This window comes from Taudactylus pleione, unplaced genomic scaffold, assembly GCF_031769625.1.
Source record: "Taudactylus pleione unplaced genomic scaffold, aTauple2 ptg000066l, whole genome shotgun sequence".
Taxonomy (NCBI): Eukaryota; Metazoa; Chordata; class Amphibia; order Anura; family Myobatrachidae; genus Taudactylus; species Taudactylus pleione.
In genome coordinates, this window is record NW_028284468.1 from 7,782,285 (window position 1) to 7,854,373 (window position 72,089).

Consider the following 72,089-nt stretch of genomic DNA (forward strand, 5'->3'; position numbering starts at 1 on the left):
TTATACTTCACATGGATTATGCCACTTTTCCCTGCTTTATTTTTCAAAACTAAGACACACAAAAGGAAAAGTTATAGGATGTCATGTACAAGACAAAGGAGGTGGAAAACCCATTTACCTAGACCCTACTGATATTTACTGTTGGTCCATGTTTTTCTACATGTGTAGCTGTGCTTCTGTCTGTGGGTAATTTAGTTTAGTTGTTCTGTATATTAATCCTACTCTTACAGGTGACCAGTGCTAACATTGTCACGCAACTTACTGTATATATAAGGGCTTTCAGATGTGTTGAATGTTCTGTATATTAATCCTACTCTTACAGGTGACCAGTGCTAACATTGTCACGCAACTTACTGTATATATAAGATGTGTTCAATGTTCTGTATAGAGAGTAGGAATGAGCGTGGGACACAGGGCCTGATTCAGCTTTGGGAACAGAAGATATAGCAAGTAACTGATCATCTTGGTAAAACCATGCTGCACTGCAGGTGGGGCAGATATATAATGTGCAGAGAAAATTAGATTTGGGAGGGGTGTTTCCAAACTGACATATAAATTACAGTGTAAAAATAAAGCTGTGCAGTATTTGTTGGCTACATGCAAAAGCAGCCAGTATTTACCCTGCATGCAAAATAAAATGTATGTATTTGCACCCCTTGCATTGCAACATGGTCTGTCCTGGTTCACAGTTACTTGCTATATCTTACTCTATTCCCAAAGCTGAATCAGGTCCACAGAGCAGATTGATAAAAAGCCTTTCATGATATGATATTGCTGTATAAATGTAGCTAATTAAAAATGGAAAAAAAAATAATATTTTATTTAAATTGTAACAAATATTACATTTACACATTTGTCTTTTTCTTTTATGTGACCAAATGTGTCTTGTTGCTGTTAGTTAGATGGAATAATATCCTGGCACACTAAAGCCGGGTACACAATAGACGATATGTGCCGTATCGGACAAATATCGTCCACAACGGCCAGTGTGTACTGGCTATGTCACTGACAATGCGCGCTCCTGCGCGTCGTCAGCGACATCGTCCGTCAGACCTGCATGCAGGTCCAATGGACGATGTAGTCAGCGGGGGCCATGCTGCCAAATGTATGCACTTGCCGATGGCAGGATCCCCGCCGGGTCCAGTTGTTAGCGAGATCGTGTGGGTACACATTGTTTAGTATGTACCCAGCATATGCCAGGCCTGGGCTACTGGATTGAAAGATCCACTAGGCAGACTGACTATCTAGTGATGAGTATAATGCATGAAGTTTGTTACAAAGTAAATGCTATATGCAGAACTGCATGTGCTTGTACACTGACGTGAGTATCATTCCAGTGCAAATCAGAGAGACTATAATCGTCCAAATACACACTGCTGGCCCATGCTGTATTATCCCCACCGGCACTTGCAGCACTATGTTCTCTGTCATCTGCATGAGAAAAACACAATTGCTGTCATTAGTTTCAGTTACACAGCTTCTCATCACAGAGAGGGATGCAGTCAGTCAGCTCCTACAATGTCCACACCAGAATGTCAACAGTTATGTCGACATGGTTAAAATGATATAAATGTCGACACTCTGACCATATCGACATGTTCACTGTCATCATAACCAAGTCGACATTCTCGTGTCGACATCATGAATGTCAATTAAATATACAGAAAGTCGCAGAGACTTGGGGGTATAATTACTAAAGTGCGGGTTTTTAGAAGTGGAGATGTTGCCCATAGTAACCAATCAGATGCTACTTATTTATCTAGACATACCTTCTAGAAGATAATAGCTAGAATCTGATTGGTTGCTATGGGCAACATCTCCACTTTAGTATATATTATATAACCCCTAGGCAAGATGTGAGGATTGACAGAAAAATTATGACTAAAGTAGTTTTTTTATTACTATATAGTTAAAAGATAATTTCCTTTCTCAGCATAATAATGAATTTACAGCACATATAAACTCCATGCATTATAATGACCAAGCTCAGGGTATATTACTATCATTTATTACTTTCCATTATATGAGACTTTGAGTGACCCCCTGTTGTGTTCTCCAGTACAGTTACTGACAAAAATTCTGGTATGCACATTAAAAAATGCTCTCCATATGCCCACAGGTTAGATCAAATATATTTGGTTCTATAAAGCCTTGCTTATATATGCATATATATTACTGAGCAACAAGTAATGTAAGGTGAGTAGTGTTTTACAGGAAATTCCCTGAAACCATGATTTCCCTTCACAAAACAGTGAGGGTCCCATGCATACCACTGCAAATGCCACCACCACCATCTGTCAGCACTGTTTCTTCAGGAATAGCAGATTGCAGGAGACTGAACACTGCTCTGTGGGTGGTTGTCATGCCACAATGAGGGTGACTGTCTATTGGACTCACATAGTTATCATAGGTGGTTGGTTATAGGATGGGGTTATTAGTAAAAATGAATGGGGAACATTCGTTAAAACTGTGGACAGGTAACTGTAAACCATAGTAATCAGAATCTACTTTTTATAGTACAAATAACAAAATTATTGGATTACTATGGATTAGAGAATGTTTAAGCAGATTTCACTCATGCACCAATTTATTAGCAAAAATAAAAAACCAACAACGTTCTATAAGTAGAAATGTGAAAGCTGTAGTCTATCAACACCAAATAACTTATTTATTGCTGTCAGACTTATTTGTTTCTTCTGTCAGTTATGCTGCAGATCAGTGTAGTAAAGAGAACACACAGAGTGTTAGTACATACCGCTGTGTATGGTACATCCAGCCACTGGCATTTAATATCACCTGTGGGTTCACAAGGAGCTTCGGCTAAAGGGTAATTTGAGCAGCCTCTTGGAGGAAATTCTGTATACAAACAAACAAACAAAAAATTATATAAATTAAGATTAAACTGACACACTGTGAAAAATGAGACCGTAGGGGGCTGATACAGGGTTGCATGCTAATCCGTTTTGCGGATGGACCAGGACAGTTTTTACGCTGCACATGCTCCATAGCTGAGCGTTAACTTCAAGCAACTAAACGAGATCTAGAATTGTAATCATCTCAGCTGCACTGGTGGCTGTGAGAGTGTAAGTAGGCAGCAACTGGGCGTTCACAAGTAGGATAGCTAGGTGCTCTGAGCGCGTGTAGCGGGCATGCAGTGATAATTTATACTAATGACTTTACTGATGTCTTGTGCACTGAGATGCCCTCCTCCGGTGTATTGCGACCGCCGCTTACGTACAAAAGCAGAAATATTAGTCGCACACGGAACTTATGAGTAAGCCTATGCTGTCTCAGACAGAGCATCTCTACTAAGACGCTGGGGCCTCTGTAGGAGTGAATGATTTCGCAGAGGCTCACTAGAGCACGCCCACAATACAGTCCAAGCACGCCTGCGCTTTTCTAATCACCCCCTGTTACCTCCCCCAAACACTGACTACCTGTCACTCACTTTGAGAATAAATCTTCTCTGCGACCGTCATCACTAATCCATTGCTGCACGCAGTAAGGCTGTGACGCGTACGCAGTGGCAAAAAAAAAAAGTACATGAATTATAAAAAACTGCACTGCGTCCAACATCGACAATTTGTCCATCTCTGCAACAGCCCAGTGTGACAATACGTACAGCCCCCTTCATCTATCACAAAGAGAAGTTCTATTTATCATCATTATTGGTAAATACTCTACTCTCTACTGACATATCATAACCTATACATTAAGGGGAGAATTTAATTAGCCGCAATAAAACGTAAAGTTTTCGTGCGTTAACTTATAGAACCTATCGCCCGTTAATGTCACTTTTTGCCTGTATCTGCGCTTCCGTTTCTCGCACAATGTAATTAGAAAAGTCGTCTTCTGACATTTGCGTGATAATTCTTGCATATTTTACACACGATAAGTATAGGTGAGAATTGGGAAATCTGTCTGTACTAACCCCCCCAAAACAAATAAGCAAACTTATATAGGATAACAGTATAGAAGTCTGTTAGTGGCCATAATAAAAATCTTTGGGTTTTTTAAATTGTGTCAAATGGCTGTTCTAAGCATTTTTCTAAAAGAGTGACAAAATGATAGAAAACAAGCGTGTTTTTGCAAAATAAAATGTTGGGTAAATATTTGTGTCATTTTAAGCTACTGTAAAATAAAAAAAATAAAAACTTCAAAATACACCTCTAACACCCACCCACAATCTTAAAAACACCTGTCCTATTTATATAGCACCCCCATATATCTGTCCCACGTCAATTAACCCATTTTCCTGCACTTTGCACATTTTCACCCCCAAAATTACACGTCATTATTGGCTAAATTAAGCTAATTTGTGTTAAACCCTATGAAGAATTATTGCGCATTAACGTACGGGCTAATTGAATAGGAAGAAAAAAAAAGTTTCACCCAAAATTCACTTTTATGTGTGAAAACGGGTTATCGCAGCGAATTGAATTACCCCATAAATATGCCGACAGTGTAGCCCTGATAAGGTGCAGTGTATAAAGACTTACTTTATATTTAAAGAGTACATCTAACATTTTATACAGCAATATAATCATCAGCGTAACCTCAAATACACAGGAATGGTCATAAATACCATTTTTGTGTTAGCTGAGTCATGTGTTAATGTCTTTTTTTTTTTTTTAATCATGCCCCTGTTGGGTAGTCCTGCATATTGCCCTACCTGTGAAATTAAATTAAAAGCACATAAAACTAATTTGCCATTGTGTCCTGCAGCAATTACCTCTATGTGCAGGGCTGTGTAATATGTCAGTGCTTTATAAATAAAACAATACCATCCCCTATGTTCTGAAGCCACCAAGTGGAGTCTAAAAAGCCTGGTTTCCTAGGTAGACCAAAGGCTAGATTTACGAAGAGGCGGCTTTTACAAGCTGACGCTTCTTGCCGAGCTTTGTACTGAATATTAGCGACACACTCAATTTTGAAGCTGAGACCTGCAGAAAAGTGTCGGCATGTAAAGGGTGCAAGGTGTCCTAATACAGGATTCCAGGGTATATACGGTTTCCATAGTAACCTTTATAACTGGTAAAGGAGATCATTAGTTGGTGCCTAGGAAGATTTCTATGCTTTGTACAGGACTATAAACAAATCTATGTACTGGAGCCTCACTCAGTCTTAATGGCATACAGAATAGCATAGACAAAGTACTCTGTCACCTTCACTGCAGTAAATGAGCAGCTGAGGGTTCTGGAGAACCAGTGATATGTCCTGGGCTTGTGCTGATGGGCGGTGGTATCGGGCATGTATCGGCACTGTGGAGATGAAGCAGTGGTCACATGACTGGTCTGGCTTGGCATACACCAGGGCAATATTTCCTGTGGAGAGATATTCAGGAGCTTCTATATCCACGGATGCCAGCAGCACAACCTGAATAAAGACACAAGGACATCACTATATGTAAAAGCTGTGACATTATTATTCTGCTTTATTACTGACACGGATGTTACTCCCGCCCACAGTAGTTCTGGTCCAGTGCCCAACACACTAATGACATCTTTACCAAAGTCAACTATAAACATGTACTGTAGAGTCTTATCTTCGTATCCTAGAAAGACGCTGCTGTTCAGCCAGATTATATTACAATGCAGAGACTGAGGCGGCATGTACACAAACGTTTTTACTTCCAGTCCTATTGGACCTCATTTTTCCAAGCACAGCTATAAATATGTATTTTTAGCTCTAAACTGCTATTTTTCAATATTTCATCTTTTTTTTTTTCAAAAACGTCCAAATCGGTTGATTTATTCTTAAAACGGAATTACAGTCATGCTATCAGCCTAAGGGCCCGATTCAGAGATTTACGCTAATGCAATCGCAACTGCATTCTCTCACGGATCGCACTTGCTAAAATAGGCTAAAGCCTTCCAAAGCACAGTCGAGCATAGGGGACGCCCACTGCTGCCTTCTCATGTGCGTCTGATAAAGTGCAACAGCGTAAACATCGGTGCCAACCACACACATCGGCCAGTCATGCAGCATGTAAGGGAAGTCTGACCAGCCGCAAACACTGCGTCTCTCCCGACATGCAGAGAGCTCTCATGCTGTGAAGGGGATCGCAACAGCTAAAGCGTTTAAACGGTCAGACGCGCCTGCGTTTTTATAACCAGTCCCCGGTTATCAGCCCCAAACGCTGACTAGCTGTCATTCGCTTTGCGAGTGTTTCCTCTGTACGAGAGTAATAACAATGCAATCGCTGCACGTGCGCAGTGCATCTTTCGCGCATGCAAATTAGGAAACAATCAGTCGATCTGCGAACATATCGGCTTTACGTATCTCTCTGAATCAGGCCCTAAGTGTATAGTCAACATGTAAATCAGATTCATGCAGTTTTGACCCAGACATTTAAAACTGCAATAATGTTAAATGCAAAACCAGGCATACGTCTTCATACGCATCATAACTGAACTCTAAATCACTGCGCAGAAATACAGTCGCCCAGTATTTGTGCGTTAGATGCAAACGCAGCCAGCAATTTTCCTGTATAAATGGAAAAAAAAAATCTGCATTTGGTGGACTTGCATGGGAACATGGTTACCCAGTTACAGATTAGCTGCATATGCTCCCTACTCTATAGGAGGTCCATAAAGCCCCCATTCATACCTCTGTTAGATTGTGCTGCTGCAGAGAGGAAAGTTGATATGGATCCAGAAATAGACCAGATGGGATAGTCTCCCGGATCAGTATTCTGCAGCTCTTCACCTGTTCTGCAAAGCCCTTAATGTTCACCCTGGTTACTAAATCCCTAAGACCAATAACAGAAATACATATTAAAAAGCACATATGTTTTGTGTGTGTGTATCAAAGAGATATGAATACGAGATCACAGCAGACAATATAAGAGTGCACAAATAGATAGCATGTGTTTTCATATTATACCACTCTTTATGTGTTGCAGCATCCACGGTATAATACACTCTGGGTTGCATGAAGGTCATCTGTATCTCATTGCAGCTAGCTTTCAAAATGAAATCATATTTCTGCATTGAACCACGTGAGGCGCACTACTGGGCCTCTTCCGTACTCACACTCCTTCCATCTTCCCCTCACTGCCTGGGAAACTTCTGCTCCCCCACAAAAATCTGGATACTTTTCTTTGCAAACGTTGGGCCCAAAGCTGTATTTGCGCATTGGAACAGCCATTTTGACCTTTTGAAATTCTCTCAAGTGTATTCACAGCGGGCAATTCAATCAATGTGCGGTCGTTATTTGGGGAGCAACATTGCTCATTTTACAGCGTACCCCTATTGCAAAATAGTTCATCCTTGTTTTCACCATTGTGCGCAGCAGTCTCCTGGCGTCAGTGAAGTTGTATCAGTTTTGTTTTACTGTGCTATTAAAAACAATAAATAAAAAAGTTGGAGATATTACACATTCACACCATACTTGCTGTCATACAGTGCACAGTACAACACTGAATGCAGCACCTGAACAAGCAATAGGCTGATCAGTCTGCAGTCTAGGACACTTACATTTGGGGGCAGTTGGGGAATAAAATGAGCCAAGGAGCTTAATTAAAAGCTGCCGACCGCCATAATAGCTTGTTAATTATCTGTCCGTCCTTTGTCTCTTTCATCTAAGGTTAGGACAGCCGCCGAGCCCTCCCAGCAACACAAGCTACACACCAAAGGAGGCGAAGATACACTGCGATGGCTGGTAAGCTCCTCCAGCTTCTTCTGCACGCCCACCTGCCGCCCAACTCCCATACAATCTACTCCAGTCCCTGAACTGTACGTGGCTAGGTGGGCGAAAGCGGCGGAGCTGGCTGCTACCTAAGGCTACCTCAAACTATGGCAGGTGGGCTTCTTGTATCTGTCACACATTATGTAGTGCAGCGCTGCAGCACTACATAATCATTGTATATCATTGTAGCTTTTATATTCCTGCAGGAAGCTTTATTACCTGTCCTACCCCCTATGTCATATTCTTTCCTGGTCTGTCCGCTTTCATTTTTGTACTGTTATTGACCAGGAAGAGAATAGTTTTGTCGCTGTTCTCAGCATGTATCTTATATACAGTAGTTAATGCTGATCATTACGGGATTGTGCATTTGCTATGGTTATAAGCAAATAACTCTTATATGTAGCCATATCACACTGTACATAGATACTATTGAATAGTGTATTAATGAAAATAAGGTTTTGTTTTTTACGGCCATCGTGTGTTCTGCATGATGCGATAGCGAATATGGTTACTGGAAAAGGAGTTTGACAAATATAGGGGCTGATTCAGACCCGCTCGCGAGCGCAGGACGCTCGCAAGCGGGTCGATGGTGCCGAATTGCGCATGCGCACAACGGAGGGAGCTCCATCGTGCACATGCGCGAGACCCGAATAACGACGGCCAAGCCGTCGTTATGGGTCTCGCACCAAAGGGGGCGTGCTGTCGATGGTGAGTGACAGCACGCCCCCTTTGGTGGGCGTGGCTGCCAGACGGAGGCGTTCCCATGGGAACGCCTACCGTCTGAGTCCGGCCCCACTGAGATCACTAGTGATGTCAGTGGGAGTGATTTTGGCTCTGATAGAGCCAAAATCACTCCAGGGCTTGCGGTCACCGAGGCCCTACCGCAGGGTCTCGTCGCAAGCCCGATGGTCGCGATGGTCTTGACCATCGCGACCATCATCATGGACGCTCGCTATAGCTGTGGGTGGTAACCCACAGCTATGCGAGCATCCATGAGGCCGCTCCAAGTTGAGGGAGGAGGGCCCTGATTCAGAGCGAGCGCTCTGGTCAGAGCGTTCGGCTCTGAATCAGGCCTATAGTTTCTTCTTAATGTATGATTCTTGAGGACCTTGAGCCTTAATGCGTCAGGACCTGGGCAGGCTGCACTGACTGTCATTTACTCCGGGGTTTGGCCTTCCCAGGATCCCAGCAAGTTGGAGATGTGCAATGCTCGCTGCAATCCAATTGCAACAAGTGCTATTCAAGGTTACAGGTTGCGAACACTTATATTAACATTGGGGAAGGATTGTTATGAGCATATTGGCCTAGGACAGCTGGAGCCCTTAACCTTAGAGCATACCTTAGCCTGTTATAGCTGATAACAGACGACAATAGCTTATAGTGTGGTGGGTAGTAAGGTTACATACAATATCCATCTTGCAATGGTAAATGTACTGAGTGGGGCTGTTACATTGAGGGCGTGGTTCAGACCTGGTCACAAGGCTGCTTTCGCACGCCACCTGTTAAGGTGAAAAATATGCTAATGACCGCATACGCAATGTAACAGCAGCACAATAAGGAGACACTCAATACCACATAATGCCGCCTACTTCCCTTCACTTACGTTATCGCAAGACAGCGAAAACATTGGTAGCATCGGAAACCATCGGACCCATACACACAAGTTGTGGTTGACCTGACCCTACCGCAGACATTTCTAATGCTTGTGTGTGTAACTAGACGTTAGGATGTGTATGCTGTCGCTGGAGCCTAATTATGCACGTCCCTGAAACGGTATCTAGACGCCCAGGCACGCCTGCGATTCTCTGACCACACCCCGTAACCACCCTCAAATGGTCAGGTCCTGTCAATCACTGTATGAAGCGTCTGCGTGCTCGCTGCGGTTGATTCCTGATCGCAGCGGCCAGTTTGTGCACTGCGATGCATACACAGAATGCAAACATCGACAGGCTGCGTCACACAGCAAACAGGTTATTTGAGTACAGAAAGAGAATAAGGGACAGATTCAACTAACTGTGGGGTGTTACGCAGTCTGTTCTAGGAGGTAAAGTGTCCAGAGCTATTCAATTACAGACACATGAACAATCCTGGAGAAGGCCTGAGCTACCAAGTAACATATTTCCCCAGAGGTGAAATAATCGTCAACTGCTGCCTCAGGGCTGATTGTGGGACTGGAATTGAATAGCTCTGGGCACTTTACCCATGGGAACAGACCACACAACTGAACCCGCAGCTAATTGAATCTGTCCTCATATGTACCTTCCAGTGAACTGTGTATAGGGATGGTAATCATGTAGAATAGCATATTGTGGTCAATAGATTGGGTACAGCCATAAATAAAATCCAATTACAGGAGGAATATTGGATTTGGTAACTCTTCTGCAAAATTATAGACTTTCTACTGACCAATATCTTATTAACCTTTGTCAGATGTAATATACACATTGATAGAGCCTCTGGTTCTCTGACCACTCTTTCTGCGTGATACATCTAACAGATCACTATGAAAGCCTCATCTCACTTTTGGGGATATGTATTAAACCTTAGAGAGATAAAGTACTAACCAATCAGCTTCTGTCATTTTACAGGCTGTGATTGAAAAATGACAGTTAGGAGCTAATTAGTTGGTAATTTATCTTGCTTCAAAGTTTGATTCATCACCCCCTTTATAACTGATTGGCTTGCTGTCTCTACAGACTTCTCAGCAGGAAAACTAGCTTATCATACAGAACAAAACTCTTCATAAATGAAAAATTACAAAACAAGTTCATTTTTGTCTTTAGCGAGTCAGATCAATGTGTGTACCTGTGAAATCCATTTTTCAAAATCTCCCTCTCAACAATCAGCTTGGGGCAGGAAGATTGTGCATCTGAAAATGCAGAAAAATGTTGGTGAAACATAAATGGAACTTCCGCATAAATTCTGCAACCAGAAAACCAACCATTGTGATTTGATTTCCATAGGAGAAGCAACAACAAACTGTAATATACTAAAACAGCAAGATTTTCCCTATAACTAGAAAAAATTGAAGCAAACAATACAGTGAAAAATAGGCGCAAAAAATGTATTTTCATAAAAGTATTAGTAATTGGAGAAGTGTGGAAAACATGAAGACAAATGAATCCTAAAACATATAATTGATATCAGGGATAGACATTGGAAGCCCGACATCAAATGGTTACCATCGAAGACCCACAATTTGATCGGAAAAGCATTTCCATTGCATCAGAGACATCGATGGTTGCTAACCATCGGCTTCCAATGTCCATCCTGACTTGATATATTACAGAAGGTGTGATCTGTAATGTCCTTTTGGACTTCAGAAAAAAAAAAATTTGTTACATATTTCAAGCCATAAAATCAGTAATGCCTTCCAGCATGTAATAACTTATTCTCTTACATTTTAATGTTCCATTTACAAAACCTAGTTTTACAGTTCTTAATTGCAACTAGTGTGCCTTCAGTAATGGTGCGTACACACGTAGCGATTTAAAAGAACAATTTGAATGATAACTATATAGTTATCGTTACCGGTATCTTTCAAAATGTTCTTTTAAATGGTCCCTACCAACTTACCGTCGACCAGCGATGCGCGGCCACGTATGGACAATAGCGATATCGTCCATCGGCCATGCATGCCGGTCTACTTGCTCGATTTCGAGCAAGTTACTATCGCCTCCGGAAGATGGTGATGTGCTGGATGATCGATATTGATCATCCAGCATACCAGGGAGGGTGCATAACGTTCTGCCAGCGATATCATATAGCTGGCAGATCGCTACAGGTGTACGCACCATAAGGCACGCCCCATGTCTTCCCAAAGGATGCCAACTGAAAAATAAGGTAACACTGTGTGTTAGTAAAACAGGCAATACTATAATGTTACATTTTTCAGGAATTTTTGCACTGGGATGTTGGTTTGTGACCGGCTCCCAGTGCATAATAAAGCGGTTTTTATTTTAATTTTCCAAGCAGACTTCAGAAGCCAAATTATTATATTTAGGAACAGTAATTTATATAGCACACACATACTATGCAGCGTTTTACATATATTTCAGTCATTAACATCAGTCCATGCCCCAACGGAGCTTACAATCTATATTCCCTATCACATAGACACACATAAACTAGGGTCATTTTTGTCTTGGAAACCAATACAGCTGCCAATATGTATTTGGAGTGTGAGTGGAAACCAGGGCAAACACGGGCAGAACATACAAGTGCAACACAGATAGTGCCTTGGTTGGGAAATTAACCATTACCTCAGTGCTGCGATGTGAGGAAGTAATGTTAACAACTATGCCAATATGCACCCCTGAATTATGTGCATGACAAAGCATACAATATGTGCCTTTTGCAACATATTTGGAATAAATGAAAGACTTTGTAACCAGCTTACCTGTACTGGCCAAACAACAGATGAAAATCCCCAATATGGATGACACAGCGACCTGCGATTTCGTCATGTCAGCCTATGCAAAACAGTGGAATATGTGTGTGTGTTAAATGCATATTTATAGTCAAATTCATGATTTATTTAATTCTAGAGAATGGGTGATATTTACAGACCCTCCAACATGACCCCTTCCATCCAGTACAAAATGCTGGACATGGAAAACATGCACTGTTTGGGGTCCTGAGGACCGAGTTTGAGAACCTGTGTGCTAGTACATAGGTTCTCAAACTCACATAATTACTAGTGAAATAATTAGTTGCACCTGTGGATTTTTTAAAATGTGTCAGTGAGTAATGAATACACCTGTGCACCTGCTGGGTGACCTGGAAAAAGGGAATTGTGTGGGGTCCTGAGGACCGAGTTTGAGAACCATTGTACTAGTAGTTACTGTAACAAGCAACAATCAATTAGATTCTGTCAGTGAACTCCTGATTGGTCACTCAACCCTCAAGTTTTCCTAAAGGTGCTTGATTCCGACGCATCGTGATGACAAATCGTATAAAATATGGCCAAATCGTGAGTGTCCACTCACGATCATGAAGCCGATGTGCGTCCACGCAGGTTGTACATTGCATCTTCAGATCTGCCGTGCTGTAGGGCAGATTTGTCAATCTGGGACACGGTGCACTGGAAAAAGTTAAGGATGCACGATAGATTGTTTGTCACATTGGACACTTTTTACACCAAATCGTGTGCAGGACTGCCGGGGGAGAGTTCAAGGGAAATCGTACAAGATGTCGGATCGTGAGCACATCGCCAAGTGTGTAGGCACCTTAACAGGTCATGTATTGAGGATTTTCTGTCTGGAAGTAGGTGTAATAATTACTGACTAGGGATGGCCATCGGTGGGCCCATTAGTGATTACCATTGATGGCACCATAACCATCTATGGTGAACCATCATTGGTTTGCACTACTCGATGGTCACCTCTCCCGTGGGCACAGCAGTCTGCAGGCCATTACCATCAATGGCACCATAACCATCTATTGTGAACCATCGATGGTCACCTCTCCCGTGGGCACAGCGGTCTGAGGACCAATCAAAAATTGGGTCAATGGCCATCCCTATTACTGACCTAGCAAAATTGATTCATTCAACTGTGAATGATTAAAAAAAACAAAACAAAACACAAAACATGACCTGCTGGTGGTACCTGAGGACTGGAGTTGAGAACCTGATGTCACCTGTGCACCTGTTCCCATAAACACCCCACCTCCTGCATGTTTACAGTCTACAAAGAAAATTAGATAAATCATACTTTTATTTCTCCTTTTCGATGTACTCCATCAGGGGGTGACAGCCTGTGGGTGGACAGCTAGCCGTCGGGCATGCCGATACTTGTAGTTCCACAAGAGCTGTAGAGCCCAAGATGTCCCAAGCCTGAGAGAGTGTGTGTCTTCCGTGTGTACAGTGAGTTACAGTGTGTAGCCACTTCCGCGTTCCACTGGGGTCCTCCCTCAGGTTCAAACGGAGATGCCGGTATCAGCTGCTCTAACTACACGTAACCTATTTCTGCACATTTACTTTCACGATTATGCAGATGTGAGATAATATATTGCTGTCACTACGGGAAAGTCACGGACCTGATTTGCCAGCTGCGATTACAGTGACAGTTGCAGGCAGTGTGAGGGGCAGCCCCAGAGCGGGGGCTTGGCAGATGGTTGCCTGGGTAACGCTGCCTGTCCCCCTGATCCAGGTGAGTGGTCTACCCCCAGAGTTTCATATTCACGTAATAAACCTCCATAGGTGTCCCTGAATATGGTCTTCCACATACAGTGTGACGTGTTCTTGTTTCTGTACTTGTAGAATGACAGCACTTGTACCTGGTCTCCCCACTATAGCCTCACATAACAATGGCTGCTTACTGCCACTATAGCCAGAGCATCTGCTCTTTTTATTTTCTTGATTAGACGTAGATTTCTCTGGCATGTAATGTAGTAAAGAGTAACCCCCCCCATCCTGTCTTCTGTTGGCAGGGCATGCTGGCACTTCTGGTGTTCCTGCAGCTGACGTGCCAGCGTTCCTTAAATATAATAAGATCCCTACTGTAGTGGCCTCAGCACCTGTCTAATGGGGTCTTGTCTTGTTTGTTTATATCACATGCCTTCTTCGTTTATATGTGGGTTTAATTGCAATCTTGACCAAGTTCCAGCCTCCGCCAGTTTGGAGATGTCTTTTTTTACAGTGTAATCTGAAGCCAGGTGCAGACTGCACGATTAGTGCATAAGACATGGCGGACAGAGGAGGGGAGGAGTGACTGTCTGATAATCGGTGCACCTCAGGGGCAGAACTATGGGAGACAATGGAGGCGCCTGCCGCCGGGCTCCAGCACTGAAGGGGCACCTCCTCCATTGCCCACAACATATTCACCCCACTTAGGGCTGTAGCTATGTACCCGGAGTGTTCCGTCACGGCCACCCAATACATGGCACCTCTTCCTGGCACCTGAGAAGCCACAGCTGCCGCCTCCATCTATCTATAGCCTGTCCACACTCATTGGTGTTGCTGCTCCTCAGCAACTTCCTTTGTCAGTGTGACATGTCCGGTGCCCACCTCACCCATAACTCTCTGTGTTAAGGGAGGGGGGGGGGGCGCCAAGTTATAACTTGCCTCCGGGCATCTGGGTTCAACTTACGCCACTGGCGCACCTCCCTACACTGCAAGATGTATTTAGGCCATCTCCATTCACAACCTGGAGTCAGCTGATGAACGAAAGACTGGAGAATCCGACATGTTTGATGACAAAATGAAATGATTCAGGCTGTGTTCCCGCTGTTTCCAGCCTGTGAATGATTATCATTCAGGTCCATACACTAAATGATAACACTGATCAACACTCATTTTATTGCCAACTAGCTGTTACCCACGATGAAATCTCTTTTGCCAACATTCTTTTATTTGAGGTGTTATAGGTTTATTGCTTTACACAGGGGCCCTGTCATGGGAGTGGCCACATGACTAGCAGCGCTATACAGACTGGTGGCGCCAGCGCCTTCACCCACCACTCACACCAATGACCTGAGCACAGACTGCTATGTAGCCTGTCTTATTCAAGTGTACGTGGGCCCAAAACACCTCACCCCCCCCCCCCCTTTTACCCATCACGCACATGGTGCCACACCTATCTCTTGCATTGATGTTGTCAATACATTTGGTTTTGTTATTGTTCAGCTTTAATTTGACGGATTGAGATGAAACACAGTGCAGGTTATTTCCAGGAGTTTCCACTACAGAATGATGCATTTTTTGTGAAAATCAGTTCAGTGGTTTTTGCGCCAACTTGGAACAAACAGACAGACACAACGTTCTTATTAAATTAGAATAGATCATATTAGAGATATTTTGGAGTAACTTTTTGGTGCTGATTCCGAATATGACATCAGTTTTGCTAGATAGGCTCTAATTTTTTAGATACAAGGACGATAAACAAGGAAAACACAATAGACAACTGTCAGCTGCCTGCTGGTTGGGTGGCCAATTATATACAAAGGTGGAATATTCTAGAATGATCGCAGAGTGAACACTTAGAATATTCGCGTGTCTCACCTTCTAGAATGCTCCAATAGATTCCCATATGTACGCGTTATGGCTAAGTTCCCTATTACTTGAAAGTAATAGCTCAAGACCTGGAGCCATTTAGAAAAAAAACTACTTTTAATTTTTTAATTCAGCAACCCCCAAAATACCCTAAATTCATTCAAATATACTTGGCAACTAAACAAGTTTTTTTATTTGTTGGGCTGTGTAGTCGTTCAGGACACTTGTACCTCTGAATCACTGCAGAGATCGATGGCCCTAACCCATACAATAGAAATAACATGATGCGACCACCCCCACTAAATGGGACGTCATGTCTCCCTGGTGGCAAATTGCCGCTTTGTGACTGCACACATTTCGGTCCTCGTGGACTCTTAGTGTTCACTCGTAAGTCCTGCGCCGGGCAGGGCTCCGAACCTAGAAAGCGCACTGTAACGCGCGCCTGAAGAGGGGGCGTGACCACAAGAAAAGGGGGGGCTTTAAGACGTGCCCCCCTTTCATCACTTTTGGGGGCATGCCGGGCACTTATGGGCATGCCGGGCTGCCCCCAAGCTCCTCTCTCTGTGAATAGATGCCGGCGGTGATCGCTGCACCACTATTTTTCCCGCCTGTGGGACACTTCAGCCCACGGGTGGGGACGGCAGCCCGCGGGGGGGGGCACCCACCATGTTGTTTTAGCGGGGCACCACTAAAAGGGCAGGGCGCATTTTGCCCTTTTGAAATTGGGTAAGGTTCAGCACCCCGCTAAAACAGCCAATTGGGAATGCTAGACTATTTTTAACAATATTGAGAGGTACGGTATAGTACATGCATATAGTGCCTTGAAGAAGTATTCACCCCCCTTGGCTTTTTACCTTTTTTGTTGCATTACAACATGTAATTTATTTTTATTTTTTAATCTGAATTTTATGTGTTGGATCTGCACAAAATAGTCTAATTTGGTGAAGTGAAATGAGAAAAATATATATAAAAAAGAATCTTTATAAATAAAATTTCTGAAAATTGGCATGTGCATATGTAATCACCCCCTTTGCTATGAAGCCCCTCAAAAGTTCTGGTGAAACCAATTACCTTCAGAAGTCACATAATTAGTGAAATGAAGTCCACCTGTGTGAAATCTAAGTGTCACATGTTCAGTCAGTATAAACACACCTTTTCTGAAAGGCCCCAGAGGCTGCAACACCACTAAGCAAGAGGCATCACACCATGAAGACCAAGGAGCTCTCCAAACAAGTCAGGGGCAAAGTTGTTGAGAAGTACAATTCTGGGTTAGGTAATAAAAAAATATCCAAATCTTTGATGATCCCCCGGAGCACCATCAACTCCATCATCATCATATGGAAAGAACAAGGTTCCACAACAAACCTGACCGGGCCAGGAGGGCATTAATCAGAGAGGCAGCGCAGAGACCAAAGGTAACCCTGAAGGAGCTGCAGAGTTCCATAGCAGAGACTGGTGTATCTGTGCATGTGACCACAATAAGCCGTACACTCCATAGAGCTGGGCTTTATGGAAGAGTGGCCAGAAAAAAGATGGATGGTGCTAAATACAGGGATATTCTTGAGCAAAACCTGTTTCAGTCTGCCTGTGATTTGAGACAGGGATGGAGGGTCACCTTCCAGCAGGACAATGACCCGAAGCATACTGCTAAAGCAACACTCGAGTGGTTTAAGGGGAAACATTTAAATGTATTGGAATGGCCTAGTCAAAGCCCAGATCTCAATCCATTTGAGAATCTCAGGTCAGACTTGAAGTTTGCAGTTCACAAGCGGAAACCATCCAACATGAAGGAGCTGGAGCAGTTTTGCCTTGAAGAATGGGCAAAAAACTCAGGGTCAGGATGTGGCAAGCTCATATAGAGACTTATCCAAAGTGATTTGCAGCTGTAATTGCTGCAAAAGGTGGCTCGACAAAGTACTGACTTTATGGGGGTGAATAGTTATACACGCTGAAGTTTTCTGTTATGTTGTCCTAAATGTTTTTTGATTCACAATATAAAAAAAAAACACAACTTCACAGTTATAGGCATGTTCTGTGACTGAAATGATGCACACCTTCAAACAATCCATTTTAATTCCAGGTTGTTAGGCAACAAAACATAAAAACTGCAAATGGGGTGTGAATACTTTCGCAAGGCACTGTATTTTATTTGCTTAAGCATGTTAAGTTTTAACTCTGCCAATTAAACTGAGTATTATCTCTCAATGTGGCCTTCAGTCCAACACACCTTGTGCACCCCTGCTCTACAGGAAATCAGAAAATTATCAAAGTTAAACCTGTTAACATACAGTAATAAAACAGAAGTTGAGCGTGGTTTATTGTTACCTAGCTCTGCTGTGGGCTTGCCATTAGTGCCTACTTTTGAAAAAGAATTTCAGGGAGATTGTGAAATCAACACCTATGAGGGTGGCAGTAAAGTGGGCGTGTACTGCTACATCTGAGAGGCGTGTCATAACATTGGCTTCCATCCAAATGTAATTTCATTTGTTGAAAACACACTGATACTTTTCAGGGCTTGCTCTTACAAAGGGTTCCATATAAATGCCAAGAGAAACCTTATATGAAAATACATGTAGACATAGGGATCATTGTTCCTTATAATTGACGCAGGGACATGGCACTGATTATACCATATGAATGTGTATTTCTCGGATTTCCTTTTTCCATAAGTACATACAAGCCTCATAATGAGTGTAAGGTGCAATCAGGGAGATTGCTGGAGTCTTCAGGGAGTCAGGGAGATTTACTATTTCAGGGAGAGTTGGCAAGTATGGGTCTTGCATCTTCTCCTATGTTGGGATGAACAGATCCACTTTCACCAATCTAGATCAATGGTCTCTGACATATTTCTGCGTTTATAGAGATGTATGCCCATTACATTTGATTTTAAAGATTTACAGAGCACAATAAAATGAGGCACGTGTCATCCTTCTTCCAGGTCAAGAATCCTTTCTGTCTTCAGTATATGTGTTGTCATTACTTTATTAGTGAAGAGACCCTTGTAGTTCTTGTGTGACCTTTACAGCTGCTCGAGATCGAGACAAGCCATCCAGTTCTAGGGCAGGTGAGGACTTTGGGATTTCACACTTCCCTTCCATTATAAAAAATGTGAATTTGAAGCTTGTGTGGCACAAAGTCACACAATAGGAAACACTTATACTGAAGAAGGTCTATGGATGAATTGACCAAACAGACTTGGATCCAGCATTTTAAATTAAGTAACAATGAAATAGTAAAATATATACATCTGTAGGTTACACATTTTCACTCTGTTTATGGTTTATGCCTGTGCCATGTGTTCTTTGGACTACCCTGTTAATCTGTATGTTGAAGCAATATATATATATATATATATATATATATATAAATAGGCCAGGGGTTCTCAAACTCGTCTCTCAGGACCCCACACAGTTCACACGTTCCAGGTCACCCAACAGGTTCACAGGTGTATTCATTACTGACTGACACATTTTCCACAGGTGGAGCTAAGGATTCCACTTGTGATTCTGTGAGGAGTATTGGAAACCATGCACTGTTTGGGGTCCAGAGGATCGAGTTTGAGAATCTGTGTAATAGTAGAATGGGAAAATTCATGTAGTCAGGGACTTACATTTTTCATGAACCGTAATCTAAATGCGGATAAATATTTGAGGTTTATGACAAGCAAGACTGATGTGTATAATTTTTTATTATTATAACCCTTTGGGGTGGATAAATGCTTCTCAAACTTAGTCCCCAGGAAATATGAACATTCCAGGTTTGAAGGATATCCATGCTTGAGCACATATAACTTAATTAGTACATCAGTCATCTTAATTTAACCACCTGTGCTCAAGCATGGATATCCTTAAAACCTGGACTGCTAGTGTGTCTTGAAGACCGAGTTTGAGAAGCACTGTCTAAGGAGAATGTTCACAGGTGGTTGAACATTGGTCTGTGATGGATTACCGTTCTGTGCTGCATTCACCAGAATGGGATGTAGTTAGAATATCGGGAAGCCGTCTGAAGGAATCCCGGTGTGGAAATCCCAACTTACTACTAAAGATATTCATTCATCTAACTAATGACGCCTATATTTAGCCCGAGGACAAAATCCCGACACACGGCTTCCCGAACGAAGATAAGCGGGGAGGGTTAGCTGTTAGCCACAGAGGGGGGGTTAGGTTTAGGCACCGCTGGGGACTTAGGGTTAGGCATCCCCCGGGAGGGTTAGGCTAGGGGAAGGGGGGGGGGGTTAGGGCTAAGCACCACCGGGGGTTAGGTTTACGGTGCGGGAAGGGGGGTTTCGGTTTAGCCCTCCCCCTGGGGGGATTTAGGGTTAGGCACCACCCCAGGAGTTTTAGGGTTAGGCACCCTTAAGGAAGGGTTAGGGGGGGGAGAAGGGTTTGGTTAGTATACTTACCTGCCCCATCGGGATTCTGGTATTAAGTGCTTCCTGCGTCAGCATTTCACCCGGCGGTATTTCAACCCCTCCAGAACACCAGAAATCTGCGCTCAATCATTATATACAATATACATAGCAATGACCATAACTGTATTTTTAATTTTAAGGTGGTGAGCTGCTGTTCTACCTGGGTGTCATGAGTTACGAGGCTTTGAGATGTGGTGTACGTTTCCAGCCCCCAGCCATTACTTTGTTGTATGAGACGACGGATGGAAAAAAACGGCTACGCGTTATGCCCATCAGGAACTTCTCCAAATTCTCAGGTATCACCTATGCGCCCTACATGAACTATAAACACTACTGTTGTAGCTTCTATCAGTTGTAATGATAAATGATTCCCATGTTACCATGCAGGGTGTATGTCTGTGTCTTTGCCCAGCTGTGCTAATAAGACTTCATGTCAGCCATCACTGGAGGTGTGTGGGGAGTCGTGCTCCTGTCGGTTCCCGCTGCTTGGGTCGCTGATTACACCTCATCTATGTGTACAGATGGGACCTGATTCTGTCACATGTTTCTTTGGCTGCTTTGCCCTATGGCTGTGACATTGTACTATATATGTAATCCCTATCAAGGGAGGAATATAATAGCGTTGGACATTGTACATTCTTGAAGTTGTATAGGTATATATGAATCACAGAAGCTCTGTACTCTGCACTCACCGTAATGCATTATGAACACTCCAAGCTGTGTTTATGTATGTAATATATAAATATATAATAATATATACATCTTTATTTTTTTTAATCAATATTGTTATTAAAAAGTCTCTATGCCTGCTTTCTTTTTCTATCTGTAGATTACACCCGAGCAGCAGAGCAGCTTAAGAATAACCCCCGTCACAAGCAATACCTGGAGCAAATATCCCTGAAGCAGCTGGAAAGAATGTATAATCTGCTCAAGGGACATCTAAATGGGGAGAGCCTAGAGGCTAGCCTGGATCGCATTGGGAGCGAAGAAACTGTGGATCCTGATGAAGATCTGAATAAATTGAACGACAGGGAACTGGCTAAGAAGAAGAAGAAAATGGATGAACTTTTTGAGAAGAACAGGAAGAAGAAAGATGACCCAGACTTTGAGTACAACGTGGAAGTGGATTTTGCACAAGAGGAGGTGACCAGCTGCGGTTGGGATGATGAGTCGGAGGATGGGTTCTGACTACAGTTTATCAGTGTTCATGGAAACCCGTATATAAAAGAATGATACACTTTGTTTCATTTTGAAAAACGTTTATAATGTGGGCATTGGTTGTTATTTATATGATGTCTTTATGTAGCACAGACTATGCCACTGTGTTGTGCAATGTTACAAGCACAATAGTGGTCTATGCAAACACACAGGCAGGGGCATCTCTATCACAGTAGATCTGGGCAGAGGCCATGCTATGTGTGTCCTTTATCTTGCCAACGTTTCATGGTATTCTTCTGTGTTTTTTGCAGAATAAATATATTTTCAAGAAATTAGTTGTTTAAGTTATTAGTATAATTTATATAGCGCCAGTATGTAACTTAGAGTTGTACGGAGAATATTTCTCACTCACATCAGTCCCCCTCTCTCTTTGTTACAGTTACATTTGCTAAAGAAGTCTGTTAACCCACCATTATGTATTCATAGTGCAAGAGGAAACACAAGTGTACCAACTCAAACATGGGGAGAACATACAAACTCTAAAATCAATCTCATGACCCCAAAGCAATGCCAACCACTGTACCACTGTGTTGCCTCTTAAATTCCTCTATCACATTAACAAACATTGCACATCAATGGTCTTTGGGCCTGATTCATTAAGGATCACTATTGCGATCACAGCTCCGTAATCTCACACGAGTCTGCCGCGAAAATATGCTAATGATTGCTATAGCAATGCCGTCACACTGCCAGCATAGAGAAGCCCACTGCCTTCCACTACCACTATCTCACATCCGTAATACCTTGCACATTTCCATAAACCTCGAATACCATCGGCCCCTCACGCAGACTTACAGCAGCCCTGACCTCACTCGGTGAGTACTCATACTGCGTATGCAATCGCAATGGCTAATTTGTGCACACCCATGCAACGGCATTCAAACAGCCAGGCACGCCTGTGTTTCTATGATGCCCCTCCCGTCACCACCCCTCAACACTCACAGCCTGTCAATCACTCTGCAATGGCTCCGCGTGGTCCCCGTGACCGCAGCGGTGCCTTTGCGCACTTTGATGCATGCGCAGTACTCAGCAATCGGCCGTCTGCATACACTTTAGAAATAGCGATCCATAATGAATTAGGCCCTTTGTTCAGGCTGTATAGTACAAGTATCCCATTACAATGTGGAGCATGTGCACTTGCCTGCAGCACTCTGTTGCAGAATATGGACTTATGTTAAACCACACTTATCATCCTCACATATAGAACCTGATCATGAGTCTGTCCGACAGATCAGCGGCTGCTTTTTTCTACTAGTTAAGGCTAATGCGAGAATCCACCTTTGTATACTGGAACTCCGTGTGACTGCATGTCCTGCCCACTGTTCTTACGTCCACAGCTGTCATCATTACAATCTGTTCTTACTGCCATCCCATGCAGGGTGCAAAAGATCTGACTGGGACAAACAGTACGTCTACATGATCTGATCGGGTAAGGAAGTCAGCATACTGGCTCACGAGATAGAAGAGCCCCCTACAATTGCATAGTCAGCGCCCAGTTACCGACCAGACGGAACAATTTTACGTAAAGTGTGGTCTGTCGACGCACATATTGAGCCGTTCGCATAAACAATCCCCATCAACAAGCGTATGGCTGATCCTGCACCTGCGCAGTGGGCGATATCTTTCTGTGGCACAGGAGCAGTATGCTGATATCCGCCAGATGCGTTTGTATCTGCGGATAAGGATGAATCAGATAAGAGCCATAATATCAACAATTTTCCCCATTACAAAGCACCTATGCTGGCACCTCGTACATAAATAATTGCTGAAAAAGACACTTTTGTCTTCTAAACAGTGGGCCTGATTCAGATATTTACGCAATTCCGATATTTACGCGATTGCCACTGCGCATGCGTATAAGCCACACTGTGCGAGCGCTGCGAGCACATTGCGATTATGGACGCACAGAGGAATCCATCGCTAAATGAGTGACAGGTTGTCAACGTTTTGGGGAGGTAATGGGGGTGGTCAGATAACCGCAGGCTTCTCTGTCCGTTTGAACGCCGTTTCATGGGCGTGCATAACTTAGCCACTGCGATGACATACGTAGCATGATATCCCCTCTGCGTGTCAGGAGGGTTGCTGAGTCTGCGGCTGGTCAGACCTGCCGCAAAGGCAAGATGGCCGCTGATGTGTGTTGATGTTACCGATATTTGCGCAGGTCAGCGATGTACGCAGATAAGAAGGCAGCAATGGGCATCCGTATGCTCAGGTGATCTTTGGAACCATTAGCATATTTTCGCAGCTGCGTTTTATACGAAATTACAGTTACGATTGCATTACCTTCCATCTCTGAATCAGGCCCAATATATTTTAGCCCCAAACACTTTAGTATCTCCACTAGCCTATGTTTAGAGAAATTCCTTTAGTAATGCGGAGGGGAAGTAGCTAATTATTCTGCCTGTTTCCAAATTGGAAAATCTTGAAAACAGGGCCTGTCGGGCTCTTGCTTTAAAGACAAGTAAGGACTTGCTTAGTTGAAAGAAAGTGTTATACCGCTTTTATACCGGAGGTTAGAACAGGGGGCATGATTCAGACCCGGTCGCTCTGACAGAGCGCTCGCTCTGAATCAGGGCCGGGTTTTTTCTTTTTTAGAACGGCCTCCTGGCCGCTCGCATAGCTGTGGGTGACCACCCACAGCTATAGCGAGCAGCCATGATGATGGTCGCGATGGTCAAGACCATCGCGACCATCAGGCTTGCGACGAGACCCTTGTGGTAGGGTCTCGTGGCCGCAAGCCCCAGAACCGGAATCTCTCCACTGACATCACTTGTGATGTCAGTGGGGCTGGCCCCAAACGGTAGGCGTTCTTATGGGAACGCCTCCGTTTGGGCAGCCGCCCACCAAAGGGGGCGAGCTGTCACTCAACATCGACAGCACGCCCCCTTTGGTGTGAGACCCAGAGCGACGGATTGCCCGTTGCTATCTGGGTCTCGCGCATGCGCACAACGGAGCCGGCTCCGTCGTGCGCATGTGCTCTGGGCCACCATCGACCCGGTTGTGAGCGCACAGCGCTTGGGACCGGGTCTGAATCAGGCCCAGGGTTCCAAACCGGATCAGACCCGGAATTTAGCCTGCGCCAACCCAGGATATTCCCGAGTTGGCGCCGTTCACACTGGAGCTGGGTCTGCAGTGACCCGGCTCTTCCGGCGTGGAAGTAGACGCTTGGAGATGACATCATCTCCAAACGCCACTGAAGCCGGCTAATTGGCAGGCATGACCCAGATCACGCTGTTTGCACTGCAGGGTTTCACGGGTCACTCCCGTGGTTGGATTGCCGGGTCATTCCACCTGGGAATCCAACCCTGTCCCCTTTTACACCAAGTAGCTACCCTGGTTAATCCTGCAATAACCCGGGTTTTAGCTCTGGTGTAAAAGGGGTATAATATACCTCACAAGGAAATTGGACAGCTTTGTTATTATTATGTTTAATTGTTTTTGAATACTGTTTTTTTTCTGCCTTTTCATTTGTATACTGCAGCTAACAGCAAAAGGGGCCGATGGTACTCTATGTTTATGAAGGTTAGCAAAGATAAAAAGAAAAATCTAGATTTAAGGTGCATATCCAGGGTGGCCAACCAGTCGGAGGCAAAGAGCCAAAAATATATATAGTCAAGCGAAAAAGCCAATGGCATGCACGCAAGCAAAAAATGGGGCGTGTCCTAGCTGTCACAAGGCCACGCCCCATTTTTGTGCGCACGCCTTTGGTATGACATTTGCAGGAGCATGACCTTGTGTCACATCCCCGTTTTTAGTCACGCTGGGGGCGAGCCCAGGACATTGAAAATACACATTTTACATAATCTTTCCAATCATTATACATTTTTCACTGTTGAAGTGAAATAAAAAGCCAGAGCAATATAGAAAACACTAAAATAGCCACGTTCACATAAAATACACAGAAACAAGCCAGATCCACATAAAATACATTGAGAATGCCAGTGCCCATTATGCTGCGCCCCCTGTAGTTGTGCCCTATATGCAGTGCCTTCCTGTAGCTGTGCCCATTAAGCAATGTCCCTATTATTTGTGGCCCTTATGCAATGCCTCCTGTAGCTGTGCCCATTAAGCAATGCCCCCATTAGTTGTGGCCCTTATGCAATGCCCCCTGTAGCTATGACCATTAAGCAATTGCCCCAGTATTTGTGGCCCTTAAGCAATGCCCCTGTAGCTGTGCCCATTAAGCAATGCCCCATTAGTTGTGACCCTTATGCAATGCCCCCTTGCAGCTGTGCCCATTATGTAATGCCCCCCAGCAGTTGTGCCCCTTCTGCATTGTCCCTTGTAGCTGTGCCCCCTAAGGAAGCGCCCCCAGCACTAGCTCCCACTCCCCGCCCACACCCCTATGAAGAAACTTACCTTCATGCTGGCACCGCTCCATGCCATCAGGGCTCCTGAGTCCCGCCGTCGCTCCTGCTGCTTCCGCCATCTACTAGATCCAGCAGACGCGCGGGTTCCTCACATCGCTGGTGACGTCATGATGTCACCCGAGCAGTGCATTACTGGCCTCTGAAGCGATCAGAGGCTTCTTTAGTCTCTGATGCCTTCAGAGACCAGTATTCTCAGTAATAATGGGAGCCGCATTAGAAGCTCAAAAGAGCCTCATGCGGCTCGAGAACCGCTGGTTGGCCACCCCTGCTCTACACTATGAAAGAACGAGTGAACGATAACGACATCGTAAAAGTAATCTCTGGGCAAATTTGCTATTCGACATCAAACTCCCGGACTAGTTTCACAGCAAAATCACATTTTATCCCTCGCACCCCCTAAGCATGGAATAAGGTGGAGATTTTTTTTTTTAAGTTAAAATGCTGGGACTCTGGGCCTGATTCAGACCCGGTCGAAAGGCTGCGATCACACGCAGCCACCAGCAGTCAAAGTATGTAAATCCTGCGATGAAATTAGACGCCCACCAGCCTGACACAAGACGCCCACTTTCCCTTAGTAACATACGTCATCTCCAGGAAGTGTATTGAACAATCGGTAACATCGGCTGACATCGGACCCATACACAGCACTTGTGGTTGTCCGTACCCTACCGCAAGCACTGCGAGTGCTGCTGTGTTTAATTCAGCCATGTGAGCTGACGATGCGTCTTTATTATGAATGCCCTTGAAATGGTGTTCCAATGCACAGACAAGCCTGCGTTCACACCACCACACCCCCATTATCATCGACCACCCCCTCTCGCCACCCACAAACGGCACGTCCTGTCACTCATGCTTACGGAGCGTCTGTACAGTTTGTGAACGTTTCCCGATTGCATGGACTAGTTCGTACACTGCGTCTTGTACGCACGTGCAGATTGCAAACATCGGCAGGCTGCGCGCGAACGCAGCCTTGCAACCAGGCCCACAGTGCACAAACCGTGATACAGCTCTGACAATAATCAGGCATTTGGGGGCATTTAAATAGCACAATATGGCCAATACTGACAGTTTTCAGGTGAATTTCTCTAAAAAGCTAAAATATAGGGTAAATGATGTGGGACAGGTATGCTGGGAATTGTATTTATGGGAAATTGCTTTAGAACTTGCAGGTGTGAGTTAAGTTTTTTTTCCAGCAGTCTTGAAACACTGAAAAAGGACATTAAATACATTTTTCTGTAGCCCAAAATAATGTATAGACTTTAATTTGCTGAAATACAGTTGCCGTTACCATTTTTATTTATTTATTATTTATTTATTACCAGTTATTTATACAGCGCACACATATTCCGCTGCGCTTTACAGAGACTATTTGGCCATTCACATCAGTCCCTGCCCCAGTGGAGCTTACAATCTATATTCCCTATCAGATGCGCATACAGGGCCTGATTCAGACATGGTCGCGAGCGCTCGCAACGGGGTCGATGGTGGCCCAGAGCGCATGCGCACAACGGAGCCGGCTCCGTCGTGCGCATGCGCGAGACCCAGTTAGTGACGGGCAATCCATCGCTCCGGCTCTCGCACCAAAGGGGGCGTGCTGTCGATGTTGAGTGACAGCACGCCCCCTTTGGTGGGCGGGCTGCGGGGGTGGCTGCCCAGACGGAGGCGTTCCCATGAGAACGCCTACCGTCTGGGGGTGGCCCCACTCTGTCAGAGCCGAAAGCTCTCTGGGGCTTGCGGCCACGAGACCCTACCACAAGGGTCTCGTCGCAAGCCCGATGGTCTTGACCATCGCGACCATCATCATGGCCGCTTGCTATAGCTGTGGGTGGTCAGCTATACGAGCGGCCAGGAGGCCGTTCTTAAAAAAAAAAAAAAGACCGGCCCTGAATCAGAGCGAGCACTCTGCATCCGGCTCTGAATCAGGCCCACAGTACATACACACTAGGGGTAATTTGTATTGGGAGCCAATTAACTCACCCAATACTTTGCTTATAGCCACTAGCAGCTTACTAATACCGTTCTGCGTTCTGCTATGTTATTTGGCACTTTTGGAGGGTCCAGGGTGGTTTCCCTATGTGTTCATCCACTTCTCCCTGGTTGCACATTGTAGAATAACGCTTGATATTGCTGGAATTCCCGGGAATGGCCATTTACAGTTGAAGTGTGAGAGATGCAGAAGCGGACTTCACGGAAATTAGTTGCGATATGCGCTATATTTAAGTTGTAAATTTGCCGTTCCCAGCCTCCTGCTGAATTGAATAATCCCCACTGACTCTAGACCACTATATGCCCAGCCGCCAATTCCTGACATACAGCTGGTCTTTCACATCCTTTAACAGATACGGCCAGAACATGACCTGCTCCATATCAACCGCATTCATCTCATTAGGGGAAAATAGAAATATGCTCATATTTTGATCGCTTATCACCTAGGTCAGATTGTTAAGTATATAGAATTTGTATTGTATAATCTAGTATATATTGTATTCTTAAATTTCGCCAGGTGGTGTCGCCAACACTGCTATTGTGAATGTTCCCTTGTTCTTTAGGGGATGCATCCTCTTGGCATCCTGGAGTGGACACACATGCTGCAGCCAGGTGGGAAGTGGTGACCACGACAAAGTTTAGGTGGGGGAGGTTCCAGGAAGGGCCCAAGTGAAGTGAGCCACAGTAGGACAAACAGTGTTTAAGTGGTGCAGTCAGTATGAGCATACCTCCCAACATTTCCAGACCTCAAGGAGGGACAGGTCGCACACCGGAGGCGTGTGCTACTGAAAAGGGGTGTGGCTTATGGGGAAAGTGGGTGTGGCTTATTGAAAATGGGGCGAAGCCTCTCTGCTTCCCCCGTTTTCGTCACTTTGGGGCATGCCAGCACTCTCCGAGATGCTGGGCAGCCCCCAGGCAGTCCTTACACATGAGAACAGATGCCGTGCGCATGCTCACTGCATCTGTTCTCCCTCTGCACACCCCAGCGGTTTGTGCTCTCCCCAACTTCCCCCCCACCGCGGGACACTGCGGCCCGCGGGTGGGACAGCTGGACAGTCCCAGAAAAACGGGACTGTCCCGCTGGATTCGGGACAGTTGGGAGGTATGTATGAGGTTGTGTTTGTTGTTTGTTGTAACCTGGTCACAGGGACGTATTAGGAGAGCAGGTCACCGGGGAAATGGCGCGGCAGCCATTTTCCTGGCAATTTCAGTACTGCGCATGCGCAAAACACCGGGAAAATGGCCGCAGCTGCCATTTTCCAGGTGATTTGTACAGAGCTGCTACCGCCTATGCGGGACTCCGGAGAGGTAAGTATTGAATAAATGGGTGCAGAGTGTGCGGTGTGGGCCCCCCTGGACCAGGGCCCCATGTGCTCCACACACCTTGCACCCATTATAGATATGCCCCTGCCTGGTCAGTTGAACTGGATGCAGGGTGGAGAGATTTGGCAGCTAGGAAGCCGCAGAAAGTGAAGAATAAGTGCAGAGGATTGAGAAGCATTAATGGGTAGAAGAGTGAAGCATGTAGCTCAGCAGTAGGGAACGCAAATAGCAGTACTTGGGAAGACACTTGAGGTCTGACATACGGGCAGATCGGTCAGCTGGCAAGGGTTAAAGAGCTAAACATTACCCCGCTATCCCCACATAAATCACACAATTTACACTGCGCCAACTTCCGTAGTGCTCACTGCACATCAGCTCCTACAGTATGTGCAACGTACTCTCTGCAGAACAATCCCAGCTTTCATTAACCGTAGAGGTTATGTGCACAAAAATAATTTTGATGCTGAGAACACACACTGAACAGCAAACCAGGAACTTGTGTCACAATTAAGTAATGTGTGAATTTTACTTCTTCTTTGCAAGATCAGTAGCATAAAAGATAATGTGCCAACTAAACAGAAATGTTACACAACAAAATGCTATGAGGTCTTCACACTGTACTAAGCTCAGCACCAATAAAAGATAATAAGCACGATGACCTTTCATTATTGTTTATGGGGGCACTGTCTAAGCTTGGGTTGAGGAATAAAGTTAAAAAATTTTCCACTGAACCCCTCTGCATCTAAGAATTGTGGGTAGGCACATGCAACAGGACACATGTATTTAGTGGCACATAGTAAGTGTGAGCGCCATATTATTTGTGGGTGGCCAGGGGCAGGTGCAAGACCAGATAGCGATGATGAGGATGACGACTGCCGGCACTAGCCAACCACTTATGTTGCCTGATTGCGCATACACTGCTGACACTGATAGGTGCTTTCTTTGTTACTCGGGCATATATTATTATGTTTTTATGTGCACTTTCCTTTTAGTACATAAGATGGAGTGTTTTTTCTACTGTATTAGAGAGGTTTTTAAGTTTTCTTCATGCCTAACAGCGAATGTGTATTTTCTAAGCACAGCAAATGGTAAAAACATGGGCGTAAGTGTATATGACACACGCCTAGTGTAGACTGCATACATTTGCAGCCTTTGGGATATGTACATATCTAGAAGATGTGTACGGCTCAGGCGGAAATAGGCTATTTTCTGTAAAAAAAAATTATGCGGAAATTATGCCCATACGCAAGCAATTCTGCATCAGCAAATGTATAATTAAATTCTTCCATTCTTTTCTACCTTCTACTTTTTAATTACAGTGAGGTGACCAAAACTATACCCTATAGTGACTTGTACCTTGTTAGCATCAGGTGTGTTTGTATTGTTGCTTGTATTGTTTTAATCGGGATGTGGTTAACCTCCCGAGAACCAGGATGTTGTCTGCCAGAGCCCCAGCATCGGAATCCCGATCGCCGAGACAACACTGGCGCAGAAATCCCAACATGACTCGGGATGGCGACGCCGGGACGGTGTCCCGGCAGCTGGCATCCCGATTGTAAGGACATCGGATAAAGGTAAGTATCAGCCGCGGGGTGGTGGGGAGGGAGAGTTAGATTTAGCCAGCCCAGGGGGGGTTAGGCTGTAGAAGGTGGGAGGTTAGGGTTAGGCTCCGGGCAGGGTGGGTTAAGTCCAGGCACCACTAGAGGGGTTAGGCACTAGGGGGAAAGGGTTAGAGTTAGTACTAAGGGGGGAGGGTCAGGTTTAAGCACTTACCGGGAGGGTTAGGGGTGGGGTAGGGAGGGTTAGTATAAGGAAAGGAGGGTTAGGGGGTAAATAGGACAGGGGAACATTACTTACCGTTCCCCTGTCGGGATTTGAACCATCAGGATGCCGCTGTCAGTGTACTGACAGCCGGCATCCCGTCCATCGGTATTTCATCCATTTTAATCATGTATGCATGTATTTTATGTCCATTGTACAATTCTTAAATGTGCCAGGAAGGGTTTCACAAACTGCTACTATTATGAACCCATGCCTTTTCTTTGTGTACTGTAATATGGTTTTTTTCCGTTGCGTCTATACTCAAGAAGTTGGCATACCACTTAATCAAATCCTGCTTTAACAGACATGCTGGAGCCACACAAAACAAGTCACCTGCAAGTAAGCTAAAGACTGGGAGAGATCTATGGGCAACTCTTGCTAAGGGAGGAAGTGAGAAGAGTTTAAATAGATGTAGGGCTGCTTGACTTTGTGGTCAGTCCCTTCCACCTGAGTGCATCAAAGTGAATGGTACCAAGAAACTGGTAAGGTATAGAAGTGTGTAATTAGCAGTGTAGTGAACCACGTGGTATTTGTTATTTGTTGCTATTTAGCTATTATTAGCTATTATTGTGTGCTTAGTGTATTTATATATGATAAAGTATTTCCTTTGCTGAGTCATTTAAGCATCACTGAGATACTAGGAATGCCAGGGCCGATGTGTAAGGGGACCTACTGGTAAGCCAATTGACTTGCTGGGTGAAAAACAGCTTATATTACTCCAGTATTGTCATAATATTTTATAGATGGTGCTGATATACAGTATACATTCTACTTACTATTGTGCTGTAAACACCATTCATCAAATCGCAGTTGGAATGGCATATAAACATCGGCAACAGCACAGCACTACACCACCCTCTCGACCCGATCACACCCTTGGCTCGCACAGTTTGTGCGAGTCCAGAGGTACCGTAAGTGTGACATAAAGTCGCACTTACTCGCGGGGGAGAGAACATTGGATTGACCCCTAAATTGTTTCATGGCTGTTCTGTGTTGATACCAGTATTCTGAGCTAACTTCCTGCCTTCTAGGGCCAGCACTGTCATTAGGCGAATCTAGGCGGTCACCTAGGGCTTCATTGCATGGGGGCACTTAAAACACTGAATGAGTGACATAATACACAGAACACAGACCACTGATATGTAGGAGAATCAGCCGGCTGCCTCTTACTGAACGTTTCAATGTCAGTGAAATGTTGGCAGTGTGGCTATGGTGTCAGAGCCCAGTGCACCAGTGGTACCCTGTGGAGTAGTTAGTTAATGCCACTATCAACTCCCTTCTGCCAAGGGTTTGGGGTGCAATACTCAATGTTAAAAGGTAGAGGGGGGGGTACTATTTCTGTGGACAGCGTGATACTGATTAAGGTACTTGACGAGCTTGTTCTGGCCATGCTGCCTGCTACCCTGCACTTCTGACCCTAAGTAGTAGGAGGAACCAGATACAGGGGTCCAATCCTATCACAGCCTCTACCCCTAGACCTTTTATGCTGATCTTATCTACCAGGTTGTTATGTGGCACAGTATAGAATGGTTCTGCATAATCTGAATTAATCATACTTGTTAGGCATGACATGTTCATGAAATCATGCTGACAGTGGGTCTCAAGTGTCCCGAATAGGTAGGGCGAGAACACTACAGTATGGTTTGTGTTAGTTTTATCTGGATGTTCTGCTCAGCTCCCATCAAAGTGTATGTCTGCTCTCCTGTTTTAGAACAGCGCCTAAAAGTACAAAGCTCTACCAAAGTGCCAGATGAAGCCGCAAAATGTCAGCAAGGAATGTACCTAAAAATAAATATAGAAAATAGTAGTCTATAAATTACTGAATGTATTGTCATTAGGCAGCACCTGTGGGCGGATGTCATCTGCAATAAGTGCTTTATCTGTCCTCATCTAGGCCTCACTACACCTCCTTCCTAATAAGATAAGTAACGTTTAATGGTCTGTTACACATAACTTTAGCTGTTTCCTGGTATTTTCCTCCTTTGTGACTAACGCCTATAAAACAAAACAAAAAAACACAACATTTAAAATATCAAGGTTCTTTTTACAATTATTTAACCTAATTTATCATTTAGTGGCCCCGTATTATACATTTTATTTTTCTCACTCGGGGCCTGATTCATTACGGATCGATATTGCGATCGCAACTGCGATTACGCATGCAGTCTCACTGCGAAAATATGCTAATGATTGCAATCGCAATGCCGTAACAGCCTAACATAAGGACGCCCACTTTACCTTACACACATCCGTAATACTTTGCAAGTCTGCAAAACCATCGATGACTAGTACCATTGGAGCCTCACGTACACAATTTTCCTGCCTCGGACTGCCGTACCCACCATGCGATGAGTGCCTTTCTGCTGTCTCCTTCTCTTGGAATCCTTGAGCGTGGCCCGTTGCAGCAGCCCTGGCAGCGGTGGCTCAGCCAGGACTCCTCATTCATTTGGAGGACTCTCAGTGGCCGGCGACAGACTGGTGGACAGAACACTTGTGGTACTGTACAGCATTTTTGTGGTCCCTGCCCACTTGCCAGTGTTGACTCTCTAGTTACCGTGCTCTCACCTCCATCTGTTGCCACCCTTGGGGCCCTAATACCTGACCGGCAGGCTAGACTTCTTACAGTACCTGAAGATACGCTATTGAAGTGAACTTTGCTATCGGGACTGAGCACCGGTGATTCTTCTCAGGACGTAGAATTGCATCTGTTTTTACTATCTGCCACAGTCCCACACCCTCTGGATCACTCCAGCCTGCCACAGATCCTGTCCTTGGTCTTTAGCATATCACTACCTGTCTTCTCACTATGTAGCAGTATCATCCCATCCTGCCACAGACCTCGTCTGTGGCCTTCTGCACATTGCTGACTGTCTCCTCATTACGTCACAATGCCCCCCGTTTTTATTTTAATTTTACTTTATTATTATTACTGTATTCATACGTTCACACTGCACATTTTTGCCTCGGGTGGCTTAGACTATTTACTTACTCTTTCAGAATGTTATTGATATTTCTTATTTTAGTCTCCAAACCATGCTGTGTCCTAATACCTTATTGTTTATTCAGATTATGCATAGGATTAGGAACAGATGTGTCCTTGCTCATCTAGCCTCAGTACATCATGCAGCGCAATATGCCTGGCGTAAGTGAGCCCCCAGGTCTTGTGAATCTCTGCTAATGTTGGGAGTCTGTTTTTGCAGACATGAGTCTAAGTTGCAATGCGATGTGACTAGGACACTCCATGAGACTGTGCTGATGAATATGATATGTGACACTAGTATATCTGTGTGCCACTGAGACGGAACTTGCCGTGGAAAGAAGCTGTGGCCACTGCATCGTAGGACTTCTCCTGCTGATTGAGAGATTCAGTCGCACATAGGTATACAAGGTATACAAGGTATACAGCCCCCTGGTGCATCCTAGTCACATCGCATTACGACTTAGGGCCGTATTAAATTAAAAGCGAAAAGCCGAGATCCTCTAAAAAATAACGCTGATTGCGTCTTTTCGCCTGTCAAAAACATGTTGTCGTATTCAATCGCATCTGCTTTTTGCGTATGCGGAAAGTCAATGCATTGTAATAGGCGAAAAAGATTCGCCTCTGAATAGCAGGAGAAAAGAAGTGCAAAATTTTTGTTTTGGGGAGCAAAGGTGGGGAAATCACTCAGAACCCTTGGGACAGCCCCCCAAGGACAACTGCATCAAAAAATTCCTGAAAAAAAACATAGGAATGCCCCCAAAAAAGTAATTTGAATTTGGGGGCAAAAAAGCACAATTTGGGGGACAAATTCAGAAACTAGTGAAATAAGGTTCTGTGGGTGCTCTAAGAAGGGGTCCAGTGTTTTTGGGGTTGCAGGTGCATTTATGGAGATTAAATTTAACTTTTATTAAAACTTCACTTTAGAGACATTAAAATATGCTTGCACCCATTTTCAGGTACCCCAAATTTGCCAGGACTACTTATTTCCCCCCAAAATACTGCTTTATGCCATTCTTCACCACTTGTGCAAAGACGCTAATAAGAGGCAATTGTACCGACTTAAGTACCCCAAACAGTTTTAGGACTAATCGGGCACTACTACATTGATCCCCAATGTTTCTTTTTGGGGGGTTGAAGCTGATTTCCCCGATTTTGACACCACTTTCCGCCTGTTTTGACTTCGCGTGTCGCCGTTTCCGCGCTTTTGGATAGGTTTCCGTGACCAAAATACGTGATGTAGTCCGGCATGCAAAACTTTTCCGCGGGTGCGAAACTAATTGAATATCGCTCTTAGGCGCATTTTGTGCAAAAAATAAATAAATGCCCAGCTCTACCAGAGTCTCACAGGACCAGGCACGCCTAGAGGGGCTGTTTGGCGCAACTGCAGCAAAGACGAGTGAGGGCACTTTTGTACCTTGAAAAAGGCCACTCATAAAATGTGTAAGTGTAAACTATTAAGGGTAAATTTACTAAAGTCAGAGTTTTAGAAGTGGAGATGTTGCCCATAGAAACCAATCAGATTCTAGCTATTATCTTCTCGAAGGTGCTAGATAAATGTTAAGTAGAATCTGATTGGTTGCTATGGGCAACATCTCAATTTCTAAAAACTCTCACTTTAGTAAATACACCCCTAGAATGAGTTTGTTGAATTCACAATTAGATCAATCTTTTCTGCCTCACCAGCATTTACTCTCCTTCGTACATTCTCACAAACCCAGGAAAACCCAAACGAGGTCATCCAGAATCCTTTTTAACTTTATTAATGACAGCTTGGACCGTATGGCATTTTACAAAACATGGGGCCTGATTCAGCAAGGAACGCACGCTAGCAAACGCACGCACCCAGCCGCTGCAAGAATATGCTAATCAATGCACACGCATGGAGACCGCAGCACAAGATGCAGACACCCAGCAAAACATAAAGCCGCCCACCTATGCCGTGACTGACAGCGTACACATCGGGAACATCAAGCTGCGTGTAAGCTAAGGGTAGACCTGATCCTTCCGCAGGACTTGAGAAATTCCAGCATGCAGAGAGGCACCTGGCTGCGTGCGGTGCCGCTGAGATTAATTTATGCACGCCCCTGTGACGGCATGCGAACGCACAGGCACGCCTGCGTTCAGCCGACCACCCCCCTGTCACCATCCACAAACGGCACTTCCTGTCAATCAATATATAAGGTCTCTGCGGGCTCCCTGCGTACTCTGAGAGAGCCCTTATCATACTCAGCAACTTGTTCGCGCACACGCAATGCGATGCATACGCATGCACAAATCGCAAACATCGGCTCACACCATACGTTCTCTCACTTGCGTTGCTTGCTGAATCAGGCCCCTGATTCATTATTCTTACCACTAATAGCCAACCCACTGATTCATTCCAGTATTGTGGCACCTATTGTGGAACTGACCAAGAAAGGAGCGGATACCTTAAATATGGTCAGCTAAAATGGTTCAGTCCTTTGAAGCACTCAAATCCACATTTACTCAGGCACCAGTACTCCGTCACCCAGACACAGATCATCCTTTTGTTCTTGAAGTGGATGCTTCTGAAGTGGGAGCCGGAGCCGTTCTGTCGCAGAAAGATCCTGCTGATGACAAATTGTACCCCTGTGCCTACTTTTTTTTCAAATTTACTTCTGCAGAATGTAATTATGACGTAGGAAATCAGGAGTTGCTCACAATTAAATGGGCTTTCGAAGACTGGAGGCACTGGTTGGAAGGGGCCAAACACCGTATCACAGTTCTTACTGAGCATAAGAACCTTTTCCTACATCCAGTCTGCTAAGAGGTTGAACTCCCGGCCAGCACGTTGGGCATTGTTTTTTACCCGGTTTAACTTCGTTATTTACTTCCGTCCAGGTTCAAAAAAATATCAAAGTGGATGCTCTCTCCAGGAGCTTTGAACCAGTGCAATTGATTCCCAATGTTGACGAACCTATTCTTCCAGACACATTCTTCCACTGTGCAATCACCCGAAATTTAGCCCAACTCATTCAAGCCTGTCAGTCAGAGGCACCTCTAGAAAGACCTGCTGGTCTTCTTTTTATTCCAGAGAGGTTCTAAAGGTCTATTTTATTGGATTTTCACTCCCTTCAAGCTTTTGGTCACCCCGGAATCGGTAAAACCTTGGAATTGTTCTCCCACTCGGTTTGGTGGCCTTCTTTGTCCAAAGATGTGCGGGAGTTTATCCTGGCATGTGAAGTCTGTGTCCGAAATAAAACGCCTCGAACAGCTCCTTCAGGTCTTCTGCTTCCTCTGTCCATACCAACGATTCCTTGGTCTCACATCGCCATGGATTTGATCGTCGATCTTCCAGTTTCTGATTGATGTTCTGTGATCTGGACAGTGGTGGATCGTTTTAGTAAAATGGCGCACTTTGTACCTTTGCCCAAGTTACCCTCTGCTAAAGAACTTGCTGATCTATTCCATCAACATATCTTCCATCTGCATGGTTTACCCAGGGATATTGTCTCGGATCGTGGAACACAGTTTGTGGCACAGTTCTGGAGGACCTTCTGTGCTTCCTTGAGCATTGACATCAGTCTGTCTTCTGGATACCATCCGCAGTCCAATAGGCAAACCGAGCGAGTCAACCAGTGTCTGGAACAATACTTACGTTGCTACGTGTGTCCAAGTGTCATAACGACTGGGTGTCCCATCTGACGTTTGCTGAATTCGCTTTTAACAACTCGTGTCATTCTGCATCTTCAGTTTCCCCATTTTTCTGCATCACCGGCCAACATCCCAGAGCCAATTCTTTTGAGTCCGGATTTTCTATGTTGCCCTCTGTTTCTCGACTCCGTTGCATCTGGACCAAGGTTCATCAGAAGGTCTCTCTTCGCTCCAAGAAGGCCGTGGACTAACATCAGAGATCGTGTAATTTTAAGAAGGGTGATCTGGTTTGGCTCTCCACAAAGAATATTAAGCTTCGCCAGCCCACTCAGAAGTTGGGCCCAAGGTTCATTGGCCTGTTTCGCATAATGTCACAGGTAAATCCGGTAGCCTTTAAACTTCTGTTACCCAAGTTTCTCCGCATCAATAACACCTTTCATTGTTCAAACCAGTATTCAGTTCTGACAAGTTTAAGCCTAATTTTCTATCCAGGCCTGCCTCAGTTCTGGTCCAAGGGCAGCAGGAATTGGTGGTAGAAAAGATCCTGGACTCTAGGATTTCAAGGGGTCGTCTGTATTTCTTGGTCCACTGGAGGGGTTATGGTCCGGAGGAATGCTCCTGGGTTCCCGAAAGGGCTCTACATGCTCCCAGGCTGAAGAGACTCTTCTTCCTAGATTTTCTTAATAAACCAGATTCTTGGGGTTCTTGAGCCCCATGTCAAGGGGGGTACTGTTACAAGTCGCAGTCACGACTTGTCTCCCTCCGGAAATTTACATGTGCATGACGCGGTCTCCTCATGTGCTAGACACTCTGCACGCCTCAGGAGGTCATGTACTGTCCATAGCACAATCTGATTGGATGATCCCCCTATTTGTACACGCTGGACCTTTGCCGCCTTGCCAACTATATCGTTCCTGTGGGTTCTCTTGGCTCAGTGGCACGAACAGTATCCTGTCGAATCTGCTGGAAGGGTCTCCGTCTCCTCGGTTTTGTCTCCCAGCTACCTCCAGCTCTTGTGGCCTCTCTTATGGCTCCCTAGTCACACTATCAACTCCCGTGCTGTGCTTCCTTATCCCACCTACGGCTTCCTAGCTGCACTGGCAGTGACAGCCCTCCAAGCCGAATCAGCATTCTCGGCAGGTCAGTGGACGCTAATTTGTACACAAACTTGTACTCAAACCTATGTTTTGTCCATCAGGACTTGGATGCTAATTTGTACTAACCTGTACACAAACTTGTACTCAAACCTATGTATTGTCCGTTAAGACTATGGATGATAATTTATACACAAAAACTTGTACTCAAACCTACGTATAGTCCGTCAGGACTTTGGACGCTAATTTATACACAAATTTGTACACTAACTTGTACTCAAACTAACGTAGTGTCTATCAGGACTTTAGACGCCAATTTGTACATTAACTCATACTCTATCTAGGAACTATTTATCAGGACATTGTACTTTGCTCAGTGCTCAAGCCACAACATCAGCTTTCCAAGCTAAATCAATTGTCAAACCCTTCAGTACGGACAGGACCGGCCCGCGTAGAGCACCAGCCAGCAGAGGGCGCTGTGGGCGGCGGTCTCCAGTGCCATAGTCCTTCCCGCACCCTAGTGCCTGAGCTCCGGCTCCCCCCATCACGTCTCTCCCATAGTTCCGATGAGAGGCGGATGCTGGAGCTCACACCTGACCTCTGGCGTCCGGCTCCCCCCCGCGGGCACTATGAGAGAGACGTCATGACGTCTCTCCCATAGTTCCGAGGAGCGGCGGATGGCAGCGGACATAGGATCGGGGCTAAAGGTAAGTATTGTGTTTTTGGTTTTTTTTGTGTGTGGGCGTGGCACACTAATGGGGCATTACTACTGGGGGCACACTAACGGGATATTACTACTGGGGGCACACTAACGGGGGCATTACTACTGGGGGCACACTAATGGGGGGCATTTCTACTGGTGGCACACTAACGGTTGCATTACTACTGGGGGCACACTAACAGGGGGCATTACTACTGGGGGCACACTTACAGGGGACCACTACTGGGGGCACTATATAAAGGGCAATACTGGGGGTACTGTATAGGGGGGAACTACAACTTGGGCCACTATTTAAAGGGCACTGCATAAGGGGAACCACTATTGGGGGCACTGCATGGGGGGACTATACTGGGGGCACTATATAAGGGGCACTGCACAGGGGGGACGACTACTTGGGGCACTACATAGGGGGATCACTACTGGGGGCACTACTGGGGTCCAGCATAAGGGGACCTCTCCTGGGGCACAAGGGGAACTGCATAGGGGGGACTACTACTGGGGGACTGCATAAGGGGGACCACTCCTGGGGCACAAGGGGTACTGAACAGGGGGGACAACTACTGGGGGACATTGCATACCGGGGGTACTGTATAAGGGGCACTACTGGGGGGACTGCATTAAGGTGCATATGGAATGGAAAGCACTGTTCCCAGACTGATGAGACAGGGGTGTGTGTCATGGTTATGGCTTTTTCCATGAGACCACGGCCCCTTAATTTGTTTGGGCACGTGCAACAATATGCCTGGGGGCGCCAAAAATATACTCACTTACCAAAAAATTTGGGCTAGGGCCGGCCCTGAGTATGGACTCTAAACCACAACATCGGCTCTCAAACCAATCTACTGTCAAACTCCTCAGTACGGACTGTAAGCCACAACATCGGCTCTCAAAGCCAAATCAAATGTCAAACTCTTTAGCATCGGCTCCAAGGCGCACCATTGGCTCTCAAAGCCAACTCAAATATTATTTACTCTCCTCAGCACGGGCTCCAAGCCACAACAACGGCGCTCAAAGCCAAATCAATTATTAAACTCTTAAGTACGGGCCTCAAGCCGTTTTTTCTACTCTTATAACCATACCACATTTACTACCAACAGAATCTTGAACCAGCTTCTTGCCGCATCGATAGTTTACAATCTCCTGTTCTCGATCTATACTCATATCTACTATCCACGATTTAGTCTCCGTTCCTACTGTTGCTCTAACCATTGTATCCTTTTGCTCCTCCATGTGAATTGCTACTACCTCGAGCTGTAAGTCCAGTTATAGAATCTGCTTTTCGCTTGTTGCCCCTGCACCCGGAATTTTTCAGATTCACGGGTTTCCGGCTGGAGGACGGGTTCTATTTGTACAGATGCCTTCCCATGGGGTGCTCGATTTATTGTGCTTTTTTCGAGAAATTTAGCACCTGTGAACGGTGAACGTATCCCAGTTCTAAGGGAACAACGGGCGGTTGTAATTGGCTGAAGATCTCGCTAGCCTGGTTCTAGACTTTTCACGTGGAGTAGGCATAGGATATCATAACATATGGTCTCCCTTGAATTCTGGGGTCCTTCCTTGGGTAACCGCAGCGTCATGTTTTGGTGTGACAACCTTGGACTGGTGGACGCGATCAATCATCAGCGCGCGGCTTCATTGCCCATGCTCCGATTGCTGGTGCAATTTGTTTTGCATTGCCTGCAATACAATATCACGTTTTGGGCGCAGCATGTGCCTGTAGTGGATAATGATATTGCGGACTCCTTGTCGCATTTTGATTGGCCACGGTTCCGCGCTTTGGCGCCGTCGGTTTGTCAGATCGGTGAGTTGTGCCCTTCTTACATCTGGCAGGTTATCGAGCCGGCATGGAGGGGTTAGCCCATCGATCCCTGGCACCAGGAACCCTGAGAAGTTATCAGGCGGCCTGGGCTGAACGGCGCAGGTTCGCGTCCCGCAGCGAGTATCGTGGTAATGCCTGCCAGACACTTATCCTCAAGTTTATTTGGAGTCTCTTTGAGTCAGGCAGATCCAGGGGTGTGGTGGTCAAATTGTTGGCAGGGATGTCCCATTTTTTTTCGAGTTAAGTGTTTGGAGGACCTTTCGAAGAGCTTTTTGGTCCAGAAGGCTTCGAAAGGTTGGGCCAGATTGGCCCCATTTCTTCCGGACTCTCGGCGACCCATTGATTTGAGTCTGCTGGCACGTTTGCTGCTAGCGTTACCGTCGGTTTGTTCTTCAGCTTATGAGGTCCGGTTATTTGGAGTGGTTTTCGTGATAGCTTTTCACAGAGCTTTCCGGGTGTCAGAATTAGGAGCGCCCTCGGTTCCCATGTTTCAATTGAAGACGCGGCGGTGCTTTGCCAGATATGTCGGTCTAAAACGGACCAGTTGCGAAGGGGTTGTTTGGTATCCATGCAGGCATGCGATAATCCTGAGGTGTGCCCAGTGGCGCGGGCAAAGCTGTATCAAAATCTTCGTCCTCTCATGGAGGGGGCATGGCTGATACATGCGAATGGATCCCCAATGACTCATTTTCAATTGGTTGGGTGTTAAAGCGTTGTTTGGAGGCGGTCGGGTTGTCCCCACGCAACTTCAGTACTCATTCGTTCCGATTTGGCACCGCTACGGCCGTTACCACATCCGGTTCTTCTGTGGAGCAAATGAATGCTTTGGGCCGCTGGAAGTCTAGTGCTTATAAAAAATACATTAGACTACAGTAAATTGTTTTTTTAAAGAAAAAATCCTAACTTGGGGAGTAGCTACTCGCCATTCGGGGGTCCTGAGGAATTTTGTTTACCACTAGTTTTAGCCGAGGCTACAGCCTGCTGGTGGATGTTTTGTGTTTTGCCTCAGGCCAGGTTAGAATTTTTGCCTCCCCCTTCTTTCATGATAGCCCCCCTGTTGTAGGTTTTCTTCTCTTCTTATGTTGCCTATCTCACGGTTACTTTACATTCCTTTACAGGTGCTCGATTGGACTCATGTAGCATTTGGATCGTGGGTCATTTGTTTGTTTTTTGGACTAGTAGGTCCCATTTTAGTCGGGATCTAGTTGGTTTCCCAGCTTTAGGTAAAGTTAGATGGTTGGGAGTTCCCTCATGACCTTTTTGGCTAGTTCGGTCTGCTCTTTTTGGGTTCCCCTTGGTGTTGATCATTCACTTGGGAGGTAATGATTTGACATTTTGAACGTCCTTGGATTTGCGGTTCTCCATTTCGGTTGATTTGGAGGTGATTGAAGGCATGTGGCCTTTTTGTGTTATATTATGGTCAGACATCATTCCAAGGTGTGTGTTGAGAGATTGCGTATCCCCTGGGGCTCTAGATGTAGCTAGAAGACTAATTAATTTAGTGGTAGGGCGTCAGGTCCGCAGTCTGGGAGGGGGGGTTATTCCTTATCCTCTTAGAAGATTCAGGGATGCTCATCTCTTTAGACCAGACGGTGTTCATTTGAATGAAGAGGGTTGTTTTTTGTTTATTCAGGATTTAGTTGATGGGATTTTGAGGGTGCTAGTTTAGTGTATGGTGGCGGCGCGGTCCTCAAGAGGTCTTTGCAATACATGATTTAGGCTGATTATACGCTAATGGGGTCAGCGGCACCACCGATCTTGGTGGGCCTCATGTTGTGTTATTAGGCGGGAGGTGGATACCTTAGGCAGGATAATCGGCTGGCGGATCGCCGCCCATTGGGATGAATGTCGTAGTATGCAGTTGGTGATATTGCAGTTTGGGGCCGTTCTTTCTGCGCCACCATACTGTGTCTGTCTCTTTTCTTTCTCTTATTAGCTAATTCATTTACAGTTCGATTACAGTTCAAGTTATAGTTAAGTTGCTGATTAGCTTAAATTTTAATTAAATTTAAATACATTTAAGAATAAATTCAAATAAATAAAGCTAACCTTCCTTTCCTCTTTCGCAAGTCTCAGTGTCATTATTTCAGGTATTACATTGTTGGTTTACCCTGTTCTGTCAAGGGGAGGGCACCCATCAGCCTACACCACAGAACGTGTACGGAAAGACTAAAAGATCTTAATATGTATAGTTTGGAGCAGAGAAAGGGTGGACATGATAGAAACTTTCAAATACAGTCAGGTGCATAAATATTTGGACATTGACAGAATTTTCATATTTTGGTCTCTATTCACCACCACAATGGCTTTGAAATGAAACAAGCAAGATGTGCTTCAGATTTAATTTGAGGGTAATTACATCCAAATCATGTGAATGGTGTAGGAATTACAACGGTTTCTACATGTGCCTCCCACTTTTTAAGGGACCAAAAGTAATGGGACAAACTAAACAATCCTAAATCTAACTTTCACTTTTTAATACTTTGTTGCAAATCCTTTGCAGGCAATTACAGCCTGAAGTCTGGAACGCATAGACATCACCAGACGCTGGGTTTCATCCCTAGTGATGCTCTGCCAGGCCTCTACTGCAAATGTCTTCAGTTCCTGCTTGTTCTTGGGGCATTTTCCCTTCAGTTTTGTCTTCTTCAAGTGAAATGCATGCTCAATCGGATTCAGGTCAGGGGATTAACTTGGCCATTGCATAACATTCCACTTTTTAGCCTTAAAAAACTCTTTGGTTGCTTTTGCAGTATGCTTCGGGTCATTGTCCATCTGTACTGTGAAGCACCGTCCAATGAGTTCTGAAGCATCTGACTGAATATGAGCAAATAATATTGCCCGAAACACTTCAGAATTCATTCTGCTGCTTTTGTCAGCAGTCACATCATCAATAAATACAAGGGAACCAGTTCCATTGGCAGCCATACATGCCCACGCTATCACACTACCACCACCATGCTTCACTGATGAGGTGGTATGAGTCGTGGGAGGCTCCCGATATTTGAGGGAACCCCCCGCACCCTTGAAAGATTAGGCAAATCTCCCGCATCCCGCCCACTTCCTAGTGAAGCGGGCAGGATGAGGAGATTTTCCAAGCAATTTGCGGGTCCGTAGGGAGGGGGTGGGGCTAAATTACGTGAATATCTGCATTTAGCCCCGCCCCCCTCATGGACTCGCGAATCGCCGGGCTTTCCTGTAAAGGGGGTGGGCCTAATGACAGCTATAGTCAGGCTCCGCCCCCAAAGATGACAGCGGCCAGGTCCCCTCCCGGGAAGGTGCAGCAAAAAGTAAGTATAATGTAAGTGTATATGTGTGTGATTATATATATATATATATATATATATATATGTGTATGTGTATAATGCTGGCCATACACCTACACGACCAGCATAAGATCAGATTCATCATACGATTTCCCTACGACTCCCCGGAGCCCCCTGTCAGTCACGGCAGCATGTTTGTTGTTTTTCTTAGCACAGGATCTGTCGTAAGATCGATCCTGTGTCTCACAGGCTCATAAGGGAAACAGTCATTGAAATTACTTGAATTTACAAATGATGCATCGCATGAACAAAATAAACGGCACGATCTGCACACGATACGATGGACAAGATGTGCTGCACATCTGATCATGAGATCCGATTATAGGAGCTGCGGGAGCGCGCATTGGATCTTATCTTACTAAAATAATACACGATTTTCACAAGATCCATCTTATGACTTATCGATTTGGCCCGAAATCATCGCAAGTGTATGGCCAGCTTAAGTGTGGCTATGTGTACAACAGGGAATTGGTAAGCTGGCGGTTCGATTCCCGGCAGCGCCTGGCCGACATCAGCAGAGTTCCCGGCAGTGGAAGCCCGACAGTGCTGGAAATCCGAATCGTGGATAGATAAGTATTCTCTAACCTAACTCCCTAACCCTCCTTAGGGGTGCCTAACCCTAACCTCCCCCCCAAGTGCCTAACCCTAATCCCCCCTCTAAGTGCCTAACCCCCCCTTTCCCCGCTGCCTAAACCTAACCCTCCCGGGGGGGTGCCTATCCCTAAGTCCCCCCCGGGTGGCCTAAACCTAACCCCCCCCCGCGCGGCTGTCCGCTTGCGGCGCCCGGCATCCCTTCGAAGCTTCCCTATTGTATACCATACAACAGTATGTAAGTGTATATGTGTGTGACTATGGGCTCTATTTACTACAATCCGCATATTGAATGCAGATTGTAGTGTGATATTAACGACTGAATTCGCATTTGCATCACCATGATTTACTACAAATCCCTTGCAGGGACAGAGCTTGCGATAAAGCTCTGTCCCTGTGAATCCCCTTCGGAGCCTTATCACGGTATTTTAGAAAAAAATACCGTGATTAAGTGCCCGCGCATGCGCCGACCGGTTGCCGCTGCTACCCTCCCGGCGCTAAGCCCTGCCCCCACGATCGCAGACCCCCCGCGAGCCTCCCTCCCCCCCCCCGCAACCCCCCTCTCCCTTAATTACACTTACCTGCATGCTCCGGACCTCCGGTGATGTTCTCCAGTTCCTCCGGTCAGGTGATCTCCCATACTGCACTGGGACCCGATAACCTGATGACCGGGCAGCAGTGCACTATGGGAGACCAGCTGACCGGAGGGGAGTCATCACCGGAGGCCTGATCACCGGTCCCTGGAGTCAGGTAAGTACATTTTTTTTTTTACTATTTCTTTTTCTTTTTTTTACAGTAATCAGCTTGCGGTCTGTTTAGACCACACAGCTGATCACTGGGGCCGGTTCCGGGCTCTGCTCTCCCCAGTAACTGGGGGAGACCCTGGATAACGCCATCTCCAAGTGGCGTTATTATCAAAGGGCTTTCCCCGATATTTTTTCACATTTTATTTTTAGTATCTCTTGTCGGATCACATTCCCATTACAGTTATGGGAAATGCGATCTGCTTTACTAAAAATAAGTGATACTTAGGGGTTGGAGTAGAATTTTACTCCAATTGCCCTGTAATAACTATAGGTGATCCATCATGACTGAGGTGCGACCGTCCTGTTTTTTGTGTGCGGTCACACCTGTAGGCTGGAAGAAAGGTACGGAGGGCAGCCAAGCATGTAGGAAAGTGATGTGCATGCCCCCAGCATGAAATTAATTGGGGACGTGCTATGTGGCCATACCCCATTTTCATTAGCGTGCCCAAGGCTTGCACACAAGGACTTGATCCTCATTTCCCAAATGTTGCCCTCTAGGGCCCCCCAGTCTTAAGTGCCCCGGGCCCCCCCAAAGCCTTAATCCAGCTCTGCCTCCGTCCAGAGTCTCCCCTTCAGTCTGTGCAGGGATGCAGCAGCGTAGATCCCATTAGGAATGCAGGATGACTGTTATGTTTTTTATTTCATTAGTTTAATTATTTACTCCTGGTGGTGCAGGCTTGCAGCAGTGTTTAGTAGTGACTGACACCGTTAAAATAGTTAGTCACATTTTAATATTGTTGGTATTTTTTATGTATTTCCTCTCTTTCCATTAATAGGGGGCCCCGAATCTGTATCTTACCTTTGGCCCTGTGAGGTCTTAATTTGGCTCTGTCACCACTTATTGCATCCGGTCTGTCAGTCTTTAAAAAAAATGTCCTGCCGCATGCAGAGCTGCACTGGCTAATAGGGGGAGATGGATTTCTGTCTGGGGGAGAGGGGGGTTATTTAGTGCTAATTGGAGATGAGGATCTATTTGGGGAGGGGGCTATTATCATACTTGCCTACCCTCCCGATTTGGTCGGGAGCCTCCTGAAAATCGGGTGCGGCTCCCGACCTCCCGGGAAGGCAGACAATCCTCCCGGCTGCCGCCCACCCCTCTTTACCACCCCGCACTTACCTTAGAAACTCCCGCATCGAGGGGGTCCGTGACGCGATTAATGCCGAATAGCGTCATTTTGGCTCCACCACCTGCTTCACAATGCCTGTAATATCGGCATTGTGTAACGGGGGCCAAAATGACGCGATCGCATGGCCCCGCCCCATGCTCCGCCCACAAATGTGCATCACCTGGCTGGTCCCGCCTCCTCACGATGGCCAGCCCCCCCCTGTAATGCCGATCTGGCTGCTCCCTACCGGAAGGGGCAGCCAGAAAGTCGGCAAGCCTGGCTATTATGTGCTAGGGCAGGAGGATGGCACTGAGGAGACGCAGAAGATGGTGCAGGATGATGGCACTGGGAAGAAGCAGGGGGGTGGCACAGGAGATAGCACTGGAGAAGCACATAGTGGGGATGGCCTGGAGACACACCAAGGCTATTGTACTGGAGACACACGTAGAGGACAGTGGGACCACTGGTACTATTAGAAGAAAAGACTGGGGGACAGTAATCTTTAGTCAGACGACAATTCTAATGAAACCATATAACTGATACAAATGGTACCAAATGAGCAATTTTATTAATATAAAATTGTTTGATAAGAGAAATTCACATTTTGTCCTGACCCAAAACCTTTGTTACTATGTATTCTCTGGTTGAACCTCTGTTGCATGATGATGACATTGGGTTTATTGCGTCACAAACAGGTGGCTTCTAGACCTGCATGAATAGTGAATACCGACTGAAGACACCTCCTGTCCAGGGAGGATCAATTTCTTCAGAGGATCCCTCGTTGCAGATAAATCATATAGGTAAGAAAATCTCATTCACTTGCTTGCTGTGCTTATTCACTGCAGAGAGGAACTGGGGGCATATCCATCAGCTCCATCAGCAAGGCCCCCAGCAATCAGCATGACAAAAATGGGGGGAGTGGCTTGCAGGCATTTTACATAAGGCCACACCCCTTACTACATGGTCACGCCCACTTTTTCGGGCGCTCCTTTGGCGCACGCACATAGGGCCTCTTTCTGACTTTTTTCCAGGGCCTCTTTAAATTCCCAATCCGTCCCTGAGAGTATCCTTAAGAGAGACGTAAGAAGCAAATAGGGTTGAAGTTGCCTGAAGGATACATGAAAAGGGGCAGACTAGATGGGCCAAGTGGTTCTTATCTGCCGTCAAATTCTATGTTTCTATAAAGAGAATATATGTAACAGTGTAATACATGCACTGTTAGGGCTCCCTGAGGACTGGAGATGGGAAACACTGCAATGCAGAGAGAAATTTAGTGATCTCTAGTGATCTATGGGCCTGATTCATAACGGATCATATATCAGACGTTAATAATCAGCAGGAAAAGCTACTATATGACACATTATTTTTTTTTCAAATTGAATCATTTTTATTAGTTTTCTTAAAACAATAAAAGAAAAAAATATACAGAGAAACAAAATAAATGCTGCAGACATGGAAAATAAATGTGGTACAGTAGATGGCATTAGACAGTGTAACAAAGTTAATATACTAATAATCAAAACTGGATATACACAACCCCACATAATAGAAATAAAGTATACCAAGTACCCGAAGTCGCCATTCGGGCACACGGAACCTGAAACCAAGGAGGGGTATATGAGGAATACTACTTTCTTCAGAAATTCACAGTCAATAGAGAACTAAAGTAAACAACTGCATGCCAAGGCAGGAGACATAAAATAAAACAAACCATGTTCAGCAGTATTAAAAAAAAAAAGAAATCAACAAATATACCCAAAGCAAACCTCCCCATAACCCCCACCCTGTATAACCTAACCCCAACTGTGGCATACTTGGATCCCTAAATACCCTACCTCCCCCAACTACACTAAGCTCTCTAAGAACCCCCTCCCCCAACTCAAATTAAGGATAGTAAAACAGCATAACTGACAAAGGCAATAAACGAAATGACCCTAGCTAGACATGGCCCAGCTCTCCCACTTTTTAAGCAAAATGGAGTTCCTCCCGTACAGAATATTTTGCAATTTACAAACATATATAACACAGAAAATAAAATAAAACAGGAGCATTAGTGATATGTTAAAGCACAAAAAGATATACAAATTCACAGCAATAAGAGAAGGGTAGAGAAAGCATCTCAATTGGCTAGGCATAATGATTGGCTTCAACACACTAATCTGGCCAGGCCTCAGGGCCTGATTCAGAGCCGGATGCTCTGAAAGAGCGCTCACTCTGAATCAGGGCATTTTTTTTTTTTCGGTGCGGCCTCTGGGCCGCTCGCATAGCTGTGGGTGACCACCCACAGCTATTGCGAGCGGCAAGGTGATGGTCGTGATGGTCTCGACCATCGGGGCTTGCAACAAGACCCTTGCGGTAGGGTCTCGTTCCCGCAAGCCCCAGTGAGCTTCCGGCTCTTAATAGAGCCGGAAGCTCACCACTGACATCACTTGTGATGTCAGTGGGGCCGCCCCCAAACGGCAGGCGTTCTGTCGGGAACGCCTCCATTTGGCCAGCCACCCCCTCGCCTGCCTCCAAAACGGTGCGAGCTGTCGATCAAAATCGTCAGCCGCCCCCTTTTGGTGCGAGACCCGGAGCGATGGAGCGCCCGTCGCTAGCCGGGTCTCGCGCATGTGCAGTGGCCAAACATCGACCCGCTCGCGAGCGGGTCTGAATCAGGCCCTCGGCCCCTTGAAAGGATGGAATCAAAGAGACATTCCCATCTGAGCTCACTCGAGAATTAGTAGGAGAATACATAGGGTACGGAAATGACAAATCCTGCAGTCTCTGCACACCTAACAGGATTTGAGAACGAGTCTTTTGAAAGACCACAACTACATTGAAACACCCAGGAATGAAGTAGTGTACAAACTTGGGTACGATCACATCCATTAGAAAGTATGAATCCAGAAAGCAATCAGTTGCAGAAACCGTGAGGGCCATAGACTCAGAAAGCGAATGTATATCCTGCACCACGCCATTATAATACTTCCAAGAGATACCACAGGGAGAAAAGATATACACCTTAATATTATCAAACTTAAGTAGCTGAGTAGAGGCAGTAATAGCCTGAAGAATTTGTTGCAGTGAGTTATCCATGTATTCAATATATAGCCACGGAGGGAATGGGATTGAAATTCTGGCAGCTGTTTAGCTGCCAGTTCAAATACCAAGAGTGTGAGCCTGACAGCAGGAAATCCTGACAGCGGCAGGTAAGTGATCTAACCATCCCCTCCCCCCCTCTAACTCTCCCTTAGTGGTGCCTAACCCTAAACTCCCAGGGTGGTGCCTAACCCTAACCTCCTCCCAGGGGTGCCTAACCCTAACCCTCCCTTACTGCTCCCTAAACCTAACCCTCCTGGGGAGGTGCCTAACCCTCCCCCCTAGGGGTGCCTAACCATAACCTCTCTCCCCCCAAAACCTAACGCTAACCCCACTAACTGGCCTACACCTAACCCTCCCCCCCCCCGCTAACAGGACGGGCGCCCCGGACTTACCTCTTTTGGGCACACGTCATCCTGGATTCCGGCATCGGGATTGTAATAGGCGTCAGTATTTCGATGCCTATCATAAATCCTTTACTGGCATTCTGCAGTCGGGATTGTGACCTCCGGGCTTGCGGCCGCCGGTCACGTAACTACATCCCCCACGGAGAACTACAAATTCACTTTAAGCAGGTGGAGTATATGGAACGGACCACAGGAGCCACCAATCCACCAGGAGCAAGCAGGAGTGAAAGTCAAATGACTGCTGAAACAGGAAACAATGGAGCACTGCAGGGTCCCTCAGTAGAAAAATGAGCAGACTACAATGATGATGAAACGACCAGGATGCAGAACACAGAATTTCTTTCCAAAATGGCCGCTGTTGCTGGAAGCCATCAGGAGAGAAAATGACAGGCTAGGATCCCCAGAGAAATGCAGGCACAGGCACTGTTACCAGCTGAGTAGGAAGCCCCCAGCAGCCCTACCAGAACTCCAAGCACAAAGGATAAATATTAAGGGGTCTATTTACTAACATGGCACTTTTTACTGAGAAAAAGCCCCTCCTGCTTCGCCTGCTGCCGCTGCGAAGCAAGAGGTGGCTACCGCAATAGTTACTATTGCTACTCCTGCTGAAGAGGGTGATCGGTAAATCACCCCCTCTACGGTGAGAGCTCTGGCACACAGTGCATATAAGTAAGAGAAAGGTGCGCTGGTTTACAGACAATATTATCCTGAATACAATTCGGCAGCTCTCACAGTGGTCTCTGCAACCCACAATATATGGAAACAAAAAAATAGAAAGTGTAGCGCCGTATGGATTCAGTAAAGAGAGATTTATTACACAGTAAAAAAAATGTAAATTGTTCTCAACAGTAGAGTATGTGATATAAATTGATAAACAGGATACGCTGGTAGAAATAGCAGCAATATATTGTCAACATATAACGAGCAGAAATAAATAAATAAAAAAGATATAAAATAAAAAATAAATGTATGTATATAGCAGCACAATGGGTATCTAAAGATAATTGATAAGCTACATTTAAATCTGTGGCAGTCTGCAGGTTCGATACACCTAAAACCAGAAGCTGTAAGCATGTAATTTGTATCCAATATAGATAGATAAGTGTCTAATGTTAGAAACAAATATCGCAAATGTTCTGTGACACGGAACAACAGTTGCTGGAAAGCCAGCTAATACACTTGCAGACCTGGTTGGGTGGAAGGTGGATAAGCCGGTCCGAGGTCCGATAGTAAATGCCTTTCCTGGACACTGTAAGGAGTTCACTGGCGGGCGGTGGCGGCCAACGCTCAAATAGGTGAACTTCTCTCCACAGCAGGGGGAGGTCCGTGGAAGGCTGGTTACCTCTAATCCGGTGAGCGCTCAGGAGCGCATGCACTGACTGTCCCGTAGATGCTCGGGTGGAGTGCAATGCCGTGAGGGACGGAGCAACTCACATGTAACCGTAATGGGCTGGTGTCTGCCTCCAGCGTAAGTCCCGTAATGCAATCTGTAAAGGGGCAGACAGATGTGCAAACAGATGTGGATCCTTGACACGTTTCTCCGGGTAACGACACACTCCCGGTTTCTTCAGAAGGCAGAAATGGGGATACATTACAATGGACACATTGCTCAGCACTTCCACGCTGACAGATCACCGTCTGTTTTATTTTCTCCCCACTGACTTGAAATATGGATATGGGAGCTATAGGAGGGAGGAGGCTGGGGCTGCCGTCAGTGAATGAAACATACATGCCTACCCTCCTGGTTTTCGCGGGAGGCTCCCGATTTTTCGGGTAACCCCCTGCACCCCCGGAAGGGCAGGCACTTCTCCCGCATTATGCCCACTTCCTAGTGAAGTGGGCAGAGTGGGGAGAATTTCCACGGCGATCAAGGGTCCCTGTGTAGGGGGTGGGGCTTAATGACATGATTCTCAGTGAATCGCGTCATTTACCCTGCCCCCTGTTTAAATTTAAGCCAATCGCGGCAATTTGCCGCGAAGGGGGCCGGGCTTAATTATGCGAACTGTCAGGCCCCTGTCACAGCCCACCTGCTTCTCCTACCAAGGCTTCTCCCGGGGAGGAGAAGCCAAAGGTTGGGAAATATGGGATGAAGTCATGCAGCAGCTCAGCTGTGTAGAAACGACGTGGCTGCTGTCTGCCTGCTTGCTACGTGGATTGGTGGCTCTCATCCGCCAGCTCATACGGGGGGTAAGAAATACTCTGCCAGTGCTACAAGGCTGCAGCTCCGAGTTTGTTTTTTTGGTTTTTTTTAACACAGCTTTATGTAAACTTAACATTACCAAGTGCTAACACTTCCTGGTCCTGGATGCCTAAACTGAGTCATACAGGATGAGTTACCGGGAGCCAGGGGACACGAAGTGCTAGGGGAGAAAACAGGACAAGGTAAGAATTTAACGTATGCGGGAGAAGTGCCTATTTTTCCGGGGGTGTAGGGGGGTTAGTGAATTCCTGGAGGGTAGGCATGTATGGTGCAAACCATGTAACCTGAGTCCAGGAAATAAAGTTACAGGAGAATCACCAGGTACACATCCACACTAATTGGCAGCCAGAAGGTGAAGAAGGATGTTTAAGCCAGCCCAGTATGAAGAGGCACTGCAGGTAGTATACAGCAAGGGTCAAAGAGGTCCAGGAGCCGAAGCAGATGAAGCAGCCAGAGAGGAAGCATAGGAGAAGCAGAACAGCAGGGAGACCAGGGAAGGAGTCCAGCGTCAAGATGGTGTCAGCTAGCACACAGCGCACCCAGATACCGGAGCTCGCGGACGAAAGCCAAAGAGGAGGCAGTCAGCAGGAGTCACTCCCAGGGCATCGGTGCATGCAGCCCACGACTCGGAGGAGACTTGCAGGTAAGAGATCAGCCGGGGGAGGAGGTGGGGACATCAGGCAGGAGAGAGCGAGAAAACCTGGCCACACAGATACAGGGGAAACAGCAGAGGGACCGCACAAGCAAGTCCACCACAGCACTCCAGGGAAGCAGGAAAGGATGCCCCACCAGTACAGGTACACCAACGGAGGAACTGCCAAACGAACGATGAATATCAGGATATTCGCGGGAGAGCTGGCAAAAAGCTGCCTACGCCATGCTACTCCTGGCCACGCCCCCGCCCCTGCCATTTGACACATTTTAAAAACTACCAATACTTTCCTTATGGCCACTAACAGCCTTCTATATGGTCATGCTATCTCCGTTGTCTCTTTTTTAGGGTCCAGGGTGGTCTCCCCACTTTTTCATGCACTTCTCCCAAGTCGCATTTTGTAGAAAAGTCACGCATCTATGCAACGACTAAGGCACATTTGCACTTCTAATTGGATCTCACATTCTCAGGTATGCACATTCGTGTAATGTATGTGAATTTCATGAAACCAACTTGAATTCGCATTTTTACACCTAATTAGATTGATCCCTAAGTGTAACGCTGGGTGTGTAAAATGGCGTACCAATCGATCAGTCAATTGGCCCCTGTCAATTAGATGGAAAAGGTTTTGGTACTCTGGATGAGCTCCCATATGTTTCTAGCTGTAAAGCTATCTCAACACAGATTATTATTCATTGGCATTTTGGAATGGTGGGATTGTGTTTGCTTTCTTTTTTCACACTCAATGCTTCAGTGAGGCCAGCAAGCAAGTAACATCTGTGTGAAAAGCACTGTAACATCCCACCTACTCCTGCATTCACTGGCTTCTTAGGTTGTAGCTGAAGATTCATCACGTGTTTAGTTTGCAAAATTCTTCTTTCACTCTATTATGTCCTATATCCATTTTCCTGCCTCTCTCTTTGGACCTGGGCATAGTTGACGTATTGCCATCTGTTACCATACCAACAGAAAAACAGACATGCAACTTCATCAGTCCCAAACTTACTATGGACACAGCATCTCCTGCTGCCTTGTGATCTTCATATATCTCATTGATCCATACTTGAAGCTTTGACTATGCCGCATTAACCAAGTGTTGAATCCAGCTCAGACAGAATGTATCACTGGCTCATCAATGTACACAAGTCCTAACCACCTATATAACATATCAACAAACATGTTTGTGAATCTGCCACAATTGAGTTTTCATTCATCTCGGCCCCAGTTAATATCAAATGCTGTAATATATATAATAAACAGCAGGGGTCATACTATGCTCCATGTATCCTTAGCACTCAAAGAACCACCTGTACCACGATTTGTGGGATTTCCATGCTGTATGCAAACTGTCACATGTTAGAGATTATGGGCCTGATTCTGAGTCACACGCAAAACCGTACACAGCACCGTTTACTGGCGGTCGCGCGTCTGCAGCTTTATGAAAATGGCATACAAACTCTTTCCTTTGTGTACATTCATCCTACCAAATAGCAAGGACTGAGACGCCTATTCTTAGAGCCCGTGCACCCTGTAATACAGATTGGTTCATCCTTATACACCACCATTGGTCGCACCCAGTGGCGTAAGTTCATCCCAAATGCCTGGACGCAAGTTATAATTTGGTGCCAAAACCCCCCCCCCCCCCGTTACAGCCGCTGACCCTGTAATGTAGCAGTTCGCATGCATACAGGCTATAGATAGACGGAGGCAGCAGCTGATGGTCTGACATGGAGCTCTCCACTAGTGTATGGTGGCTTCTCAGGTGCCGGGAATAGGTGCCATGTATTAGGCGGTCATGACGGTACACTCCGGGTACATAGTTACAGCCCTAAGTGGGGTGAATATGTTGTGGACAATAGAGGAGTTGCCCCCTCATAGCTGGAGCCCGGTGGCAGGTGCCTCCATTGTCTCCCATAGTTCTACCCCTGGTCGCACCATCGAAAATTGAACCAGTCCTATGACAGGTGTAGTTTCTCTGTCTGACCATGGCCTCCTGCTCTTGCGTCTGCGCGTCTGTGAACACAGCTGTTTGCTTTGATAAACCAGTGACACTCCCATAACACGCCCACTGAATGGACCATCTGTACGTGCATTACTAGCCACTTCCCAGTCCCAGGGACGCCCATCACTTTTCCGGCATACTTTTAATACCATCTTTCCCAATCGTAACAGCACCTTTGTACATACATATGGGTAACGCATGCACCGCACACCCTGCACCCATTATAGATACGTCCCTGTACACTCAGGGTAACACATGCACCGCACACCCTGCACCCATTATAGATACGCCCAGGGCCGGATTAAGGGGGGGGGGGTGACAGGGGCGGTCGTCCCTGGGCCCTTCACCCAGAGGGGCCCCTACTAGCAGCGGTGTGCTGTCTGCACCCGCCGCTAGTGTCCCCTCCGCTAGTGTAGTGTAGACCGTGCAGTGAGCGCACCCACACTACACAGTGACAAACATACAGCCGCCGGCAGCAGCTGTGTGTATGTTACAGCAGCCGATGAGAGTCAGATAGACTCTCATTGGCTGCTGCACAACGGAAGGAGCCGGCTGGAGCTCACTCATGAGCTCTGCCTTCCGACTCCCCTGGAGCGTGTGATGGGAGAGACGTCATGACGCTGATGTCTCTCACATACTGAAGGAGAAGAGCCGGGCCCTGGAGCTGACTGCGGCAGTCGCGTCAGGAGCGGGGATTCAGGTAAGTTGTGATTTTATTTTTTTTGTGTGTGTGTAAGGGGTCTGCTACAGAGGGCACTGTATAGGGGGCCGCTACAGAGGACACTGCATGGGGGGGTGTGCTACTAGGGTCAGTGCATAGGGGGACTACTGCTGGGGGCACTACTACTGGGGCAATTCATAGGGGGGGACTACTACTGGGGACACTATATAAGGGGCACTGCATTGGGGGGGACCACTACTGGGCCTGGGGGCACTATGGGGGTCATTCAGATCCAGTCGGTAGCGCCGATGCGCTCGGACCGGGTCAATGGCCCCCCACAGAGCATGCGCACGACGGCGCCAGTGCCGTCGTGCGCATGCGTGAGACCTGCTACAACCAACAGCGCCGGTCGTAGCGGGTCTCAATCCAAAGGGGGCGAGCTGTCGATGTTGATTGACAGCTCGCCCCGTTTGGAAGGCGGGCCGGGGGGTGGCAGCCCAAATGGGGGCGTTCCCATGGGAACGCCTACCGTTTGGGGGCGGCCCCACTGACATCACTAGTGATGTCAGTGGAGAGCTTCCGGCTCAGACAGAGCCGAAAGCTCTCCAGGGCTTACGACAAGGGAGACCCTACCCTAGGGTCTCGTCGTAAGCCCCGATGGTGTTAACCCACAGCCTTACCACCGCAAAGGAGGACGTCTTGAAAATTCAAGAGGTCCTCCCCTCATTCAGACCGACCGCACGCTCTGTGCGACCGGCTCTGAATGAGGTCCTATATGAGGGACACTACTGGGGGACTCTGTAGGGGGACCACTACTTGGGGCATTATATAAGGGGCACTGCATAGGGGGGGCCACTACTGGGGGTCCCCCCTATGCAGGTCTGGGGCACTATATAAGGACCACTATTGGGGGCATAATATAAGGGGCACTGCATAGGGGGGGGCACTACTTGGGGTCTCCCCTATGCAGGTCTGGGGCACTATATAAGGACCACTACTGGGGGCATTATATAAGGGGCACTGCATAGGGGGACCACTACAGTGGGCACTGAATATGGGGGACCATTACTGGGGGCACTGCATAAGGGCCACTGCTACTGGGGACATTGCATAAGGGTTACTACTACAGTGGGCATTGCAAGAGGGGCATTACTACTGAGGTGAATAAAAAGAAAAAAACATATTCCTAGGGTGACGAGAAACTGTGGTATATAGGTGCCCCCACAAGTTTGTTGGCCAGGGGCCCCGACAGACCTTAATCCAGCCCTGGATACGCCGCTGTAAATTCAGGATAACACATGCACCACACACCCTGCACCCATTATAGATATTTCCGTGTACACTCAGGGTAACGCATGCACCGCACAGCCTGCACCCATTATAGATAGCACACCCTGCACCCATTATAGATACGCCCCTGTACACTCAGGGTAAAGCATGCACCGCACAACCTGCACCCATTATACATACGTCCCTGTACACTCAGGGTAACGCATGCATCGCATACCCTGCACCCATTATAGATAGCACACCCTGCACCCATTATAGATATGCCCCTATACACTCAAGGTAACGCATTCACCGCACACCCTGCACCCATTATAGATATGGCCTTGTACACTCAGGGTAATGCATGCACCGTACAACCTGCACCCATTATAGACACACCCCTGTACACTCAAGGTAACGCAGGCACTGCACACCCTGCACCCATTATAAATACACCCCTGTACACTGAGGGTAACGCATGCACCGTACACCATGCACCCATTATAGATACGCCCTTGTACACTCAGGGTAATGCATCCACCGCACACCCTGCACCCATTATAGATATGCCCCTGTACACTCAGGATAATACATGCACCGCGCACCCTGCACCCATTATAGATACGCCCCTGTACACTCAGGGTAACGCATGCACCGCACACCCTGCAACCATTATAGATACACCCCTGTACACTCTGGGTAACGCATGCACCGCACACCCTGCACCCATTATAGATACGCCCCTGTACACTCAGGGTAACGCATGCACAGCACACCCTGCAACCATTATAGGTACGCCCCTGTACACTCAGGGTAACGCATGCACCGCACACCCTGCACTCATTATAGATACGCCCCTGTACACTCAGGGTAACGCATGCACCACACACCCTGCACCCATTATAGATACGCCCCTGTACACTCAAGGTAACTCATGCACCGCGCACCCTGCACCCATTATAGATACGCCACTGTACACTCTGGGTAACGCATGCACCGCACACCCTGCACCCATTATAGATACGCCCCTGTACACTCAGGGTAACGCATGCACCGCACACCCTGCACTCATTATAGATACGCCCCTGTACACTCAGGGTAACGCATGCACCACACACCCTGCGCCCATTATAGATACGCCCTTGTACACTCAGGGTAACGCATGCACCGAACACCCTGCAACCATTATAGATACGCCCCTGTACACTCTGGGTAACACATGCACCGCACACCCTGCACTCATTATAGATACGCCCCTGTACACTCAGGGTAATGCATGCACCACACACCCTGCACCCATTATAGATACGCCCCTGTACACTCAAGGTAACTCATGCACCGCAGACCGTGCACCCATTATAGATACGCCCCTGTACACTCAAGGTAACTCATGCACCGCAGACCGTGCACCCATTATAGATACGCCCCTGTACGCTCTGGGTAACACATGCACCGCACACCCTACACCCATTATAGATACGCCCCTGTACACTCAGGGTAATGCATGCACCGCACACCCTGCACCCATTATAGATACGCCCCTGTACACTGTGGGTAATGCATGCACCGCACACCCTGCACCCATTATAGATACGCCCCTGTACACTCAGGGTAACGCATGCACCGCGCACCCTGCACCCATTATAGATATGCCCCTGTACACTCAGGGTAACGCATGCACCGTACACCGTGCACCCATTATAGATACACCCCTGTACACCATGCTTGCCGACTATCTGGCTGCCCCTTCCGGGAGGGAGCAGCCAGATCGGCTTGAGTGGGGGGGCATGGCCAGCAGACGGGGGCGTGGCCGGCCAGACTACAAGAGTTTGCGGGCGGAGCAGGGGACGGAGCCACGCGATCGCGTCATTTTGGCCCCGCCCCCGCTACACACTGCCGATATTACAGGCAGTGTGAAGCAGGGGGCGGGGCCAAAATGACGCGATTCTGCATGAATCGCGTTACAGGCCCCCCGCTGCCGGGGAGCTTCTTGTAATTGCGGTGGGGGGTAGGAAGGGTCGGCAGCTGCCGGGAGACTTGCCTGCCTTCCCGGGAGGTCGGGAGCGGCACCCGATTTTCGGGAGGCTCCTGACCAACTCGGGAGGGTAGGCAAGTATGCTGTACACTCAGGGTAACGCATGCACCGTACACCCTGCACCCATTATAGATACGCCCCTGTACACTCAGGGTAACGCATGCACCGTACACCCTGCACCCATTATAGATATGCCCCTGTACACTCAGGGTAACGTATGCACCGTACACCCTGCACCCATTATAGATACGCCCCTGTACACTCAGGGTAACGCATGCACCGTACACCCTGCACCCATTATAGATACACCCCTGTACACTCAGGGTAACGCATGCACCGTACACCCTGCACCCATTATAGATACGCCCCTGTACACTCAGGGTAACGCATGCACCGTACACCCTGCACCCATTATAGATACGCCCCTGTACACTCAGGATAACACATGCACCGCACACCCAGCACCCATTATAGATACGCCCCTGTATACACAGGGTGACGCATGCACCGCACACCGTGCACCCATTATAGATATGCCCCTGTACACTCAGGGTAACGCATGCACCACACACCCTGCACCCATTATAGATACGCCCCTGTACATTCAGGGTAACGCATGCACCGCACACCGTGCACCCATTATAGATATGCCCCTGTACACTCATGGTAACGCATGCACCACACACCCTGCACCCATTATAGATATGCCCCTGTACACTCAGGGTAACGTATGCACTGTACAGCCTGCACCCATTATAGATATGCCCCTGTACACTCAGGGTAACGTATGCACTGTACAGCCTGCACCCATTATAGATACGCCCCTGTACACTCAGGATAACGCATGCACCGCACACACTGCACCCATTATAGATACGCCCCTGTACACTCAGGATAACACATGCACCGCACACCCTGCACCCATTATAGATACGCCCCTGTATACACAGGGTGACGCATGCACCGCACACCCTGCACCCATTATAGATACGCCCCTGTACACTCAGGGTAACGCATGCACTGCACACCTTGCACCCATTATAGATATGCCCCTGTACACTCAGGATAACGCATGCACTGCACACCCTGCACCCATTATAGATACACCCCTGTACACTCAGGGTAACGCATGCACCGCACACCCTGCACCCTTTATAGATATGCCCCTGTACACTCAGGGTAACGTATGCACCGTACACCCTGCACCCATTATAGATATGCCCCTGTACACTCAGGATAACGCATGCACCGCACACACTGCACCCATTATAGATACGCCCCTGTACATTCAGGGTAACGCATGCACCGCACACCCGGCACCCATTATAGATACGCCCCTGTACACTCAGGGTAACGCATGCACCGCACACCCTGCACCCATTATAGATATTCCCCTGTATACTCAGGGTAACGCATGCACTGCACACCCTGCGCCCATCATAGATATTCCCCTGTACACTCAGGGTAACGCATGCACCGTACACCCTGCACCCATTATAGATATTCCCCTGTACACTCAGGGTAACGCATGCACCGCGCACCCTGCACCCATTATAGATACGCCCCTGTACACTCAGGGTAACGCATGCACCGCACACCCTGCACCCTTTATAGATATGCCCCTGTACACTCAGGGTAACGTATGCACCGTACACCCTGCACCCATTATAGATATGCCCCTGTACACTCAGGATAACGCATGCACCGCACACACTGCACCCATTGTAGATACGCCCCTGTACACTCAGGATAACGCATGCACCGCACACCCTGCACCCATTATAGATACGCCCCTGTATACTCTGGGTGACGCATGCACCGCACACCCGGCACCCATTATAGATACGCCCCTGTACACTCAGGGTAACGCATGCACCGCACACCCTGCACCCATTATAGATATTCCCCTGTACACTCAGGGTAACGCATGCACTGCACACCCTGCGCCCATTATAGATACTCCCCTGTACACTCAGGGTAACGCATGCACCGTAAGATATTTCAGAATTTTTCACGCATGCACAGTTGCAAATAATCGATCAACTATGTAAGCATTAACAATGCGTGTGGGTATGGATCAGGCCCTCAGTGTATTGTATAATTCACCAGGTCCACCTGTATACTATGTGCACTGTATACACATGGTTAGGCTTTAGATATACATTGAAATCTATTCCTCTTACTATAACAAGACGTAACCATAGTTTAATGCTATAGGTATTAGCCAGTGCAGCTTTGTGCATTTAGGGCCTGATTCATTACGGATCGCTATTGTGATCGCAGTTGTGCAGTTCAGCTGCAAAAATGTGCTAATGTTTGCAGCTGCTCGGCCGATTTCTCACCTCCATAATACCTTGTAGTCCTGCGTAAACATCGGTAACATTGGACCCTAACAGCATTACAGTAGCTCTGACCTTTCTCAGAAATTGCAACTCTCGTCGCATGCAGTGAGTAACAAGCTGCTTATGCCTTCGCAGTGGCTAATTTATGCACGACCAAGTAACGGTGTTCAGACTGACAGGCACACCTGCGTTTCTCTGACCACTCCCTCGTCACCACCCCGAATGCTGACGTCCCGTCACTCAGCCTGTGATGGCTTTCTGTCTGCGTGCGTGATCGCAGGGCTATTGCAATCCTGGCCTGAGCATGCGCAGTACTCATAATCGGCCGATCTGCGTACGCTGTTGCAATTGCAATCCGTGATGAATCAGGTCCTTAGTTCAACAGAAGTATGAACTAACTTGTTATCAGATAAAAGCTTGCATCGATTCCTGTTGAGCAATAAACGAGGGCCATGATCACATCGCCTGCCCCTGAGAAAGGAGAAGTGTTGAACAGGAAGTTGCTGCTGAGTAGGCCCCTTCCCTTCCTCTCCATGAGCATATGATTTCCTCCATAGAAACGTGCGCACAAAAAGAGGAACTCTGTGTGGGCATGAAAAGTCCCCCTTACCCACAAACCAAGCACAAGTGTCCACCATAGGCTTTACCTAAGGCACCATATCTCAGCACAATTGCAGCTCGCAAGCCATCTATAATAACAATGCCATAGACCACAGACCACCTGTAGCCATTACATATAAGAACAAGTCCATCAATTATTAGTGCAGACAAGTATAATACAAACATATATTGTTACATGATTAAGCCATTACAAATCTGATGTAAAGAAGAAAGATGAACATATTTGTCACTAAATACCTGTATATATGTATCCAATATGCTGTACAGCCCTGGTGAATTAAAGGCACGTTGGCAGCTGGATTACAGGCACCGATTTTTCAGCATGTATAGTAGCTTAAGTGCACCTGTAAGATAGTACATGTGTACAGACCAGTGACGTGTGGTGAGGTTAATTGTTGGAGAAGCACACATGGAGATGAGTCTGAGTGCTGGGAGCCTGTCTCACCCCCTACTCACTGTAACTCTCCCCTCACTACACTAAGCTTCATTGTCCATTAATTCTCCTACCTGCATCACTGTGTCTTCTCTTGTTGCTGCTGACGCAGTGCACTTCCGAGTCACATGAAACATCCAAGTTGTCCATCAGTGCTCAAGGCACACCCCCCATACTCAGAGGCATGCCTCTTTTAGCTCTCTTTCTGTGCAGCTTACTGCCCATGAGCAGTGTCTGACTATACAGAAGCGAGGCTAAGCTGTTGCTGCCTCATCTCCCTGCAGTCTCAGGGAGCACCACAAAGCTGGCGATCAGGGTCAGATTAAAGCTTGTGGGGGCCCTCTACATATATACACACACATACATACTAACACACACATATACAGAATACACATACATAAACACATACATATGCACTAACACATATACATACACAGTGTACACACACTAACACATATAGTATACACACACTAACACATATATACACATTAACACATACATACACATATATGCACACTAAGGGGTACATTTCCTAAGATTTGATTTGGTCACGATTTTTTCCTGTTTTCAACTCGGTTAGGTCGATTGAAAACAGCTTTTTTTATCACTTAAAAAATCGGGAATTTACCAAGCTCCCGGTTTTGACAGGATCGTTTTGATTGATGATGTATTTGGTTGATCATGTCCGTTTTGAAGTCCCGATTTAAACGGTCGAATTTGTCTCCCAAACAAGCAGGATGCACATATCAGTGAAATATGTGCAGACTGTTTGTTTTTTTGGGTTCATTTTTTATAAAAAAATTGACGTGAGATTCCCCCCCCAAAAGGCTAACCAGCCCCGAACTTGCCAGCCTGTCCTTCATTAAACAAACAAACAAAAAAACCCGAACCACGCAACAGATACCAACCAGGATGGTTGGTATCTCCCGAATGAAACACTCAGACATGGCTTCTGCCTTTATAGAGCTGTATCTGAGCGTTCATTGGCTGAAAGAGGTGAGCCCCCGCCTCTCTCAGCAAATGAACGGCTCCTCCATTGAAGTCAATGGTGGGAGCCACAGAATAAACTTTAGTAACCTGCGGCTCCCACCATTGACTTCAATGGAGGAGCCATTCATTGGCTGAGAGAGATGGGGGCTCACCTCTCTCATCCAATGAACGCTCAGATATGGCTCTATAAAGGCAGAAGCTACGTCTGAGCATTTCATTCGGGAGATATCAACCATCCTGGTTGGTACCTGTTGCGTGGGTCGCAATTTTTTATTTTTTTTCTGAAGACCTTGGATGCCTACTTTGCAAGGGGACCACTCCTGGTAATGTAGGTGAGTATGTGTGTGCATGTATGTAGGGTGGCAGGGATAGCCCCGGGCTATCAGCCTAAGCCAGGAGTGCCCTGGAGAGGGGAACCCCTTTATTGGGGGGGTACCCAACTCCCCAGGGATCCCTGTCCTGGGCTGACTAGCGGTCAGGACTGATGCTGCGGCTGGGGGGCCCTGTGAAAAGGCTCACCTGGCTGTGGCATCAGCCCCCCGCTAGAAAGAGTCCGGTGCTGGTTTTAATTACAGGGGGACCCCTACTCAATTTTTTTCCCCCTAAAATTAAAACCAGGACTGGCCCTGCAGCCTGGTGCTGGTACCTAATTTACGGTGGAACCCTACACGTTGTGTTCCCCGTAATTTTAGGTACCAGGACTGGCTGGCAAGTCCGGGGCTGGTTAGCCTTTTGGGGGGGGACCTCAAGTAATTTTTTAAAAAATTAACCCTTAGAACACACTTGCCATTCTGAAACATACACAAATCACACTGATTTTTGTATGTTCGATGGCAACTCGCAGCTCAGGAGGTGGTGCATTGAAAACTTCTATTGAGTTCCCGATTGGAGTGTAGAATGGGTGACTTCAGCAAATCGAATAATGGTAAATTCCCGATTTGTATTAAAAAGTGAAAAGTACTTCCGATCTGAGACGAGGGTGATATAATTTCTATTGTTCAAAACGGCCGAATTTGCGGCATTAAACCACCCAATTTCAAGCTGAAAAATGAAGAACTCACGCTACTTTTAATGATAGTAAATTCCCGATTTGTAAAAAAGTGATATTATCACCTGAGAATGCAAATCGGAACCAACACGGATCTTAGTAAATTTACCCCTAAGGGTGGGTACACACCTAAACAACCGGCAATTGTGCCGATGTTCAGGGTGATTTGTCTTCATCCTGGACATCGCATGATTGGCGGTACACACTTAAAAGATTTAATGAAAGACGGAACAATCACTGTTCCGTCCTTCATTAACAAGTACAGCCTCACATGCGATATTGTGTGATGAACTATGCAGCACAGCCAATCACACTATATCACATGCGACCGCGGGAACGCGCAAATCGGCACAGTGCACGATATGCCCGATTAAACCGGCCGATATAGTTTAGGTGTGTACCCATCCTAACACAAACTGTATATACAATAATACATACATACACAAACACATATATACACTAACATACTGTATATACAATAACACATATATACACATAAACACATATATACACAATAAAACAGTACATACACACACTTACATTTTATGCAGCTGTTGCTCACATAATTAGGCCCCGCCCCCTTGCTGCATAATGCCGCGATTCGCGGGTGATATGGGGACGGGGATTGCCATATTGACTCCACCCCGGGCCAGGGTGGCAGTGGGAAATGGTCTGTCGGGGGGGGTTCTATGTACTCAGAACCCCCCCCCTGCATGCCCTAGAGGTGGGACCCCTCTATGTGTGGGGGCCCCGGGACGACCGCCCCGTCGCCCCTCCCATAATCCGGCCCTGATTTCAATAAACAAAGAAGATGTTTAGAAGTTATAAATATCTTCTTTGTATTATTCTAACCATTTTTACAGTATGTCAAATCTCAGGAATATGACAGGGAGACTCAGCCTACACGTCCCTGGTACAGACAAATATAGGAAATCCACTTTTTGGCCCATATGTAATAGCCAGCAAATTGCAAACTGACAAAATTCCAGCGATTTAGCCTGATGATATAAAGCAATAATAATTTAAACGGTAGAACCAACCTGGTTTTGTCCTTTAAATCTACAGGCTAAATCACAACTGAACTTGTTCCGGTTCTTGCAACTTCCATATGGGCCTATATCTGGGCTGTCCCTCAGACATTACCCTGATGACAGCTACTGTATGGGATGGAGAACAGTAGTAAATTGCCACGCCCGGATGTATATAGGCTACAACTGGTGGAACTTGGGCCACTGGGGTAAGGGTAGCGGGTGAGGGGAAATGGGAAGGCAATATATATGTCCTTTTCAAACATCTCTCCCAGGTGTTGGCAAGACAAGTCCACTCGATCGTATTCACAATTGACCCCTCCAAGTGGGATGTGGGTTTCGCTGCACAGTGATCAGGTTGCGGCCCCTGAGGCAGGTATCTGGAGAAAACAAAGCAATAGATATGGGAGGACTATATAAGCACTGATGAGCAAGGATGATGCTCCAAAGACTGATATGTGAGTTGCACTGTTAATCAGCACCTGGTATGGAATGCTAAATAGCGATGGTAATCAGCACTTGGAATGAGACACTGAGAATCGATGGTAATCGATAGTTGATATGAGATGCCGAGTGGCGATGGTAATCGATAGTTGGTATAATATGCTGAGTGGCGATGGTAGCCAGCGCTTGGTATATGACACTGAGAATCGATGGTAGTCAGCACTTGGAATGAGACTGGACGTGTGTTCTGTACTATTCAGCCTTATAATCCTGCTCAAAGCACCTGTAGCCTGATGGGACCCCTTTGGCCAGGTGAATCCTGGTCTAGTTCCTTACTTGCGGATCCAGTGCTGCACCTGGTGCCCTGGTCGGTTAGCTCCTATCTCCATTGCCTCCTGGGTTATGCTGTGGCCTTTTGCTTGTGCTTGGCATGGGGTTGCCATCGCCACTGCTCTGACCTCCGCCAGTGCTCTTCAACTGTCCATGTCAGCCTCGGAGAAGTGGTGTGCTCTCTGCAGCCGGCTCCTGTTACCTGGATCCCGCTGGTCCCCTGCAACTGTGGCTGCTCTGGACACCGGGATCTTGTGGATGCCTGGAATCAGGCCCACCCTGATGAGAGATGTTACTCCTGTGTTTCTTTGTCCCACCAATCCTTTTATACAATTGATATGATGTTAGTTTCCCTTTTCCTTCTCCTGTCTGTCTCATGGAGCCTTGGACCACTTCCCTTTTTGGCTGCTCTAAATTTGAGGTGTCCTTTTGGAGATTGAACCCCTACTGGCTATCACAAATGGGTGCGGCATCTGAACTCCTGATGGGTTGGGATGGTTTTGTAGTAGGTAATCCTATAGGCCAGTCTCCCTGCTAGTTTGGGATGCATTTAAGGCCTTTCTCCAAATAACTTTTTTTGTCTCAGGTGACACAGATTAAGGTGCTTCTAAAAAGCTGTGAGAGTGTTTTGGAAAGACGGTGTCATGCTCTTGAGGAGAGATATACTACGAGTCGCCTAGCAGCTGATAGGGTGGAGTGGCTTTCAGTCCATCAGGAGTGGTCTGACTTTCTTCTGGACGTGTCGAGAAGAAGCCTTCTTTTCTCTTCTCATGATCACTACATCCAAGCGTATAAGGCAAGCAAATTTATGTATGACTTTGCCTCCTTCACTGTGTGTACGCAATATTGAGATCTGTAGTGAATCAGGCCCTCTAACTGCTGTCTATAAATTTGTCAAGATCACCACTCACCTGAGCCTGCGTGAAGTACGTCTGACACAGAGTTAATCAAATAACAACCACCTGGTTTGTCTACAGAAATGATTATACTCCCCAGTATCTCTTACATTCATTGTTATGTTGTCTGCCACCACTTAAGGGTTTTTCAGGAGCTACCCACTCCAAATAGGAAGCCTTAATCCTCTCTACAACTACAATTAAGTCTCAGTTATCATTACTGAAATAATAACCTGCAGTACAGATATGTAGCATGGATTAGCTGAAACCAAAGGGAAAATGGATCTGATAAGAATCACAGAGGCCAATCTGAAAGATACAATGCATAATGTATATACAAAAACAAGTAATAAGAATGACATACATAAATAGTCTTAGGCAAATAATTTTCTTATAAACAAAAAGGAAAAAAATGAACAGTACAGTCTCAATTTCATGAATCTGTTTGCGGGAGGTGCAAGAAATGGAGCAATTCCCAAAGTCAGATTGGCTCCCAATAATTGTACAAAATTTCAGAGTTCTACATGGTATTTTTTGCCTGCTTGGGCTGTCACAGAGCCCCTCTTCTTCTGGCTTACTGGCCTGTGCAGATGCTAATTAGATTGTATGGCTCTTTGTCCAGAGTATGCTGCTACTGAGGTATGGAGGGGTGACACTTTCAGGCCAACTTCATGTTGATGAGAAGGGCAAGGCCAGAATTACAGGACCCCTTAATTTTACTATTATCTGTCTGTTGGATCTTTTGCTAGCAGTCTTAATGGGCTATACATACTGTAGATCTGTCAGCCTCCTGCAACTCACACATGGCATCCTCTCAGACAAATGATTAACCCTGCAGCTGGACAGTACACATCAAGGGTCATTTGTAGGTCTTCATGCTGGTAATTAAAATAAATACAATTACTAAGCACAAATGGTTGCAAGTTGTCTAATATCTCGTGATCCATAACCAGTGTTCTCCTCAGAAAATTTTTCCAGCTTGGTGGCATCGAGAATTAGCCGGGTGGGGGCCTTCGCAATAATAAAATGTTTTAAACCCTGACCTTATAGCGATTTAAACTTTAAATAACATTTTATATATTAATTCTCTTCTTATTATTAGAGGCCCAGTCGTCCGATTATGAAAAAGCTGCAAAGTGTGTAGGACCTGGTCCTTTTTATACAGCTCCCAGATAATGTCCCCACTTGCAGGCTCCCACAGTGCTGGGTGGTAGGCTGTTTCTTGCCGGGTGGTGCACCCGCAAAAAACAGCCTGGGGAGAACACTGCATAACATATGCTGGGCATACACTATACAATTATTGGGGCGATCCGCCCAATATCAGCGGATTGCCCCGATAATTATACTGTGTGTGTGGGCGGCCATTGGCAAAATATTGATCGGTCGGGTATGCTGGAACTTCCAGCATGTCCGGCCGATGCAATATTTTTTAGTTAAAAGTCGGCCGCGTCGGGCAGTGTATGCAGACACAGCCCGAGCGACCAACATTTCCCCTGCTGGGGGTATTTTACTCCCCTCTTTTTTTTTTACTGTACCAAGCCACGAGCCGGTGAGCAGGTCAGAGCCGCTGACTTCCTGTACAGCGGCTCCACTGTGACCGGCGTGGCAGGTTAGATTCAGCTAGGCAGGGAAATGTATTGCCGGAATACAGCGCTGTTCTGTGCATAAGTACAGCGCTTGTGTTAGGCTGGCATATAGTTTTTCATTAGTTCTAACAGCCAAATGTATTTTGTTTAATGTAATAAAACACTAATAACATTATTTTTTAAAGCTTTAAAGTAGGCACATTGGGCTCCATTTATTAACAAAGCATAACCCCTTTAGCGCTCGCTAAAGAGGTTATGACTTCCTTTCTGGATTTATCAAACAGCGGTAATCTAATATTACCACTGTTTGTCAAACCGCTCTCGCCATTTTTTAGATGGCTAGAGCGATGCGGTCCCTATTGCCGGCAATAGAGACCCGTCGGTGCCTTTCCTGCTTCAGCGAAGCCTTCCAGGCACTGCCGGGTCACCGTGTCCTGCACATGCGCAGACGAACCATCGCGCATGTGCATTTCACAAGAACCCCGTCGCTGGCAGCATTAGGCTGCCAGCAGCCCAGCAGAGGACCTTGCAGAGGAGGAGGGCTTTGCTGGACTTCCGAGGGGTAAGTATTGACCGCATTTCTACCTTTGCTGCATTCCGCCCACTGTCTGCAAAATGACAGATAGGAGCTGATTGGTTGGTACTTTATCTCCGTCCACTTTATCCCTCGCCAAGGCTTAGTACATAGACCTCTATATATCTTTTAATTCTTGTGGAAGAGCCATGCTTTTAAAAAAAAACATAGACCCCACGTTTTCACACGACAATGTGAAGCTTGTTAGGAAGCACAAAACAGTTGAAAAAAATCTATTAGCCATTACAAAATTGTTAAATGTCACCATGAGGGTCTTTTAGGGGGTTAATTCTACAATGCCAGAAATATAAGTGAGCAGAGAGGTGAGAAAGATTCACAGATAAGTACTTGTTGTGTGGTTTCCTGCTAAGTCACTGAAATGAGCAGCAGCAGAAAACATAAAGATTTGAAACTTCATAGTAAGGATTTTCAGATATCGAGAAGCTTGAGCTAATTCTGAACCTGACACCTCATCTTTAACCTAGAGATAACCTAGAAAAAGCATCTCTGTGGAACATAATTTGCTTAAGTCCTGCAAAGTTTTCCCTCATACTATATTTAAGAAGACACATGAAGCGCTGTGGAGAGCTGGATTAACAACTCATGGGGCCTTAGCAGATTTACTATGTATACACAGTATGAGTGTATATATTATCAATTACTACCTATCGATTCCTACCTACCTATACCTTCTAAAATTGTCACTATTTAGTGTAATGAGTCACACAAGAAAAAAATGCTTTCAGACTTTGAGTGTTGTTCCAAAGCACAAAAAGCTATTATTCAATATAAAAACAGATGGTTACATGCTGTGGTCTAAATACAATTAGCGCAAATAAATTATACAGACCCAAGGTACAGTCGTTACATACACACGTGCTCTGGACCCAGATACCGGCATCAAAGTAGAAACCTCCGTCAACAGCAAAGCAAGAAGACTGGTATCCAAGTTTAGAGAGTCCACATATATACTCTTACAGGGATAGACAATACAATAGAACAGTTTGGCATGATTCCATTGGTTCTTCTTCGTGGTTCTTCTGTTACAGTACAGTTCATAGGTCAATTCGTATGGACACAAACCAGCCTCCAACAGCTCTTTGTGTCCTGTTTCCCGCTGCATAATAAATCTAAGCTGGCTACATTACAGAGTACATTTTAATGTTTAACTCTCTATAGTCCATAGTTTGCAGACATATGTTGCGATCTTCTCGCCGATGATACCGGAAATCTGCAAAGACACAGTGGATCAGTACAACAACAAACACGGTCTGCTTACCATGTACTAAACCTTAGATATCAAATTACATTTATTTCACAACATCAATAATGCTGAATAAACCTTGAATATTACACTTTAATGTTAGGGAACCTTTTTATGCAAGTGTGCAGTGTGTAAGTACTGGGGAATTGGGAAAAGACGCTAGTTAGCGTTGTGCGACTGCGTGTTTGTGGAGTACACCATGGTACGTGTTTTGCAGGGTTGATCATTTTATATGTTTTAGTGACTGTCTGTATTTATATGATGAGGACTTTTAACTTCTAACTATTGCATGGGAATCGCACGACGCTAAATAATAGCATCGCCGTATGTACTTATAATGGGCGAGATTCACTAAAATGGCGCTGGGTGGCCAGTCGCAATATGGCGTCTCATTGCCATTCGCAAAATGGCGCCGTGCAGATTTAATTTTAAACCGATCCTGTCTCAGCCAATTATCCGGCTTCGACAATATATATATATATATATATATATATATACTAGGGGTCAGCGGGTTCGGATTTCTGAAATCCGAACCCCCCCGAGCCCCCCCGATCTGAGTCCGATCCGAATCAGGCTCGACTTTTCCCGACTGACTCGGATCTGAAATCGAGGCAAAACGTCATCATCCCGCCTTCCGAGTCTCGCGGGTTTTGGATCCTATATAAGGTACCCGCGTCGGCGCCATTTTCTCACTCGGCTGTGGACAGTGAAGAGGGAGGGTGGGAGTTAGGGCTGTGTAGTGTAGTGTAGTGTAGTGCTGCTGTTGTCCACTACTTCAAAGTCCATAGGGGCTGGCTGTGTTGTGCTGTGCTGCTGTTGTTAATAGGGGCTGTGTCCACTACTTCAAAGTCCATAGGGGCTGGCTGGACTGTGTTGTGCAGTCAGTTCTCCATAGGGGCTGTGTCCACTCCAAAGTCCTGTGCAGTGTCCCAGTCCTAAAGGGGTGCTGTAGTGTTGTCCAGGGGGTGCTCTGTCCATCAGGGGTGCTCCCCCCAAGTGCTAAAAAAATAATATATTTTCTGTGTTTGTGAATTGTGTGCGCAGTAGCCACACGTGCATCAACAAAGTAGTGCCAAGCGTGCGCCTGTGTCATAAGTAAAGGGCCGGCTGGCTTGACCGTTAAGGGTGCTGTAACCCCCGAAAGTACACTCCAGTCCAAACCAAAAAAAAAATGATTTTCTGTGTTTGTGAATTGTGTGCGCAGTAGCCGCATGTGCATCAACAAAGTAGTGCCAAGCGTGCGCCTGTGTCATAAGTAAAGGGCCGGCTGGCTTGACCGTTAAAGGGTTCTGTAACCCCCAAAGTACACTCCAGTCCAAACCAAAAAAAAATTATTTTCTGTGTTTGTGAATTGTGTGCG

At 46.3% G+C, this 72,089-nt stretch overlaps 2 protein-coding genes across 5 annotated transcripts; one reads left to right on the top strand and one right to left on the bottom strand.

Moving 5' to 3' along the window:
- Positions 1-792: 792 nt before the first annotated feature.
- PIGX (phosphatidylinositol glycan anchor biosynthesis class X) lies at positions 793-13,604 on the bottom strand. 2 transcript variants are annotated; one of them, XM_088466843.1, is made up of 7 exons: positions 13,404-13,604; positions 12,089-12,161; positions 10,495-10,558; positions 6,610-6,751; positions 5,166-5,376; positions 2,756-2,856; positions 793-1,431 (listed from the first exon to the last, which is right to left on the bottom strand). In XM_088466843.1, the coding sequence occupies exons 2-7, from the start codon at positions 12,153-12,155 to the stop codon at positions 1,288-1,290; spliced, it is 729 nt and encodes a 242-aa protein (XP_088322969.1). In that variant the 5' UTR covers positions 12,156-12,161; positions 13,404-13,604; the 3' UTR covers positions 793-1,287. The 2 variants fall into 2 exon arrangements, with proteins under 2 accessions (XP_088322969.1, XP_088322970.1); XM_088466844.1 differs by lacking the exon at positions 13,404-13,604 and adding an exon at positions 12,259-12,353.
- CEP19 (centrosomal protein 19) lies at positions 11,445-21,530 on the top strand. 3 transcript variants are annotated; one of them, XM_088466846.1, is made up of 3 exons: positions 11,445-11,532; positions 20,234-20,389; positions 20,923-21,530. In XM_088466846.1, exons 2-3 carry the CDS (start codon positions 20,263-20,265, stop codon positions 21,279-21,281), a joined length of 486 nt encoding a protein of 161 aa, XP_088322972.1. In that variant the 5' UTR covers positions 11,445-11,532; positions 20,234-20,262; the 3' UTR covers positions 21,282-21,530. The 3 variants fall into 3 exon arrangements, with proteins under 3 accessions (XP_088322972.1, XP_088322971.1, XP_088322973.1); XM_088466845.1 differs by lacking the exon at positions 11,445-11,532 and adding an exon at positions 13,640-13,841; XM_088466847.1 differs by lacking the exon at positions 11,445-11,532 and adding an exon at positions 18,684-18,746.
- Positions 21,531-72,089: the final 50,559 nt, after the last annotated feature.

Excerpts from the sequence above, each read along its gene's own strand:
- PIGX (XM_088466843.1), bottom strand. The coding sequence starts at position 12,155 with ATGACGAAATCGCAGGTCGCTGTGTCATCCATATTGGGGATTTTCATC. Across the intron at positions 5,377-6,609 it reads AGCAGCACAATCTAACAGAG|GTTGTGCTGCTGGCATCCGT; the intron begins GTATGAATGGGG and ends GTCTTTATTCAG. Across the intron at positions 1,432-2,755 it reads TGGATGTACCATACACAGCG|ATGACAGAGAACATAGTGCT; the intron begins GTATGTACTAAC and ends TTTCTCATGCAG.
- CEP19 (XM_088466846.1), top strand. The coding sequence starts at position 20,263 with ATGAGTTACGAGGCTTTGAGATGTGGTGTACGTTTCCAGCCCCCAGCC. Across the intron at positions 20,390-20,922 it reads GAACTTCTCCAAATTCTCAG|ATTACACCCGAGCAGCAGAG; the intron begins GTATCACCTATG and ends TTCTATCTGTAG.